Source organism: Suricata suricatta, unplaced genomic scaffold, assembly GCF_006229205.1.
Source record: "Suricata suricatta isolate VVHF042 unplaced genomic scaffold, meerkat_22Aug2017_6uvM2_HiC HiC_scaffold_26, whole genome shotgun sequence".
In the NCBI taxonomy this organism is placed as follows: domain Eukaryota; kingdom Metazoa; phylum Chordata; class Mammalia; order Carnivora; family Herpestidae; genus Suricata; species Suricata suricatta.
The window spans coordinates 27308-99396 of NW_021871547.1; the positions used below are offsets into that span (position 1 = coordinate 27308).

At 40.2% G+C, this 72089-nt stretch overlaps 1 protein-coding gene across 2 annotated transcripts; it reads left to right on the forward strand.

Annotated features, from left to right (window-relative positions):
* The first annotated feature begins 25350 nt into the window (after window positions 1-25350).
* Window positions 25351-55469, forward strand: LOC115284910 (collagen alpha-1(XIV) chain-like). 2 transcript variants are annotated; one of them, XM_029931364.1, is made up of 6 exons: window positions 25351-25487; window positions 39845-39970; window positions 45752-45868; window positions 49454-49597; window positions 54413-54502; window positions 55044-55469. In XM_029931364.1, the coding sequence occupies exons 2-6, from the start codon at window positions 39883-39885 to the stop codon at window positions 55070-55072; spliced, it is 468 nt and encodes a 155-aa protein (XP_029787224.1). In that variant the 5' UTR covers window positions 25351-25487; window positions 39845-39882; the 3' UTR covers window positions 55073-55469. The 2 variants fall into 2 exon arrangements, with proteins under 2 accessions (XP_029787224.1, XP_029787225.1); XM_029931365.1 differs by lacking the exon at window positions 25351-25487 and adding an exon at window positions 25797-25875.
* The last annotated feature ends 16620 nt before the right edge of the window (window positions 55470-72089 follow it).

A 72089-nucleotide genomic window follows, 5' to 3' on the forward strand; every position in this document is an offset into this window, starting at 1 on the left:
CACCATGATGTCATGACCTGAGCCAACGTCAACAGTTGGACGCTTAATTGACTGAGCCCCCAGGCATGCTGAACTCAGTAAGAATTATTATAAATAGATGGAATGGATAGACTTTATCTATTTTTTTATTAACAATTTTTTTAAGCTTATTTATTTTGGGGAGAGAAAGAGACAGAGAGACAGATAGAGAGAGAGAGAGAATCTGAAGCAGGCTCCAGGTTCTGAGCTGTCAGCACAGAGCCCAACGCTAGGCTCAAACTCATGAGATCATGACCCGAGCCGAAGTTGGACGCTTAATAGTCCAGGAGCCCCTGGACTTTATCTATTTAAAATAGATATATCTAGGTACAAAATAGGTAAAACCATGTTTTATGCTTGTTGCATTGTGCATAAGAGTAGAAGACACATTCACACCAACGTTGAAGGATGTCGCCCCCTGGTGCTGTACAAGATGGTATCATTGGCCAGATAAGCAGTCTCCCATGTACAATGCGCCTTCTAGGGCTTCTCCTCTTTGGCTCTACCAAGTAAGCAAAGCTCTCAGCACAAGGAGATGGACTAAAAACTATCACTTGACTCTATCTCCACATGAAAGGAAATGAGGCTTCGTGAAGCTGTGGTGGGGACACCACTGAAGTGTCACAGCTGATAAGAAACAAATCCATTATGTAATTATACTACTGCTCTTCTGTCTGCTCTTCTACGATATTTCACTCCTGAATGAAGAGCAAAAACCAAAAAACCACAAGCCAAACAAACAAAAAGACAAATGGCAATCTTTGAGACAATATAGGTATGTAAAGATAGAAGAGGTATCCAAATTCTCAGTGAACATAATGGTTTAGTTTCTGGGAACTTAACTTAGCTTATGATACACCTGAGTACCAGAAATGAAAATGGCGCCACCAAGAGCTTCTGCTTGATATGAGGAACCATGGAAGCAAGAAAAAGAATCCTGGAAAATCTGGAAGCTTCTCCTACCTAGCCTGAAGCTTAGAGTTGTCTTTGTACTTACAACTTCCCAACTGAGTCAGAAGATACCTGAAGGCGTGGGTCTGCCCGTTGCCTTGTGATTTACTAAGGACAAATCAGAGCCAAGAGTCACATCTTTTAAAAACTGAAAAGAAACAAGTAATTAGTATGGCCATTAAAAAGGGGAGAGACATTGAAAAGATTAAAAGGGCTTCCTCTCTCCTGTTGAATGTGGGTGGGAAGGACAAAAATGGTGAAGGAGGGAGACAGGGACAGACACCCCAGGGTCGAGTCTGTGGGTTGCTGCTCTGTGTGTGGATTCTGCATTTGTGAGAGAAGATCCATGACAGTACAGTCTTTCTGCAGTGAGAAGGTGAGATGTTCAAATACCTAAATGACAGGTGGATAGTGGCCACGTGTAGAGAGACTGGGACTAAGACAAGAGTGAGGGGCGGGCTGTGGTTGATGCAGCGCGCATGCGCCTCCTAAAGCATGCAACTCCTGTGGCTTTTGTTTGAAAACAAAATAGAATGCATCCACTGCCCTAACAACACAAAACTCCTCTGCAGACCCCGTGCTCTCCTCAACCCACACGTCTGTGTGTCGTCCCTGACTGAAAGGGTCGGAAGCTGGCCAGAGCTGCACCTCTCCGTGTTCCGAAGGTCACAGTTCTGCCCCTCAACGTTCCTTTCATGGGCCACTTCAGTCTTGCTGTAAGTTCAGTCTTGCTCAGGCAATTCTCCCAAGCACATGGTGATAATTCTTCCTGGAAACAAACGTCGCGTGAATCATATTAATTATATCCAGGTGTGGCTATTTAGAAGGTTAAGGTATAGAATCAGTCAGCATAAATGAAATATGATTTTGTGTTGATCAGTACAATCCGGGCATGAAAATGTGTTGATTTCTGGAGTATTTAAACTTTGTTTAAACCATTAAACCAATAATAAATATCAGGTAACATATTGTGCTCCCTGTGAGTCAGACACCACATGCTTACTAGGTTATCTCATTTGTCTCATTAAATGATGGCAATAACTAAGGTAGGTGTTGATGTTACCCTAATTTTTCAGTGAGAATGGTGAGTTACAAGGAAGGTAAGCAACTTTCCCAAAGCCACACTGTAAGTGGCAGAGATGGGATTTGAGTCTAGCGGGTGTGGTCAAGACACCACCCTTAATTCTAAGTAACCAACATTAAATCTCTTGCCCCACCCCACACTGGATTCCACCAATTCTTTTGAGCTTTTGCCCAGGCCAATGGAGGGAGACACTTCAGAGCTTTAGACCTAGAGCCATCCCTACTCCCACTGCCTGGCAGAAAGAGATTCATGAGGGGTGTTCTTTATAGCCCCTGAATTTTGTTTCTTTTTGTAAAAAAAAAAATTTAATGTTTTATTCATTAAAAAATTTTTTTAATGTTTATTTTTGAGAGAGAGAGAGGGAGGGGCAGAGAGAGAGGGAGATACAGAATACACAGCAGGCTCCAGGCTCCGAACTGCCAGCATAGAGTTTGACGTGGGGCTTGAACCCACAAACCATGAGATCATGATCTGAGCTGAAGTTGGATGCTTAATCCACTGAGCCACCCAGGTGCCCAAACATTCATTCATATTTGAGAGACAGAGAGAGACAGAGCATGAGTCAGGGAGGGGCAGAGAGAGAGAGGGAGACATAGAATCTGAGGCTTGAGCCCACAGATCACAAAACCATGACCTGAGCTGAAGTCAGACACTTAACCAACTGAGCCACTGAGGCACCCCAGTGAATTCTGTTTCTAATTGGAACACCATTATCTTTGTTGAAACTCCTCAGAACAGCAGCGAGGACCTCAGAGTTTAGCTGCATATTTATGGCCAACTGGAGTGTGTAAGAGAATGCCCAGGTTATGCATAGACTGGCAATCGAGAGACCTACTAGCATGAAAGCTTGATGAATCCTAGGTGGAGGAAGCAAAGCTGTCCAGCCGGTGACTTAACATAAAGGAGTTTGGTCCCAGCAGGAGGACATTTCGGTTCTCTTCAGACTCTAACAGACTGTAGCTATAGTAATTTGTGATCTGCTTTTTTTTTTTTTTTTTTTTTTTTGCCTGGCTGGTGCCCCCGGTCCTCCTTGCCTCTCTTAGTCTCACTTTGGCTCTTTCTGGGCCTTTAGATCACCTGAGCCTCCACCACATCTTCTGTCTAGCCCTCTGGCTCTGCCCATTCACTCTCAGGCTCTGATTCCAGGCAACCCCATCCTTTGCCACGGACAGCGTGTGGTAGGTCGGCATGCTCTTCACTCTGCCTTTCCAAGGTTTCCTGGAGCTTCAAGAACTCCTCAACCCTCGGACAGGGAACTGTCTGGAGAAGCTCAAGTCCAGGCTTCCCTCTACTAACCACAATGGACCACCAGGCTTACTTGGACGTGGCTGTTGCCAAATCAGGAATCCTGGGAAGTGGCAGTCACTTTCCAGAGTCTTGACTGAGAAGGAGGTAGACATCTCCTTCCGATTGGCTTTCTTTTCCAGGTTTTAGGCTTTATCCCAAACAGGGGAAAGCAGGACATACACTGGAAGTGACTCATCCTCCTTCTCTTTCCATTCACCTTCTCCATCCTGTAGCCCCTTCTGTTAGAAGAGGTGAGCTTCAGTCTCCTTTTCCTGACATCGCTGTCACCTTTAAACATGGAACAGTAAGCCTCCTGTCCTGGATGTCATGAGCAGAAAGGTGGCTTTTCTATACTATGAGGGAGTCTGTGAGTTAGTCCTAACCTTGATATAGTAATGGGCTCTGTAGCCAAAATCTACAGCAAACTCTCATTTTCTCTCTCCATAAAGTCTGATTTTACTGTCCTGATAAAGAAGGCGAGCACATTAGATCTACTACTCTGAGGTTTAATAATACTTCTCGTAAGAAGTCAGAGAATGCAATAAAACATGATTTGAGGGTGTAACTAAAATGCACATCTTTAACATTTGCAAGCCATCTTTTAAAAACTATCACCATCTAACCATTCCCTCGAGGTCTACTTTCTGTTCTGTTAAAGATTAGCACATAATTAAATTGGAAGCCTATTTCTGCTCTGGACACTGATTTTTGTTTTATTCGAAATGAACTACTCATTCCTCATATTCAGGAAAGGTGCCAGGTAGCTATGCCCTAATCTGTGTCCACAATCAATGGAGACCTTGTCCAGGGGTCTTCTGGCAAGAAGTCAAGCGTTTTCAGCATGCTCTAAGTGATCTTGAAGCCAGAAAGAACAGTTGAATGATGTGAGGTTTGGAAAAAGAGTCCACCGTTGGGAAACATAAGTGGTGATGCTTGTGTTGCTGCTCTTGACCTCTGATGATTTAAAGGAACTTAAGACAACCCACTTAATAACCTATTTGGACTTTAGTTTCCTCATTCAGTAGGATGCTCTCACTAGGCTCTCTTCTCACTCTGGATCATTGCTTAAAAAACACTTGGTCACCATTCTTTACAAAGTTATGAAATGCTGCCCTCTTGTGTTTTTTAGGGTTCATCCAGTTTAAATTTTTTAAACGCAAATTCTTAATTTAATTTTATTTTTTAAAAATAGTTTATTGTCAAATTGGTTTCCATACAACACCCAGTGCTCTTCCCCATAAGTGCCCTCCACCATCACCACCACCTCTTTTCCCCCCTCCCCCTCCCCCTTCAACTCTCAGTTCATTTTCAGTATTCAATAGTCTCTCGGGTTTTGCGTCTCTCTCTCTCCCCAACTCTCTTTCCCTCTTCCCCTCCCCCTGGTCCTCCATTAGGTTTCTCCTGTTTTCCTGTTAGACCTATGAGTGCAAACATATGGTTTCTGTCCTTCTCTGCCTGACTTATTTCGCTTAGCATGACACCCTCGAGGTCCATCCACTTTCCTACAAATGGCCACAAATTCTTAACTTTAAATGAAGACTGATTAAAAATCCTTAATTTGATAATTGACCCGTTAGACTCAGCTCCCATTGTTATCAAATATTACGGATTCTTGGCTTAAAAAAAAGTCACCTTCTACATGCCAACCCCACTCACTCAGGTGGTATCCTTTCATTTGGAATGAACCAGTCCAGACACAAATTCTAGTGTCTAGGAGCACTTAAGGAACTTAAAATGATTGTAGTTTTTCTCAATGAGACTCAGGGTAAATCGTATTCTTTAAATAAATATTTTAATAGAAGAATAACATACATAAAGGAAAATCCACAAGCCATAAGTGTATATAGCTTAATCAGTTATCAAAAAATGAACCCAACTGTATAACCAACACCTGAGTGAGGAAAAGGAGCCTTACTGGGGCCCCAGTCTTCCTAGTCACTACTCAATTCTTTCTCCCCAGAGCTGACCATTCTCCTGACTGCTGATACGGATTCATGAGGGGAAGGTGAGGCAGGCATTCTATAGCTTGTTGGGTGTGTTGGGGATGTCACATCTTATATATTACACACATAAAAGTATGTTGAGCTCCATACATAAGATTTGTGCATTTTGCTGCATGCAAATTATATCTCAGGAATCTATCCTAGCTTTTCTGATTGTTCCCAATGGTAGAGCTGGCCCCAAATAACCTTCCTTTTCTGTTAACACCTTACATAACCACAGTCCAATGATCAAAACCAGGGGATTAAAATCGGTATTTTGCTACTAACATGCAGATGTTATTCCCATTTCATCAGTTTTCAACTCTTGTCCTTTTTCTATTCCAGGACCCCACCCCAATTCCCATTGACTTGTTATTTCTCTTTCATCTCCTCCAGTCTATTTCAATTCCAACTGGAAGCAGAACTTTGCAGTTGGAATTGAAACAGACACACAAATCCAATCACACCTGGAACTTTGTGACGCTCCACAGCTTCTCTGGAGATTGGACTCTAGATCTGCACCATTTCACTCGGACTTCTCTTCAAGTTTTTCTTTGTCCCAATACAATAACTACCACCAAGAGAATGTGGTTCCATCCGCTTGTCTCATTGCTTCTCCCAAGGAGGAGCTGAGGCAGGTAAGACTCACTCCACTCACCTCCTGCAATGCTAGTAAGTAACACTGTCTCTATATTTTGAGCTTAGAAATCCAAGAGGCATTTTTACTGCCACTGAAAGGTTGGCTCAGTGGTGGCACTGACACACTGCTAGCTGTACCCCTGCTTGCCTGTATCAAATTCATTGACATGTCATAGGACATGGTGCACTTAGACAGCATTGTTGGAGCTAGAAACCATCCAGCTGTGTATGGCCAGGTAAATAGGATGGTGGGGAGGGTGTACGTGTGTGTGTGTGTGTGTGTGTGTGTGTGTGTGTGTGTGTGAGAGAGAGAGAGAGAGCGGGGGGGGGGGAATGGTGAATGCAGAGCAGGGCAAAGGGCTTAGACAGAAACCCAGCAACATGTGAACACTTACTATGTGCCAGGCACTTTACATGCCCTGTCTTACTTAACTTTCACGTCAACTCCATGTAGTTAGGTATTTTGCTATCCATTGAAGAAAGACTATATAATTGCTTAAGGTTAGACAGCTAATATGTGTCAGAACTTGGGACCAAAGATGTGTGTGTACAGATTCCCCATTATATGTTTGCACCTCTGGGCTGCCATGAGAAGTACCATATGATATGAGATATGATAGGATAGGATAGGATAGGATAGGATAGGATAGGATAGGATAGGATACCACTAGGAATAAGAAACAGAGACTGCTGATCTTCCCAGGAACACCTACTGACTATGTGTCACCCAGTTGATATGGGTTATCTTACTTAGTTCTCATAACAAGGCTGTAAATTTAAAACTACCATTTTGCCTGTTTCACAGACAATGGAGCTGGGGTTCAAAGGGTGACATTATTTCCCCAAGGTCACATAGTTTTTGAGTAGAGCAAGAATTCAGAGTAAGTCAATGGATGGCTGCGTGGGAACTTCCCAGGATGGCACTCCACCCTGGAGAGGCCCTAATGTAGGTGCCAGTGGGTGACAGTAACAGAGCAGTGCCCTCTGAACATGTAACAAGGAAAGGACAGACGGACTGCCAATGCCTCCGCTTAAAGGCAGAATACTTAATTGCAAAACATTGAGAAGATGATATCTGAATGAGAAACTTATGAAAAATGTAGAAAACCATAGAACAAACCCTCTTACCTTTTTGTAGTGATGGTGCATTGTTGGGGAGTCTTGTCAAAATAATTTTATATGGAAAATAAGCCCATGAAAATGAAGGGTCAGTTTCAGGAAAAAAAAATCCTTGAAGCAGCTTATGTAAACGAGGTAGGTAGGTTTTGATTCCTCATTGGGTTGTGAAACACATTGAGTGGGTTGAAACCAGCATGGAAGAAATAGAGTAGATTATAGGTGATCTATTTGCACACAGCAAAAGTCTGTGTCATTTCACAAAGCACTTTGTAAGTGTGTGTGTTAGAGTGGATGTGTGTGTAAGGGATCATGATGTAAGCTTTCACACTGGAGTGAAACATATTTTAAGATACTGAGATATTTGATGACAGTATTTCATGGTTTAGAAACCAAAACAAAACATGTTTTTGGAGTCAGAGACATCTAGATTCAAGTAGTTGCCCAACTATAATTTGTGTAAGAACCCAAGTCTAGTGTGCTCGCTTACTTGCTGCTCTCCAGTGAGAGTCTTGTGGAAAAGGTTTAGAGAGTCTCCATATTTTCTTTTCATGAAAAGCCCATCTCTCTCACTGGTTACAAAACATCACTGAGATGCATTTCTTGGGGGCTCTGCTCCAAACATGCTTCTGCACATGATGGACTGGACCCCACGGACATTTGCACGTGCTTCTCACATATCATCCATCATGGCGTCTTTCTCACTCTCTCCACACCTGGGAGAATCTAACCATGTTGAGGGGCCAAAGCTAACACTTGACTTAGAGAGTCCAACACATCGTTTTTATAGAAAGTTCTTATTTTCAGAAAAAAATTCTTTCTGGATGATTTACACCTGAGACCTAAGTGACCAAATTGTAGGGAGATTCTTGGGAAGAAGACCAGGAGGTCATCTAGCTACGGAGAAATGGAGAAATGGAAAATGATTAAACTCTGAAGGAATTTGAACTCCATTTTGGCAAGTACCCTCCATTTTTCCAGGCTTCCTGCCCAAACATGGATTCACTCCGCCCCTCGCAGGTGTCCACATGACGCAGTGGGAATCATTTCATGGCAGAAGCGTGGGCTGCAGAAGACTTGGCTTAATATCAGGACAGATAGTCTGAGGAAGGGGAGGAGACTCAACTTCTTGTTGTGTCCCCAACTCTCCCCTTTGCAACTAGATTCCTCCTCCCTGGAATTCAATTCCTGGACCAGAGACCATAACTAAGTGTTTTCCAAATCAGAAAAGACCCATATACAAAATTTTAAAAAATAAAAATAACCTCTGTAAAAATTACAAGAGCAAGGCATAATAATGATAGAGAACATTAGCGATATAGAAAAACAAAAAGAAGACATTAAAAATTTTTTTTAACATTTATTCATTTTTGAGAGAGAGAGTACGAGTAGAGGAGGGGCAGAAAGAGAGGGAGACACTGAATCTGAAGCAGGCTCCAGGTTCTGAGCTGTCAGCACACAGCTCAATTTAGGGCTCAAACCCACAAACTGTGAGTCGTAGAGGGAGACCTAAATCAAGCTCTGCACTGACAGCAAACAGCCCAACACGAGGCTCAAATTCATGAACCACAAGATCATGGCCTGAGCCGAAGTTGGATATTCAACTGACTGAGCCACCCAGGGGCCCCAAAAGAAGAAAATGTATATTATCTCATACTTCATGACCCAAGGAAAACTCTGGTTTGCACCTTGGTACATATTCTTCCAGGCCTTCTTTATGCCTATGAGACACAGTTGTTTGTTTGCTTTGTGATCATCCTTGTCACTTAAACTTCACATAGAGCCATAGGAACATTCCTTAGGATAATTCCTACAAGTGTAATTATTGCATTTCCTAAGTCAAATGGTACACAGAGTTTGAAGGTCCTCTCTTTCAAAACCAGTTTTCATACACACTCCCATCCTGCCCCTGCTCTGTAACAGTCCTATGCACCCCGGGCACGTGTTAACACTCACTCCAGTGTTGTTGACTGCTGTAGTCCATAATATCCCCTTTTGCTGGGGAATTATTTGATAAAAGACAGTGTCTGGGATGAAAAAATCCTCAACATCACTCATCATCAGGGAAATACAAATCAAAACCACAATGAGATACCGCCTCACACCTGTCAGAATGGCCAAAGTGAACAGCTCAGGCAACAACAGATGTAGGCGAGGTTGTGGAGAAAGAGGAACCCTTTTGCACCACTGGTGGGAGTGCAAACTGGAGAAGCCGCTCTGGAGAACAGGATGGAGGTTCCTAAAGAGTTAAACATAGAACTACCGTGTGACCCAGCAATTGTACTACTAGGTATTTATCCAAGGGATGCGGGTGTGCTGTTTCAAAGGGACACCAATGTTTATAGCAATGCTATCGACAATAGCCAAAGTATGGAAAGAGCCCAAATGTCCATTGACAGATAAATAGATACAGAAGATGTGGTGTATATTTACACACACACACACACACACACACACACACACACACACACACTGGAGTATTATTTGGCAATCAAAAAGAATAAAATCTTGACATTTGCAACAATGTGGATGGAACTGGAGGGTATTATGCTAAACAAAATAAGTCTGTCAGAGAAAGACAAGTATGAGATGACTTCACTCATATGTGGAAGTTAAGGTACAAAACAGATGAACATAAGGGAAGGGAAAGAAAAATAATATAAAAACAGGGAGGGGGGCAAAACATAAAAGACTCTTAAACACAGAGAACAAACTGAGGGTTGCTGGAGGGGCTGTGGTGGGGGGATGGGCTAAATAGCTGAGGGGAATTAAGGAGGACACTTGCTGGGATGAGCACTGGGTGTTATACACAGGGGATGAATCACTGGAATCTACTCTTGAAATCATTAGTGCACCATATGCTAATTAACTTGGATGTAAATTATACATACATACATACATACACACATACATAATAAGATAGTCTGGTTATTCCTGTGAAGGGTATCAGAACATGCCACCCTCCAAATATGCCACTTTGGTATGAGGATTATTTTGAACTATCAGCTATTGAGAAATAGATAAAGCCCAACCCCCAACCTCTGTCTTCTAGGATGGACAAAAGTTAATCACCAGAGACAACTCTACGTCCCTATCAGCCTAGAGATGGCACCAAGGGATCTATATAACAAACCTTGCAAAAACTAGCCCTTATTCACCATATGTTTGTCTTCCCATAATTTGCTGGTCTTAGAAGCTCAAAGCTCTTCCTTTAGCTTGACAGCCCTAAGAATGTATTGGTCTTTTGCTAAGATGCTATGCAAGCCCAAGTTCAAATCACCCCTTTGAGTTCTCATCGCTGGGTACTCCCATGTGTATACACAATGCACAGGTTAATAAACTTCTGTTTGTGTTTCTCTTCTTAATCTGTCTTTTGTTGACCTGCGAGAGCCCTAGCTGAAGAACGTAAGACAGGTAGAGGAAAAGGATTCTTTTTTCCTTCCTTAGATCTCCAAATGCAAATATTTTATCCATTTACTATATGGTTAAAATGAATTCGAGGAATAACCTTGATAAATCTTAGATCAAAATAGTGTGAACTGAAGGTCATGGGTACAAGTGTACTTGTACTTAGTAGTTGTACTTAGAAGTGGAAGTATAAGCAGGAAACACAGAGGAGCTAGCTCTTTATGGCATGCAATGTGACCAATGGTGAAAAAGAGGGGAGTTTTTCTTCTAAGAGGTAGCCCTAAAAGTCAGCATTGCAGCAAAAACAAGCAAACAAGAAGTTATGAGAGATAGGAGAGATGATTGATTTGCACATTAATACTTCTCAAATTTTACATGACAAACCCAACTCATTATACTTGGAGGGATACTCTTCCTTCCTTAGTGGAGCTTTCTGTATCAGTCTGGGTACAAAGAGGCAGCAGCCTGAGGAAGTAAACATGCCTGTAAGAGCTAGTTAAACAGCCTTTGTGACACTATTGTCTGGATAGAGAGTGCCATTTTTCACCCCTGTCAGCAATGTATGAGTGTACTAGTGACCCTACGGCTTTGCCAACAGAATACATCATCATCCCTCTTAACTGTTACTGCTCTGAGAAGCAAAAAATGATTTTTCTCCTTTAAATTTGAATTTAATTTTGGTGAGGTTGAAGTTCTTTGTTTTTTAAGTTTATTTATTTATTTTGAGAGATAGAGCATGATCGGGGAAGAGGGGCAGAAAGAGACAGAGAGAGAGAGGGAGAGAGAGAGAGACAGAGACAGAGACAGAGACAGAGACAGAGAGAGAGAGAATCCCAAGGAGGCTCCACACTCAGCATGGAGCCCAACACTCAGGGCTCCATCCCTTGACCATGACATCACAACCTGAGCCAAAGTCTGATGCTTAAACGACTAAGCCACCCAGGAATCCCTAGGAGGCTATTTTCTGCTTCACATATTTTGCCCAGTGGTTTTAGTCTTTTCTCATTTGATGTCTAAGAGTTCTTTACCCGTTAGAGATACAAGTTCATTATCTGTAAAACATACTGCAAATACTATCTTCCATTTTGTAGTTTGTCTTTTGACTTTGTTTGTAGAGCTTTGTACCATGCAAAGCTTCCTTTAATTTGTTTTTATTTGTATCTAGTTGAATTCATGATTCTTCTGTTGTATCTGAATTTTTAGACATATTTAGTAAGCATTTCCTTACAGTTTTTCAAAAAAAGAATTCTACATGCTCTGTTCTGGCATGGCTTCTTTTTTGTAATTAGGCTTCTTATCCATTTGCTCTTCTCTGTTTTTTCCCTATATAGTATGAATTAGGGGTGCAATTTTACTTCTTTCTAAGTAGATTTCCAGTTGGCCCAATCCAAGTTTGGTCTCAGTGCCTAGAGATGCCAACTTTACCACACATTATATTTCGATATGTATTTGTACTCTCTAGTCATTCCACCAATCTATGTGTCTATTTATGAACTAGTGCAACACTTTTGTACTTATAGCAGTTTTCTAATATATTTGACTATCTGATGGAGATTTCTTCTTGCCCCACTTAGTCAGTGTTTCCTTGGCTATTCTTGTGTGTTTATTTTTTCATGTGACTTTTAATATTAACTTATCTCATTTTAAGATAAAAGCTTTTTGGTATTTTTATGGAGGCTTTATGATTAACTTATGAAAAACTGACATCTTTACAATGTTGAGTCATCTTATTCAAGGACAAGGGAAGTCTGTCCATTTGTTTAAGTTCATAGATGTTTTAGAAGTATTTTGACATTTTCCCATGTAGATTTAGCAAGTTTCATGTAAATTTATTTCTAAGCACAGAGCCCAAAGTAGGGCTCGAACTCATGAGCTGTGAGATCATGACCTGAGCCAAAGTTGGACACTTAACCAATTAAGCCACCCCGGCGCCCCTAGGATTTTCTTTCCTAAAAGCGCCTTTTTCTTTTCAAATCTACTTAGCCATTTTTATAATTTCATTTTCTTATCATATTCTCAATTCCATATTTTATTTTCTTGAACATAACTTATTTTGTGCTTATTAATTTCAGCATCTAAAGTTTTTGCAGATCTTGTTCTATTGTCTGTTTTATTTTGCTGCCTGTTGCCCGTGGTCTCTTATTCCCTTATGTATTATGAGATTTTTAAAAATGTGTATTCATACTCTTTGGAAACGTATCAGTGGAATTATTTGAGGCCCGTGTTAAAGTGAGTTCTTCCAGAGAGGATCAAGTTTGTTTCTGCTGGATGTTTTGGGACAACATCAAAATGTAGCCAATTCAAAATAACTCTTAGCCTTTAGGCTTTTTAATTCCATGGAGAGTGTGAATTCAGTCCACAAACCTTCATGACTATCTTTGGGCTATAATTTCTCAGAGAATCTCTTTCCCCATCCATTCACTCATTTCCAAGATTAAAGAAAAAATCTTTATTGTCTGCTTCTCAGAGTGGGTTTGTTTCTGGACTTCCCTTTCATTGATGGTGCAGCCATTTAGATTTCCAGCTGTATGTGGGAGTCACCTAGAAGCATTCTCCCTTGAGAGACCCCGGCCTTGACCTTGAGAGACTATAAAAATAGATCAGTCTCAGGGGTTGGCAGATGCACTTGGACAAAAGCATACTTAAGTGCTTGCTGACCTCTGGATTCCTCCTTTTATTAATTTTTGGCTTCTAAGGATTTTTTTTTTACTTTCTTACTAGCTTAACAATGTATTTTAATAAATCTTATTTAGATATAGCTTTTTGGTTTCTTTCAGTGGAAAAGTTGTTAAGAGTACCCAGGCTGCCCTACCTCCATCAGACTTGGAGGTTTAAGGTGATTTTTAAAATATCAAACACATTTTTAATTAATTAAAATTATGATACATATATCTATTTAAAACATGGAAGATGGTAGTATTATGATCAGTGAAAAGAAAGAGTTACAAAAGTGTAAAAAACATGAACTCATCATAAAATACTCTCAGAAATCCTTATATACAGGGGAAATAGTTTTAAGCAGTGGCTATAACAGTTGCTGTTTTGGGGTGCCTGGGTGGCTCAGTTGGTAAAGCACCTGACTTGATTTTGGCTCAGGTCATGATCTCAAGGTTTGTGTGTTGGAGCCCTGCATCAGGCTCTGTGCTGGCAGCGTGAAGCCTGTTTGGGATTCTCTCTCTCCCTCTCTCTCTTTGCCCCCCCCATCCTATCTCCTGCTCAAAAATAAATAAACATTTAAAACTACCTGTAATAAAAAAAAACAGTAGCTATCTTAAGGAGGATGAATTTGGGGAGATTTTTTCCTTTTTAATTCTTCTTTTATAGTTTTCCATAACGAACAGGAATTATTTGACTAAAAATATATTTTAAAACTATTTTAAAAATATATAAATCAGGGCCCCTAGGTGGCTCAGTCAGTTAAGCATCCAACTTCGGGTCAGGTCATAATCTCACTGTTCGTGGGTTTGAGCCACACATCAGGCTCTGCTGACAGCTCAGAGCCTGGAGCCTGCTTTGGATTCTGTGTCTCCCTCTCTCTCTGCTCCTCCTCTGGTCGCATTCTGTCTCTTTGTCTCTCAAAAATAAGTAAACATTAAAAAATTTTAAATAAAAAATATATAAATCTGAACCAAAGCATTTCCATATGAAGCAGGAATGGTGTTAGTTTTCTCATAGCCATTTTGGAGTATCCTACAATTTATCAGCTTTGACTTTAAGTCTCTCTCTCCTCCTCTCCCTCTCTAGGTATAGATGTAGATATAGATGTAGATATATGCACGCATGTTTCTGTTTTGCCCTCTCTGGGCAAAATCCTTGAGTGTACGTTTCTCTCTTTTGGAGAGCTGTTTGGTATCTAGGAACGAAAAACTTTCCTCAAAATGAGGATTCCAGTACAAAGGGAAGAGATGAGGTTGCTTTGACTGCACTAGAGTCTCAGCAAAAGTGGAAGGGTGATTTGCGGAGTCGAAGTGACTTAGAAGATGTCTTCCCTGGAAGCAGAAAATAGAAGAGGTCATTCCACAAATGCCTTCCAGCGGATGATTCTTTTTTCTGTATGTGTGCTCTCTGGCTGGAGTGATTTCTCATTTTCCCCCCACTACCTCATTTAACTGACTCCAGATGAAGACTCTTAGAGCTTTCAACTCTTTTAGAGTCTATATTGTTAATGGGTCTTTCTAGAATTGATTAGAAAGTCTATAGACAGAAATTTATTATGGAAATCAGTAGATCATAAACTCCAAGGACACAGACCTTTTTCTGGGCAAATACACAAGAAAATGCCACTCCAACAAGATCAACTGTGCCTAAAAGCAGCTGCTGTAATACAATGAAAAAGTTTGGGAAAAACAAAACGAATACACTTGAGACTCCAGGAAAATTCCACTTGCATGCATCATAATATTAGAAAAAGAAGGAAAGAGAGTGTAAGGCCATCCAAGTCAAGTCTCATCTTTCGGTTTAGCCCCACAGACTCTGTGATGACCAACAGTCACTTTCATTGTGAAGTTCAAACATATCAACTATAGTCACAGTTTTTAAAGGGAACCGCTTTTTGGGACATGCTTCAGGTTTACCAGAGTCTCACACTTTCACCGACAGAATTTTTGCTTCCTCTAGATGTGGCTAGGTTTCAATATTAAATAAAATTATTGAAGCTCTTCCAATGTTACAAGTGAATATAAATGGTATCCTAGGAGCAAATCAATCATGCTACATCTAGTACTTTGAACAGGTTAGATGGATGCGTTCATTTTGATCATTGATTTGAAGCATTTTTGTCCTGTGTAGTTAAGAACATATTTTGAAATCTTGTTCAGTTCTATCATCACGGGCAGTCAAAAATTACTCCATTATCACAAGCGCTGACAGATCAGACTTGGCAAGTTCCCTTCACAAGAGGTTTAGAATGAGCTGAAGGTTTGTATGCATTTCTCCCCCAGTTTAAGGCCGGGTCCCTGTGCCAGACACCTCCTCTAGGCAAAAAATATGTGTAACCCTTTATGGTCTTAGATCATCCTCTGGGTTTCTAAACAGAAGTGTTTTTGCAGTGTTTGAGAATTTGAGTGAATTTGCAGAGAGTTGAACCCTGTTGTGAAGCGGTAGTTCTTCCTGGGAATCTGCCATGGCCTACAAGAAACATTTTTCTGGGGTCCCCAGGTGGCTCAGCTAGTTAAGCGCCTGACTTCATCTCAGTCATGGGTTCGAGCCCCCCATTGGGCTCTGTGATGACAGATCAGAGCCTGGCGCCTGCTTCAAATTCTGTGTGTGTGTGTGTGTGTGTGTGTGTGTGCGCGCGCGCGCGCACACGCACACGCGCGCACATGCATGCCCGCCTCTCCCTGGCTTATGCTCTCTCTCTCTCTCTAAATAAATAGATGATACTATGTGCTCTTTCTATAACAATAGCTTTGTGGTGAGGATCATGCATAATTGTTTACTTCAAAAAGTTTTGAAAACAAAATGACTATCCTGTAAAATTCTCATCATTCTCAAAAGCAAGATTTTTAGGGGCGCCCAGGTGGCTCAGTTGGTTAAGCATCGGACTCTTGGTTTTGGCTCAGGTCATGATCTCACAGTTTGTGGGTTTGAGCCCAACATCAGGCTCTGCACTGACAGAGCAGAGCCTGCTTGGTATTCTCTCTCTCTCTCCTCCTCTCTCTCTCTCTCCCTCTCTCTCTCAGAATAAATAAATAAATAAATAAATAAATAAATAAATAAATAAATACCTTATTTAAAAAAACACATAAGATTTTCAGATAATGGAAGCAAATGAGAAAGACAGATCTGGATGCTGAATAATCTTCTTGGTAGTTCAATCTGACCCTAGCACTCTTATGTTTAGGACTCCCCTTCTTGCACAGGGTAAACACCCAGTCTTTGCCTGTGGACTTTACGCTGTGTGAACCCAGCAGCCTCTCTGATCTCATCCCTTAGCCATGCCACATTTCTCCTCTTCTACCTCAGTCCCTCCATCCTCACAGGCTTGCACTTTCGGTTCGCTGGACCCTTCCTCTAGCTAGTGCCACAGCGGGCTCCCTGCCTCCATTTGGTCTCTGCCCAAATGCTCTGTGCTGGGACTCACCCCTGTGCTCTCCATCTAAAAGAGCAGCTTTTGTCCATTTCCATCCCTGTCTTTTTAATTTTTTTTAAAAAAATATTAATGTATTTGAGAGAGAGAGAGAGAAGAGGGGGAGAGAGAGAACCCCAGGCAGGCTCCACGCGATCAGCATAGAGCCAGATGCAGGACTTGAGCTCATCAACTGTGAGACAATGACCTGAGCCGAAATCAAGCATTGGGTGCTTAACCAACTGGGCCACCCAGGCGCCTCTCCACCCCTGCCTTATTCTTCTTTCTAGCAGTTACCAATAACATTATGTTATATCTCTATTAGTTCACGTGTTTTCTGTCTCTCCCCACCAGGAGTAAGTTCTAAGAAGCAGGGACTTTACTGTGTATCCCCAGTACCTTGAATATTGCCTAGAAGGTCACAGGTGATGAAAAAGTATTTACTCATTAAATGAAGATATAAATAAGTGGATTGCTTTCGAGGCGGCTGTCACCTGCCCTCCTAGTCACACAGTCACCATGTCTATGCATATGGATGACTTAAAACTGGTGATAGCCACATGGGAAGAATTGAGGAGGCATAACTGATTACTTTGATGCAATGCAATGTAGCAAACACTTACCAACCCCCTATTATGAGGAAGGCCCTACGTGGTTGTTGATATTAGCACATCAGCTTCTCCGTAGAGGCCTTGTAATTGATAGTTTTTACACAGGAAGAATCAAAGCAGAAAGACTTCCCCAACCAGTTGGATCCCTGCTTCTGATTCCTGTTGAAATAACTTACACTGACAACTTTGTTGAACCCCTACGATAAGCAAAGCGCTTGGCTGTTGATTATCCCATTGGTGCACTTCACAGTGGTGTCTGTCTTTAAGGTTTAAATATTGGCAAACCTAATGCTCAGGAAAAAGAATTTGGTCCAGCAGTACAGCATGCAATGCTAGACTTTTGCAGGGCTACATTACCCCGAATGCTGCTAGTGGTGCAAATATTAAAACCTGTTACAATTCTATTAGGGTCTTGCTCCCACACTGCTCACTGATGTGAATTTTTGACCAAAAGTACGTATTACAAATTACAAAAAGTACATATTACAAATTAGTAAAAAAATATATTTTTCTCATTATTGTCTGAACATTTAGAACTAATCTTTGTGCAAATATGTATATAGTTTATTGCTGGCATATTTTATCTTTATCATTTCTTAATAGTAAATTTTAAATGCTCACATATATATTAAGGCCACATGGTACAAACGGATGGCATAAAAACAATGCTAAACGCAAGAAATAAGGGAGGAATGTCTTCAAAATGTTGAAGGAAAATTACTTCTAAGCTAAAATTCTATGCATAGCCAAACTAGTAATGAGATTTGAAAGTAAATATATACAAAATCTCAAAAGTCTATCTTCCCTCCCCATGCACCTGTCTTATGATACCACTAGAGGATGTCCTTCTTCAAAACAACAGAGTAAAATGAGATCTAGAAAGACGTGCAAAATTGAAAACTGGATGTCCAGCATAGGAGAGAAATAAAGAGAACCCCCAGGATATAACTGTGCTTCATGTATAGAGGACAGCCATTCAGATCAAAATAGCCCGATTCAAGGGGCAAGCGATCATCACCATGCCGCTACTGCTGAGCCATCTTTTCAACCAGGAAAAACTCCTGGAGGATGTACTCAACCCAAATAAGAAAATATATGAAGAAGAAGAAGAAGAAGAAGAAGAAGAAGAAGAAGAAGAAGAAGAAGAAGACGACGACGACATGATTTCCAGGAAATTGGGAAGTCAATCTTGGAGAAAAGCAGATGGAATTCCAAGTAATTAAGTAAAGGCCAGGATGACACTGAACAGCAGGTCTAAAGACAAACCTGCCTGGAGGAAGAGGGATATTTAAGTTTTTTTCTTACCCAATGTAAGTGGCTTTATGAAACACTGTACTAAGATGTTATTGGAAGAATTTGGAAAGATCAGCAAAAAAACAAAAAGAAAACGAAGCAGATGAAAATCAAGGTTCTTATTAACTCCTGGAAAAACTAAAAGTAAAAAGAGAAAATAATCATAATGCATAACGATGCTTTTATATGAATAATATTTGCAACGCAAATGGAATGGAAACACTGAATATGGATTTAACAAAAAATTGTAACCTACTCATATCATAAAGATAGAAGAGAAAAGAGGATGAAAGCCTAAAAGACTACACCCTCTTCTACCATAATAGGAAACGTATGAATAATGTTTAAAATTGATTAATAAGCATATAGCAGTACATGCATTTTATTTAGAAATATGGAGATTTGAAATGTCAGAAAAAAACTGCTAAGAGTTCAAAGTGACTACTTCTGGCAAACGAGACAATATTTTAAAAATAAGCTATTAGTATACTTGAATTTTTTAATTACGTGTATGAATTACTTACTAATAATTAAAATTGTCCCTTTGAGTTTTCTCAAATGTTTTGTATCCAAAGACTCTCAATAAAGGCTTTTCTTATTATTATGGTGTTATTATCATTGGAAAGAGTCTTGGCTTATTGTCAGATGACACTGAATCTAGTAATGTCTGCCACTGACTCCTTCTGATTTGATTCACTGGACCTCAGTTTCTTCATTTGTAAAGGGGAGGGGTTAGCACACACATATGATCCCTTAGGCCTGCTCCAACCCTATTATGCCATGAATAGAACCTTTTATGCAACACATATACACTGACAGGGTGCTGTCACCCATGAAAAACCTGGCTGCTTTTAAGGTCCCGACTTTGATCTTGGCCATGGAGATGAGAAGAGGAGGAATGTCTTAATCACTGGCTCAGGAACACGGAAGGTGATTGTGAGGAGCTGGGGGGGACTCCAGCCCCACAAAGGACAGAAACAGACAGTATGATTTTATTTATTTTATTTTTCCATAATATTTTATTGTCAAATTGTTTTCCATACAACACCCAGTGCTCTTCCCCTTAAGTGCCCTCCACCATCACCACCACCTCTTTTCCCCCCTCCCCCTTCCCCTTAAACTCTCAGTTCATTTCCAGCATTCAATAGTCTCTCAAGTTCTGCATCCCTCTCTCTCCCCAACTCTCTCTCCCTCCTCCGCTCCCCCTGGTTCTCCATTAGGTCTGTCCTGTTTTCCTGCTAGACCTATGAGTGCAAACATATGGTTTAATCTTTGGAAGGATTCTTGCCTTGCAGGGTCGATGTATTAAAACAGAATGAGGTACTTGAATGTACATCATAAAGTGAAAAGCCTGTATATGCGCAGGAGGTATGACCAGTGTTGCTTGGAAAAGGGTCAGTGCACTCCAGGGGGAAAAGCTCTGGTCTAGCACGTAAGACATTTAGGAATTTTAGTGTTGAGTTTGCTATTAATCCTCTAGGGAAGGTTGGATATGCTCTCCCTTCTTTGTCTCAGCATCAGGGTTGATAACTCCATTGGAGTTCTTTGGTTAACAGAAAAGGAAGGCAGATTTACAAACAGTGGGGTAGCTCACAGAACTGAGACAAAAGCTTCAGGAAGTACAGAAGCCAAAGATTTTCTGGAGTTTTGTGCTGATATTCAAAAAATTGAACAACAATATGGTGCGGCACAGCCCAATCTGAAGGGGTGCCAGTGGCCACACTTGAGCAGAGACCTAGAGGCCCTCGGCTGATGTAGGGTGTCTTAGCCCATCCTTTTGGGGTGCTATAACAATATGCCATGGACTAAGCAGCTAATAAACAATAGAAATTTATTTCTCACAGTTCTGGACACTGAAAGTCTGAGTTCAGGGTGCCTGTATGGTGGGATCTGGGACCCTTCTGGGTTGTAGACTTCTCATTATATCCTCACATAGTAGAAAAGGCAAGAGATTCCCCTAGAACATTTTTAGAAGAGTGCAAATCCCATTCAGGAGGGTTTGAGCCTCATGATTCAAACAACTTTCAAAGGCCCCATCTCCTAATATCACTACATTTGGATTGTTAAATGTAATAATCCTATTAAATTAAATTAAATCCTATTTAATTATTATTAAATTAGGATTTCAACATATGAATTCTGGACAATAGCATAAGGGTTAATTCTACAGTTGTTGGATCAAAGGGTGATCTGGGATAATGGTCCCGGAAACTGGGTGGTGAAGAGGACATTCCAGGGTGTAGGAAGGTGGTAATTTACCAATTGCTATGGAAGTATTTCAGTTTTTTGACAATGGGCACAGCTGTATTGGGGAGTTTCTACTGGATGTTAGAACTGTGTCTAGGTGTATTTATTGTTGCCTCAGGCCTCACTGCTAGGATGATTTGACATAAAAATTTAGTAAATGCCTTTTTTCTGCCCTATGTCCCACCACTTTCTACTCACATTTTAGGGACAGAGCATCAGGTTGACCTAGTTTGGAGTTGATGCCCACACTTGGCCAGGGGAGACTTGAGAACTCTGAATGACAGCCCATCACAACTACATCCAGTGGAGTAGAAGCAATTTCCTGAAAAGAACTCAGAGCTCAGTTACTCTAGGGTGAGATGCAAAATTGATGGCAGGGACATCCATCAATTAGAAGGTACATCAGCCCTTGACTATGGGGGGCAGGGCCCTGAAGGTTCCCTGCTGTGCAGGTGGTTAATTCTCTCTTACTAGCAGTGCTGTTGCAAGATCATGACAAACACTAGGAGTCCCAAAAGCAGGGATGGGATGGTCAGCATGGAAAGGGGGATACAGGAGCAGAGGCATCGGCCATGGGTCTGGCTTGTAGGCAATGTGTTATTGACAGCTGGTGCCTAACAGAGTGTGACCCTCTGTTAGCAAAAGAAGGGGGAAAGGATGCCAGGCTGTGGAAAAATCATAGCTGGCTGCTCAGGGGGGTGGAGAATTGCAAGTAACTCACGAAGCTGGAAACTTTGGTTTGCTACAGAGTGCATAAGGAAATGCATGGTGGTATTTTGGGTTTTCCCAGTGACTAGGAGAAGAGGAGAGTGCTGCTAGAAATTGGTGATGGAGTCAGAAATAATTAATATCCTACAATGATGGCGGCAGTCATGCTGTCCTACCAAAATGCCAGTAGCACTTCTGTTGACAAACATCGCAAGGAGAATTTTCTAGAAGGGACTACTGAAGAGAGTGTAGTCATATGCAATGGGCAGAAGAGGGACAGTCCTGGCTTGGGTGGTCTAGCTACCATTTATCATTGTCATGGACAGGTCCATTAATATATCTGTCATTTAATCCACATGGCCAACCTGAGATACAATTAATGACTCCCTTCTTATACACAAGGAGTTAGGCTCAGAAAGGCTAAATAACTTCACCAAAGTGACACCAGCAAGAGAAAGAGGCCCTTCAGTTCAAGTCTGAATCCACAGTCTTCTTGTAAGTTTTCACGAGATTGACTGGAGAAGGGAAACTGTGTAAGGGATCCTTAGGGAGAAACAAGAACACAGTCATGTCAAGCTCAGAATGAGAGTCCAAGAAGAGTTGTTGAATCCTGAAATCAATTACTGTGGAAGGCTGATGCTTTTTGGATATCTTTGAGGAGGCCCGAGATATCTGTTCACATGTTCATTCAGATACAGTCTTTTCCTAGATTGAGGGGGGACCATTAGTGGTCTTCTAGTCTTGTTTCTATGAGTCTGTTCTCAGTACTCTACCAGACTCTGAGGGCTGACCTTAAGATAAATCTCGAATAAACACTCCTTTGAAGGGGCTGGAAATTTACACACAACTGCAACACAATGGACAGCTGATTAAAACCAGCCATTCTGATTCAACATTAACTGAAACGTGTTGACATTGACAGTGAAATTCCACAAGTCAAAAGTTAAAGAGATGAAGGTAGGATGAGTTAAACTTTTAAAAAATAGCCTTTTGTACCATTACAAAATCAATATGCATTATTGGATAGGATATTTACCAAATAGTATGCTCCTCTACTCACTGCATATAGATTTCACATTTTAAAGGGAATTTCTCATTTCTAATTTTCTATAGTTTTATCATAAATACTTTTTTTCTCCCTCTGCCTAAAACGTTGTGCTAATATGCTACTGCCTCCGCCAGTGGAATGACAGGCGAAGCTGATCTGACTCTAGTCATCTACATCTTGGTAAAAATGAAAGACATGAGTAGATTTTTTAAAATGTTTATTTATTTTTGAGAAAGAGAGAGAGAGCGTGTGTGCATGCACGAGTGGGGGAGGGTCAGGAAGGGGGGGGGTAAAATGATGTGAAGCGGGCTCTGTGCCGATAGCAGTGAGCCCAATGTGGCGCTCCAACTCAGGAGAAGTGACATCATGACCTGAGCTGAAGCTGTATTCTCAACCAACTGAGACATCCAGGTGCCCTGACAGTAGATTTTATTTAAAAATAGAAATATCATACAATTGTGATCTCACAGCTCGTGAGTTCAAGCCCTGCTTCAGGCTCTGTGCTGACAGCTCAGAGCCTGGAGCCTGCTTCGGATTCTGTGTCCCCCTCTCTCCCTGCCCCTCTCCCACTCACACTCCACTCTGTCTGTTTCTCTCTCAAAAATAAATAAACATTAAAAAAGCCATACAATCTAGTCATTCCACCGCTGGGTATTTACCCAAAGAAAATAAAAACACAAATTCAAATGTACTCCAATGTTTACTGCAGCATTATTTATGAAAGCCAAGTTACAGAAGCAAACTAAGTGGCCTCTGATTGATGAATGGATGAAGAAAGTGTGTCTCTCTCTCTCTCTCTCACACACACACATACACACACACACAGGAATATTACTCAGCCATAAACAAGAATGAGATCTTGCCGTTTTGACAATATGGATGGACCGAGAGGTATTATGCTAAGTGAAATGTCAGAGAAAGACAAATTCCATATGATTTCACTTATATGTAGAATTTAAAAAACAAAATGGAGCAGATACAGACCCATAAATACAGAGAACAAATTGGTGGTCGCCAGAAAGGAGGGGGTAGTGGAGTGGGCAAAATGGGTGAAAGGAAATGGGAAATCGTGGTTTCCAGTTATGGAATGAGCAAGTACCAGGGATGAAAGGCACAGCATACGGAATATAGTCAATGATACTGTAACAGCATCGCGTGGTGACACATGGTAGCTATACGTGGGCTGAGTTTAGCATAATATAAAGAGTTGCCAAATCACTGTGTTGCACACCTGAAATTCATGTAATATTGTGTGTCAGCTATACTTAAATTTTACAAAAGAGATTTTATTAGTGAAAAGAGGGAACGGCACTTGCATGAGGAGGTGGGGCGTAGGAACAACCAAGGTGGTAGCTATCTCCAGGAATAAATCTTGCATTTCAGGAATTCTGGTCTCTCCAAGGCAATCCAGGGGCGGAGGGCGCTCTCTGCAGTTCCTGACCGCTCCCAAATCCCCAGGCGACACCACCAGGGGGCGCTCGCACCCTTGCAGTGTTGCCACGGGAGCTCTTGGACCTAGCCTGCCTCCTTAACAGTTGCACCCGCTGCCTGACCCCGAGAAGTGCGTTCCGTGAAGCCCGGTTTGCAAACCCGGCGCCTAGCTTGGGCCCGCCCTGTGGCAGAGCTGAGGCCAATTTGAAAAGGGACCAAGGGAGGCAGAGCGTCGGTCGGGGCTGGAGCGGGCCGTTTCCACTCCGATTGCAGGACCAGCGGGGAAATTCAGAGCATTGACAAGTAGATAAACCAGCATGCAAAATCGGGGAAAGCGGAGTTGGTGGCTAACAGCGCTTGGGGCGGTTAGAATGTCCAAGGGATCCCTCCCCCCCACTAAAGGTTTCAAACGCCTCTTTCTGTCCTCTCAGCTGGGCATGTGGGAAGCAGGTTAAGACCACTTGCTCTTTCTCTTCTATTATCAGCCTTTAGCTGTTTTCCAACGTGAAAAAGCATTTTCTTGCACAAGTGAGTTCTTCCTAAATTGTTTCTGTATCTCCCTCCCCAACATTTCTGTGCACACAAGCTGGACTGTAAAGAACGGCCAAGGGGATTTGTGCAAGGTTCAAAAATGGGTAACGACGAGGGCTTTTTTAGGGGACCCAGCGGGTGACAGCGCAGCCCAAGTCCCTAGAGACTGGGCACGGGGTCTTCATACCTCAGGGCAGAGACCCTCATACGGTGGCCTGCATGGATCAGAACCACCAGGGTGCTTGATAAATGCAGAGTCCCTGGCCTCAGCCCAGACCTGTTGAAACAGGATCTTTGCGAGTGGGAATCTGCAGTTCGGGAAGCTTCAGCTCTGGACGCTGCCGACATTCGTCCTCGGAAGCCTACAAAAACGTCCATTTCAACACCCTCGAATGATTCTCCTGCACGCAACGATTTGAGCATCGCTGCGTTGGCAGCCCGCGGTTCGGCCAAGGAAGCGAGGAGAGGGGCACACAGTGGGCGCGCTCCCCGGCTCAAAGCCCTTAACGGGAAGTGGGCGCCCGGTACCTGAGTCCCGGAGGGCTCCAGATCTGCAAGGCGACCGCACGGCCGGGGTCAGCAGCCCCACACTTGCCACGCTCCCAGGGGGCTCACGACGCGCACCTGGGGCAGCAGCCAGGTGGTGGGCGGCGCGGAGGAGGCGCGAGGGCGGGCTCCCCGCAGCTCCACCAGTGGGGAGGGGGCGGGGAGAGGAGGAGGAGATAAGGTAGGGGGCGTTGGAGACTTAGGCCTGCCTCCCACCTCCCCAACCTCCGCCCCCGCGGCCACCTTCCGCTCTATAATTGGCCGCCGGTTGGCCTTCCTTTCCTCTTATCTGATCCCGGGCGCCTGGCCGGAGGGAAGCGCCGGGGTGCAGAGTGGGAGCTGGAGTGGGAGAGGGAGAGGGGGAGAGGGAGTAGGGGAGAAGGAGAGGCCAATTAAAAGGGGCACAAGGCGGGAAGAGAGCGAGAACCGTGCGCCGCCAAGAACCAACTCGCGGCGGATCTTGGATCCTACCTAGGCATCGAGAGGTCCCCAACCTGGGCTAGAACATTCCCCTGCACAGGTCAGTTCTAATCTTTCTCTGCCCTACTTCGGGTCGGCTTTGAAAAATCTGTTCGTGAGGAAGGAAAAGCGGAGAGGGCGAGCCACCTGCAGACGCAGCGCAGTTCCACGGACCTTATCAACGCGGGCTCCCCGGATGGCCGGGGACCTGCGGGGTGGGATGGGCTGGTGCCCCCAGATGCCTCCTCGCGGGGTTCGCTGGGCAGGGAGTTCGCAGGTGCTACGTGCTGCGAATGCAAAGACAGTGATGATGTCTCGTGTTGCTTCCGGGAACATTGCCCTGTTCCCGGGTGCTGTGAGCGCGCGGCGGCAAAAAGCCATTTTGGCTTGGAGACACGGGCAATTCCAGCATTTCCAAGAGGAAGGCACTTAGTAAAGGCGACAATCTGGTGAGAAGGGGGGTTAGGAATTTGTCTTGGGAGCCGTATATGAATAGCACGCTCTTTTTAGTTTGACTGTATTGGGGGCGCTTGGAAGAGCAGTCGATGGAGGTCCTGGGAGACCGAACTGACCCAGCCGCAGATCAGCGCTGGGGTCAGGAGCTAGACGCAAAGAGCAGCAAAAAGAGCGCACAGACGGAGGACGCAGGCGGTTGCAGCGCCAGGAAACCCGGATGCCTCCGGCTTTTTGCTTTGGTGTCTGGACGCAAGAGGTTGCGGCTTTGAGATGCACCACCGGGCTGCGGTGTCGGGGGGTCCTCTTGGCCCTGGCTTTTCCACCCCTCTTCTCCAGTTTTATCCGTCTGCACCCCTTCCTGCTTCAAGCCTCCGGGGACGCACGCAGCGCCTGGGCAGAGATGCACCCAGTGGGGCTGGGCTTTGGCAGGCAGTGCGCCCGGGCAAGACAGGGTCAGGGAAGGGCCAGGAGGAACCCTCGTGGGGCCACAGGAGTGGCTTCTGCCCTAGGCGAGGGTCTGGACGCCGCCTCCCAGTCCGGGACTACAGGCACTTGGGTGGTACTGGGTTCTTGGGGCCTCCGTGTGAAGCCCGCCCGGTGGCACGCGAGCTCCGGGTTGACTGGGAGCCTCGCTTAGGCCCAGGCTTTGGGCTTCCCTTTAAGGAAGGTGCCCAAACGGGGCTGGTGCGCAGCTCTCACCGGGGGCCAGGATTTCCTCCTGACGATTGCTTCTGGAGTGCCTACTGAAAGCCTCATTACCTCCGGGAGTTTTGGGTTCCCATTGGGAAGTTTTAGAGGGTTTGCTGGGCAGAGGCTAAAGGGGGAGGAACAGAGAAAGATGGGGTAAGACTTGGTGGCAAAAATGTAAACAAGTTTTCCTGAAACTCCCCTTAAAGACTTTGCCACCCCCCACCCCAAAGGGCTTCCTAGCTGCAGCCTGTGTTGAAGGGGTTGTATTCCAATCTAGCAAGCAGGCTTATGCTGGGCGACGTTAGGGAAATTGGCGTTCTGTTTCTGGTAAGGTGGTCCGGTCCTGCACCCAGAGAACTCACTGGTAAATTTAGAATGAGTGGATGAATAAGTGACTGAATGAAGGGATAGCGTTTGGATGTTTGCTTATTCCAAAAGAGCAGCTTGGATGGATTTCCTCTGAATCTGGCCCTAAGGGTTCGGTCACTGTACTAGACTTCAGGATTTGGTTTTAAACAGCTTTAGTGAGATACAATTTATATACTGTACAAGTATCCAATTCCCTGGTTATTGTACCTAAAGGGTATATTCGCAAAGTTGTGCAGCCATCCCCACAATCAATTTTAGAACATTTTTATCATTCCAAAAAGAAATTCCATACTTATTAGCAGCAACTTCCCATTTCTTCTCAATCCAACCATCCCCCACCCCTTAGCTTCCAGCAACCACTGGCCAACCTTTTGTTGACATTTCATATAAAGGGAGGCATACAATATGCACGTGGTCCTTTGTGACTGGCTTCTTTCACCTAGCGAAATGTTTTCAGGGTTTAGCCATGCTGGACCCTATACCCACTCACTAGCCACTAGGCATCTCTTCTGCCTGGGGAGCCCTGTGTAGGGAGGCACCTGGGCCTCCACTGCAACCCTGGCCTCCTGGGGGTCCCTTGAAAGGACAGGAGCCACACTGGTGAGCCCTCTCAGTACGTTGCTGAGAAGGATTTCTTGGAACCCATCAGAATTCCTGGAACAATCTTGGGCAGGTCCCAGGCTCTAGGATTGATGGGAGGAGTCCTTTGGCCCTTTTCCTGCTGCTAACGGTCCAGCTGAGGATTTCGGAGAACTCTTGGGGCCCTCCACGTGCGTGTCTTCGTTTTCTGAATCAGCCAGGGCTGCCTGAAGGATGGGCTGAGCAAAGTGGCATGACTTCAGGGGCACTGGGTCAAGCCCCAGCCCACAAAAAACAAAACCAGAAAAGATTCCCTGGGGTGTGTGCCCTTTGGCTCTTAAATACTTCCTACTGTCACCTAGTAAAACACGAAGATCTTTTGCCTGTTTTAAGCTGACAGTTTTAGCAGTTACGTGACTCCAGAGCCATAGTTGCTGTCATTTTTTATCCAAACTCAGCCAAATGGCTGCCGTTTTCCTGGCCTGTCGCTTGTAACCCAAGATTCCTTTAAAGGGCTAAGGCCTTCCTGAAGTGCCTCAGGCTGAGGTGGTATTTATTATTTGAGTGCCGCTGAGCTAACACATTATCTGGGATTAGGACAGTTAAACAGAACAAGGTTGCTGTTAAATGAGGCACTAGATGGTCCCTGAGGGTACAGAGGAGACTGCTGGAGTCAGGGGTGCCGAGGGGAAAGCTTAAAGGAAAATGACAAAAACAAACTTCCTCCTGGGCAGATTTGCCTTGATAATGCTGGGTGTGAGGAAAGCAATCTTTTGCTCCTCTAACCAGGTACAAAGTGGCAGGGATCCAGTTACCCCTCTGGAAGCAGTAAGTCTTGAGTGAAGACCAACCTCACCCTATTCCGGTGGAGGTGGTGAGAGAGAGAGAGAGAGAGAGAGAGAGAGAGAGAGAGAGAGAGAGAGAGAGTGAGAGTGTGTGTGTGTGTGTGTGTGTGTGTGTGTTGGAAGTGCTGGCTTTTTTTTTTTTTTTTTTTTTTTTTTTTTTTTTTGAGTACCTATTGAATACCAGCCTTTTTCTCTTTCGGAAGTACATTTAAGTCCCTCAAATACTTGCAGAAGTAAATATTCTTCTTCTTTTAGAGTTCAGCTCTTTGAGCTCCCAGGATAGAAACTACCTTGCCTGGGGTCACAAAACCAGCAAGTAACAGATACACAATTAAGAAAAGTCTAAAGAAGGTTTGAACACAGGGATGCCTGGGTGCTTCAGTTGGTTGAGTGTCAGCCTCTTGATTTTGGCTAGGGTCATGATCCTAAGGTCATGGGATTGAGCCCTGCCTGGGACTCCACACTGGGCATGGCTCCTGTTTGAGATTCTCTCTCTCTCCCTCTGCTTCCTGGCACGCACACTCTCTCTCTTTTTCTCTCTCAAAATTAAAAAAGAAAATAAGAGATTTGAACCCAGATCGCACTGGATATATTCTCCATCAGCTTCTTTGGTGGAGTGGGGGAGGGCTGTGTGAATGACATGGATGATGTCATCTGAGGCCATAAAATCCAGCAGCTGAAGCAGTGGATGGAAGGCAGGAAGATACGAGTGATATCTAAACTTGCGCCTCTGTGCCCCTGTCCATGGTTCGTGACCTCTCTGAGCTTTAGTTTTCTCATCCAGAAAACCGGAATAACAACAGCCACACTGGAGGGTTAAGATCTAAGATGATCCCATACAGAGCCTGAAAGACAAAAATGGCTACTCTCATCTGCTGCTGCTTCTCCCTTCGCCCCACTTTCTCCCTTCTCTCTTTCTCTTCTCCGTTTTTGAGAGGCTGGTGACTAGAGAGGCCATGGAATTTCTGGGAGCTGAGGGCTTGCAGTCTAGACTCCCCATTTCCTCAAGGTGATTTTTTATCTATGCTCTTGGCAAACTTTTCTATCAATGGGCCTTTGTTGGATCTGTCTGGGCAGGTGTCTCTAACTTTAAATTTTAGGGAGCAGTGCTTGGTCTCTTTCCTCCCAGAAATTACCTGGATTGTTTATGAACGTTGATCTAGAGGGAAGCTGGGCTTTGCTGAGTCCATTGAGGGTCCTAGGATATGCCTAGGGGCACCCAGGATATTTGGATAAATTATTGGATAAGTATCTGTTCCTGGGTGGCTTTCTGTTTTTAGAGACAGACTGATAATCTACATTGAAATGAACGATGTCAAAAATGTTATTAAAATTTTTTTTTCTGTCTTTTATTTATTTTTGAGAGACAGAGAGAGACAGTGCCAGCAGGGCAGGGTCAGAGAGAGAGAGAGAGAGAGAGAGAGAGAGAGAGAGAGAGAGAAATACAGAATCTGAAGCAGGCTCCAGGCTCTGAGCTAGCTGTCAGCACAGAGCCCGATGAGGGGCTCAAACCCACGAACCGTGAGATCATGACCTGAGCCGAAGCTGGATGCTTAACTGACTGAGCCACCCAGGCGCCCCTAAAAGTGATATTTTACTGCAAGTTTTTGGCTTCTATTCTTCCTTGACTTCCCTGACCTACCTCCTCCCATGTACCATAACTGTGCTAAGCATTCAAAATATAGTGGGGAACAGTACACTTTGGTCGGTAGAAATGCAAATAGCCAATTACAGTACAGCGTTAGGTACTACGGACTGGAATATAAAAGTTACTACCATAGGAACCATGGAGGAGCATGTGACCCAGACTTGGAAGATCAGGGAAGCTTTCCTAAAGGATGAGACACCTCCGCTGAGATGTGCAGTTACCCCTCATACTGCTTATGCTATAGAGTTTAGTTACAAACAACCCTCCATTTCTTTGACTGAGGGGCTATATCAGTCTGTAAAAAAAGAAAGAGGTAAAAAGAAAGAGCGAGGTCATGGATCATTCCTGAATCAAGGAGCTGTCACTCTAATTCGCCATGCTTTGGGAGTGGCTATGTCTTCCATCGTGTAGAACTTAACAGCACCTGGTTTAAGACTGAGCAGTCTTCTGAGGCTGATTTGCAGTCAAGTTCTTTGCATTTGGCCGATGTTAATCTATATAGGGTCTTTTTTTTTTTTTTTAACATTTATTTATTCTTGAGAGAGAGAGACAGACAGAATATGAGCGGGGGAAGGGCAGAGAGAAAGGGAGACACCGAATCTGAAGCAGGCTCCAGGCTCTGAGCTGTCAGCACAGAGCCTGACATGGGGCTCGAACCCATGGACTATGAGATCATAACCTGAGCCAAAGTCAGACACTCAACCAGCTGAGTCACCCAGGTGCCCCTATCTAGGGTCTTTCTATGAATTAGAAAAGGTGGTCTCTCAGGACATACCCATGCCATTAGATGAAGAAAATAGTAGCCTTTCCTCTGAATGACACAGCTTTGCATACAACTCAGAGGAGAGAGTGTCTGCCAATTTCAAGCATCACTCACTCACTGCCAAGTGCAAATTGTACAGTGCATCAACTGTAACCTGTAACACATGAGCCTTGATCATTCAATCATTTATTATTCAATCAATCAACATTTATACATGACCTATTATGCACTTTGAACCTTTTTTATTATGGGCTAAGCTGCCATCTAGATGTCATATAGTATCCAAAACACAGAAGGTAGACAAAAGTTACCAAGGCTCTGCAGTTAGCTGGAGAGTTACGGGGGGCCGAGGGGCAGATGCAATCCATTGGAGGTCTGCAGTGAGGGATCTAAGTCAGTGCTAGGCAAATTATAGACTGCGGATTGGTGCCCGTTCACAAACGGATACTTCTCCCTGCTGAGATAATACTGTACCAGGATGTAAATCAAATATGTCAGGGAGCACGCTGTTAGTTCAGCTGAGATGTTTTTTTCATAGCAAAGCCTTCTTGAAGATGAAAGCAAGACAATGCATTGATTTACATTTTGGAATAATTTTCTTATCTCATTATAGACCAATGACAACAGTTCATAGACTGGCTATTTTGAGGGCTACCCATCTAGGCAATACTGGCCCCTATTTGACTGGGAAAGTGATCTTGGATCCTTTCTTTTTTTTATGTTTATTTATTTTTGAGAGAGAAAGAGAGAGAGAGAGAGAGAGAGCAAGCAGGGGAGGGGCAGAGAGAGAAGGAGACACAGAATCTGAAGCAGGCTCCAAGCTCCTCTGAGCTGTCAGTACAGAGCCCAACACAGGGCTCGAATTCAAGAACTGTGAGACATGACCTGAACTGAAGTCAGCTGCTTAACCAACTGAGCCACCCAGGCACTCCTAAATTGCTTTGATAAAGCATAAAAAGAAAGCCACAGATTCATCTCACTTATTAATGTTAGTACATTTACTAATATGAAAAATTTTATTAGCAAATGGAACCCAGTAACACATCAAAGAATAATCTGCCTCTCATTGTCATTGCAGTTGTTTTGGTAATAAGGATTGTAATCAGGAATTCTGAGTCATCTAATTTGTTCTTTTTAAAAATTATTTTGGTCATTCTAAGTCCTTTGCATTTCCCTGGAATTTTTTTGAATCAATTAGTTAATTTCTATAAAAAATGACCTGAAATTTTGATTAGGATTGCTTTGAGGGGCGCCTGGGTGGCTCAGTTGGTTAAGTGTCTGACTTCAGCTCAGCTTATGATCTCACAGTTTGTCAGTTTGAGCCTGCATTGGGCTCTCTGTGGATAGCTCAAAGCCTGGAGCCTGCTTGGAATTCTGTGTCTCCCTCTCTCTCTGTCCTTCCCCACTCACGCTCGGTCTTTCTCTCACTCAAAAAATTTTTTTTTTAATTTAAAAAAAAGATTGCGTTGGATCTATAGATTAATTTGAAGACATCCTAACAATTGGGGTTTTCAATCCATGAACATAGTATGCTGCTCTCAGGAATTCTTTACACCTTCTCTCAGGTATTCAGTTTTGTATTTTTATAGATTTTACACCAAAGAGTATAGAGCATACTGTCTTACTGATTCCTAAGTATTTTGTATTTTTTGATGTTATCATATATGGAATTTTAAAAACTACTTTCTTTTCCATTTGTTTGCTGCTATAAGAATATGATTAATTTTCACCTATTGATCTGTGTCCTGCAGCCTTCCTAAATTTACTTATTCATTCAAGTAGGTCTTTTTTTTCTTTGATGTGTTCTTTAGGATTTAAAATCATGTTGATTTTAAATAAAGATAGTTTTACTTCTGCCTTCCCATTATTTCTGCCTTTTCTTTTCTTTCCTTTCTTTAAAAATTTTTAACCTTATTGCACTGGTTAGGACCTATAGTATAATGTTCAGTGAAATGGTAAAAATGTTACAATGCTGACATCCATTTCCTATTCTTGATCTTAGGAGAAAAGCATTCAGTATTTCTCCATTACATATGATTTTTTTTCATAGATGCCCTTTATCAGATTGATAAAGTACCTTTCTGTTCTTAGTTTGCTAAGTTACTTTTAAATCATGAATGGGTAGTGAATTTTTTCAAGTGCTTTCTCTGCTTCTATTGAGATGACATGTATATTTATTTACATATTGTCTAACATGCTGGATGATACTGATTTTAAAATATTAAACTAGTCATAACATTTCTAGAATATACCCCACTTGGTAATTATTTTTACATATAATGGTGAATGGATTTTTGTATCTATGTTCATGAGGGATATTCTGTAACTTTTGTAATGACATTGGTTTTTGATAAAAGGATGTTAGTTCACCTCTGTTTTCTGAAAAGGTTTGTGTGGAATTGATATTCTATCTTCCTTAAATATTTGATAGAATTTACTAGTTAAACCATCTCTAACTTTGCTTACTATATGTATACACACATATATATATTCATAAAAAGAAAAAATATATATATTTGAGTGTAATTGACACACAATGTTGCATTGGTCTCAGATGTACAACATGAGTGATTCAACAAGTTTGTACATTATACATTATGTAATGTTATGTTATGTTATATTGTGTTCACCACAAGTGTAACTACCATCTGTCCTGATACATTGCTATTAAAATGTCACTGACATGTTCTTTATGCTGTGCCTTTTATTCCCATGAATTATTCATTCCATAACCAGAAGCCTATATGTCTCACTCCCCTTCACCCATTTTGCCCAACCCCCATGCCCCTCCCCTCTGTCCACCATTAGTTTGTGAATATTTTTAATACCAAATTTAATCTCTATAATACATATAGGGCTCTTTGGATTTTCTGTTTCTTCATGTGTCTGTTTTAGCAAGTTCAGTGTTTCAAGGGTTTTTTCCAATTAAACTAAATTGTTAGACTTATTGACATAAAGTTATTAGTGTTTTTCCTTTTTTATCATTTGTTGGTATGTGAAATATGTAGTGATATAATTTATTTTATTCCTGGTATTGTTAGGTGTCTTTCCCATCTTTGCTTCTTGATCACTCTTTCTAAAAATTTTTCAATTTTATTAATATTTCTGAGAAGCAAATTTTGGCTTTGTTAATTTTCATTAATATTAGTTTACATAGTTCTTTGGTTTGTATTCTCTATTAATCCCTTTCTTCAATTTAATTTGGATTTAATTTGCTCTTCTTTTCCTGGCTTCTTTAGGTAGAACATTAGATCATTGATTTTAAATCTTTCTTCTTTCTTATGTAAATATTTTAACTTAGAAATTTCTCTCTAATCTCTCAGCTGCATTCCACAGATGTTCATGTGTTGTCTTTTTATTTTTATTCCTTTCCAAATATTTTTCTTAATTTCCATTGTGATTTCTTCTTTGACCTATGCATTAATTAGAAACATGTTTAATCTCTAGATACTTTGAATTTTTAAAGCTATTTTAATATTGTTGATTTCTTCCTAAAATTTTTTTTAAATGTTTATTTACTTTTGAGAGACAGAGAGACAGTGTGGGGACGAGAAGGGGGGGGTGGGGCAGGCAAGAGCAAGGGAGACACAGAAGCCACCTAAGCAGGCACCAGGCTCTGAGCTGTCAGCACAAAGCCTGACACGGGGCTCGAACTTGTGAACCATGAGATCATGACACTTAACTGACTGGGTCACCCAGGTACCCCTGAAATTGTTGGTATCTAATTTAATTCTGTTACCGTCAGAAACCATACTCTGTAAGCTTTCAAGCTTTTGAAAAATTTTGAGTCCCATTTTCTGGTCCAGAATATGGCCCATTTTATAAAACATTAAAAAAAGTACATTCTGCAGTTATTGGATATAATGTTTATTAAATATTAATTTGCCAATAGAGTTATTCACATCTGCTGTGTTCTTACTGATATTTTGTCTTGTTTTTCAGTCAGTTTCTGGGAGGAGTGTTAACATCTCTAACTTTGCTTATTACTCCTTTCTTTGGTTTATCAGGTTTTGCTTCATGTATTTTGAAGCTCCATTATTAAATGCACACACATTTATGATGGCTAAATTTTCTTGACTATTTGACTCTTTATCATTCTGAAATATCCAGGATTTGATGAGAGGTTTTATGCTGATTTTATTTCTCCTCATTGTAGCTCACTCTTCTGACAGGTCCCTTCTCAATTCGTATTTCTAGAGTTCTTGAACTCTTTTGCCCTTTGATACTTTATGCTAATAAGTATCCACTTTCCACTTGATTTCTAGTCACAATGCCATGCACAGTGGGGAGTTAACCAGGAGTGGGTGAGGGTAGGGGGGAAGGCTAATAACTAAGCCAATAGCACCAAAACTAGGTCTTCATTATCCCTAACTTGGAGTTGTTTTCTACCATGTCCTGATGTTAACAGATAAGAGTAATAACCAGTACCCTCCCGTGGGGCTTGTTTTTAAGTAAGCCTCATTAGCCAATCCTAGAAACTTTGATTATTCTGGATGTGAGGAGGGTGGTATTTTCACTGCAGAGAAGAAATAAAGAATCCTAAACAACATCAACACACTGGACCAAAACAATAGATCTAAAAACTACAGACCTGTTTTTAGTCTCTGCTCTTTTATCTGCAAATCTGTATGACCCAGATCATCGATTGACTTTTATAAAGTGAACATTAAAGTATAAACAGTGGAGAGTTGGAGAAAGCATCCTAGAAGTCATTTTGTCCAGTTCTCTTTTCCTTCTATACAGTCTCTTATAGGCAAAACTTAACCAGCTACTGCCTCAGAACTTCTGGTAAAAGAGCAGACCCAGTTCTACATTAGAGAACTTAGACATCTCTTTGGGTTGGTCCATTGATTCAATTTTGATTTGCAGAAGTTGTACAGAATATCTTGTTTTATTTTCTATGTGGAATCTCTTCAATTATTTGAAGACATTCATCACATGCCTCTGATTTCTTATTTTTCCTAGGCTTAAAACATGCTTGAACATAGCCATTTCTTTTAAATCTTTGCGTGAACTTGTCAACTAGAACTGCTAAGTCTTCTTTTTTTTAAGTCTATGAGTTGCTCTGAAGTCAAATCTTTCATATCCTCATATGGTTGATGATTGTTCAATCTGTATTGAGCTGTCATGTAGGAAATGATAAAACATGGATAGGAATGTATTTTGAAAAGTTTAAAGCAGTTCACCCATGCAAATAATTGTGCCTCTGTCATTATCTAGGTCTTCAGTTCTTGCCTAAGCCTTTTTGCCAAGTCAGTCCTATGACGCTAACATGATAGGAGAGATAAAGACTTCCTGTGTTTCCTTCCTCCTTTACTGTCTACTCATGTAGCACATTTCTTGATGGTATCATTCCCTTGTCCTTCACGTTCTTACAACCTGCTGCTAGCTTGGAACGAGTTAGAACTTTCTGAGAGCTACCTTTGTTCAGAATACATCATCTGCATTATCTTAATCACTGTATCCGGTAGATGCTAATTTGCACATTTCATATAAAGAAACCAAGTCAGAGTGGTCACACCAGTTAGCCAAGGGCCCCTAACAAATTGTTGGCAGAACTGTCTTCCTAACTCCCAGTTTTCTATTTATACTACCACTTTGTGCTAAGTCTTTGCTCCATTTCATACTTATTTTATTAAGTTTTGCAATGTAGTTGCTTGTGATCTTTCTTTTCAATAAAATCATGAGATCACTGAGGGCAGGGATTGTATAGCATAAAGCTTTATATTTTCCTTAGTAGTAAGTAGAGAGCTTTGTTTACGTAATGGGACTCTTGAGAAGAGACTGTTGGAATGAAAATTTCAATATTACAAATAACAACCTCTCTCAAGGCCAAATGCCAGAAAGCTAGCAATAGTTTTGTTTAAGTTCATGGTTTGTTTGGTTGGGTTGTTTTTTTTTGTTTGTTTGTTTTTTTGTAAGTCAGCACTGATTGAAGAGAACATTATGCAAGACTGGAATGTACATGTGTGTGTGAGCCTGTACAAGGGTGTGTGTGTGTGTGTATGTGTGTGTGTGTGAATCCGTGGTTTACAAAAACTTTAGAATAAATATCTTAAGGAATTTTGATAAAACTGGCTATACTCAGGGCCTTTGCTCCTTATTAATCTCAACCATACAAATGAGATTAAATAAAGCAAACACATGAAGTAGAAGAGCAAATTATCCCTAATGGGGTTAGTTTTAAGTTACAGACATAAAATTGTGACAGTGTTTTGAGAAAACTTATACTAAACATGATCAGCTTTCCCAAAATTGGGTGTATACCTTCTGAATTAGACCTATGTAGCCATTTTTTACATGATGTTTTTAAACCAAAAATAATAATAATAATAAAATTAAGGCAGAGTTATTTGTCTTGGGCAGGATTTTGGGCAAAGTTTCAACAAATTGGGCTTTGACATTTTGGTAAATGTTAAAGTGTCTCATGGCACTTTAATAGGAGTTGGGATTTTTCTTGCCCCTATTTTTCTGTCCAAAAATTTGGAGACTTGGCAGAAAACCTTGGGAAAACTAAAATTCCACTTCTCTCAATATGGTATTACTCATCCTAATTTAAAGTAAACAGCAAAAAGGAAGATTTAAAGATAAGCTATGGGTACAAGTTTTTCCATATAAATAATACCGATTTTTAAAAAATTACCAAAAGGTAGAATTAGTTAATTAGTTAATTAATTAATTAGAATTAAATTTTGTGAAATGCAAATTAGCTTCCATTATGTTGTGTTAGTTATTGCTTTAAAACACCTGGACATAGGACTTGTGTTTTACAGAGAAGAGAGAAAGTCTTTTAGATTATGGCTTGTAGAAGGATCGTTTTCTCCTATGTTAATAAAATCCTATTGTGTGTTTTCTGACGAAGGTCCCCTGTTTTTAAAATGTATGCCAGAAGCACAAATGTGGCTGATTCCTTGCCTTTCCTTCCCATTACCTGGTTCTGGGAACCTGGTTCTGGTTGAAACCAATGTTGAATGTCTCAGTCCAAGGAAATATTAAAAAAAAAACTTTAATGTTTATTTATTTTTTGAGAGAGAGACAAAGTGCAAGTGGGGTAGGGACAGAGAGAGAGAGGGAGACACAGAATCTGAGCTGTTGGCAACAGAGCTCCACGCAGGGCTTGAACTCAAAAACGACGAGATCATGACATGAGCCAAAGTCCGACATGTAACTGACTGAGCCCCCCGGGGGCCCAAGGAAATAGTCTTTTGTAATTAGCATTTTGGAACTATGGTAGGATGATAGGAGAAGATATTTTGGGGGTCTCTAGGCACAATTGGATACATTCTTTAATTTTTATTATAGGATCTTAGCTTGATTATTTATATGCATATCAAAGCTTTTCTTCCTTTTATTGGCAACACAGAAGAGTTTACACAAGATTATCATTGGGTATTATACAAAAAGTACTTGCCCCCCATTTATTTTTGGATGATTGCCTGAGGGAGATACAATTTAATCCTCTGGATATTGTGTTCATAGACTTTTAGGCCTTGCTACATTTACTGAAATAAGTCTTCAGTTAAAAAGGAAATTTAAGCTTATACGATGTGACCAAAGTACATTCAGAGGAAAATCAATGGCTTCAAATAAAGAATAATATCACATTAAGATTCAACCAAAAAAAATTCACAAAGAGCAACAAAAAACAAAACAATAACAGAAGAAAAGCGAAAAGAAGCAATTCCTGATGATAAGTGCAGAGATAAATCAGAAAACAAAACAAAACTTGTTCTCAAAAAAACTGCAAAGTGGACGAATATATAGATTCTCTCTTCCGGAGGGAGAAGAGAAATCAGAAACACATCATTGAATACTGAAAATGGATCAACAACTAAGAAACATAAGGTTTAAGCTGAGAGATCACACAACTCTGTGCTAATAAATTGTATAATTAAATATGTCCCAAAAACCCAATGGACATACTAAAAACATTACTTGCCATTTATCTGATACTTGCCTCAGATCTTTTGTGAAACAGTATTGGAGAATGAAAGAATGAATACATGAATGAAAAAATACCCTGGATAGAAGAAAACTTTTCAGATGTCTTTTTACCCTCCGAGGAAATTTCTCAGAGTCTCTCCTCTCTAGTGACTTATAATAGACTTGTGGTCAACCAACAGTTTGTGGAGCGGGCTCATAAATTAATACCAGTCACTCTCGCTGCTTCTCTCTTCTTGCTTCTTCTTTTCCTCCCGCCTTCTTTTCTTTTTCCTTTTTCTTTTAAATGGTTTTTTAAATTTATTTTTGATACAGAGAGAGACAGAGCATGAGAGGGGGAGGGGCAGAGAGAGAAGGAGACACAGAGCCAGAAGCAGGCTCCAGGCTCTGAGCTAGCTGTCAACACAGAGCCCGACGCGGGGCTTGAACCCACAAACCTAAGATCTGACCTGAGCCGAAGTTAGAGGTTTAATTGACTGAGCCACCCAGGTGCCCCTCCCATCTTCTTTTCTTCTTTACCTACCTTCTTCTCCCCTTTTTCATTTCTATTTTTCTTGTAGTTTTTCTTTCATTAATTTCCTCGTGAAAACGAAAACCTTGGAAGAGTCTTTAGATTTACACCTAGGAGAAAAAGAGTTAAAAGAAAAGGAGAAAGGATTATGGATTTTTCAGCCCAGTGAAATAAAAGCAGAATAGTGATTTAATACTAGCACAAAGTGGTTTTTCAAATTCTCTTTGATTACCAGAAGAAAGGGCTTTTGACTTTATGTGAAAAATACTGGAGGAACATTCCCGTCAAGGAAACTTGATTTTAATGCTCATTTCAGGTAAACTTTTGGAATTTAATCATTTGGAAAATTCACTGTGCAATGTGTGCCTTGCAAGGAGTCAGAAAGTATTTCCCGAACTTCTTTCCCAAATCTTTCAGATCATTCTCTCCATTTACAGCATCTTCTCAAAAGGTTTTCTTTTATCAGTTTATATTACAGAATGCAAGATGCGGTGCCCCGGGGAGTGAATTACTCCCTGGCATCACTAATCCCTGTTGGCTTGTCGACCTGTGTTAGATGACCACATATATGTAACTTTCAGGCTTCTCAAAATATTCCTGTGCTCTCTATTTCCAGGACTGCTGCTGCATCTCATGTGAAAGGCAGAGGATAAGATGAAGACTTTTCAGTGCAACATGCAATACTGGTTGTTTCCAGCTTTTCTGGCAATTGCTTATTTTTGCACCATTGTCCAGGGTCAAGGTAACACAACACTTTAAGATCATCTTTAGGGCTGGGACTCTAGCTGCACTGGTTGTGATGATTATTTTTTATTTTATTTACCCTAATAGTGATTTGCTGGTTCTCCTGGGTTTCTAGGCAGTGTCATTTGTTGGCTTTTGCTTAGTTTTTTCAACGGTTTACCTCGTAGAAATGTGCCATGATCTTTGATAACGGTTAAGACCTCACTGATGACTGAGCAGGGTCATTTTGTGCGGGTTTGTTAAATAGTCCCTTCTTCACGTGCTTCTGAAAAGGCTGTGCGGATTTAATCAGCAGAAACCAGATTTGCGTGCTGCAAAATCAGTTCCATTAGTGAGGAGCTGTCTTGTGTGTTCAGATGCACCTTAGTCATGCCTTCTCTCTTAAATAGAAAGTCTACAAAATATTTCTACCCCTTCATACCCGGTCCTTATTTTTTTCCTTTCTTTAAAAACTGAGCACACAATGCAAAGTTTCCTAAGAGTTCGACAGAAACTGTTGATATACCATTGTAAGCATTTCCGGTGATTACTAGCTTTGTTTTCACTGAACATCTTTTTGAAATCTACTATTTGTATTACTGGGATCTGTACCTTTATTTTTGATTTCCACTCATTTTTATAAAGTATGTCAGGAGTGGGTAAACTACCACTCATGGGCCAAATGATAAAAGACTGCTTGCTTTTGCCGTTAACGTTTTATTGGAATGCAGTTGTCTGTTTACATATGTCTGTGGCTTCACACTGAGAGGTTGGTTGAGTAGTTGTGACAGAAACTGTGTAGCCCCCAAGGCCTAAAATATTTATTATCTGGCCTTCTGCAGAAAAAGTGTGCTAACCTCCGAAATAAGTGCACAACACGTGTAAGTGAGCAAAACTACCTTACTAGGTAAACACGATAATCTTGCAGAAACAGATGTGTTCGTACTGAAATCATTATTCATCAGCTTAGCAAGGAAACATAAATGAGATAAAGAAAGTTGTTTTAGGAGTGTTCATGTCTAATGCTTGGAATTTACATTTGTAGAAAAGTCGAATGTTAAGAATCACCACACCCTGCTTCCTTAAAGCCAGGCACGCTTGTTTGGAAAGGCATGGAACGTGACCCTTTGCATGCTCAAATAGTGTTAAAACACAGGGCGAAAGACCCTACTTCTGAGTGCTTCATGCAACACACAGGGAACAATTAGACAGACAAGTTCTGCTTCCCCCACCTACAGTAATGCAGGAACACTTTGAGAAGTGATTCTAGAAATCTCAGATAACTCACCACTGAAACTGTGGGATAGAAGACCCAGGCCCTTAGGAACAAAGAGCAGGCAAATTACAAAGCCCTTCAGAGCTGCCATCTCCGTCTAACTTAAATCAGAAATGGTCATTCATGGAGTAACAGATCACCTGGAGATCCTGCGGGGGTACTTTCAGGGATGCTGTCTACCAGACACACACAAATTTCATTCTGAGTTAACATTTATGGGCCACCTACTATATGTCAGGGTCAGGATACAAAGTCGAGTAAAACCTCATTTTTTGCCTTCCAGCAGCTTACTGTCCACTAGGAGACAGGTACAGGCAGATAAATTGCAATGTAAGTTCTGTGGGGGGTGTAGCAAGAGACAAAATTGGAAAGATAGATTGGGGACAAATTGCAGAGGATTTTAAACAGCTCTGTTTTCAGAGAGACTCTGAGAGCAATATTGCTGATACTCATATTTGTGACCCTAGGGACTTAGGGAATAGGAATAAGTAAAGTGACAGAGGCCATTAGAAGATTATACTAACATGTCTGGGAAGTAGATGTTGAGGGCCTGAATCAGGTAGGGGAATAGAGAGAAGAGAGTAAATCCAAAAGTCATTTCAGAGGTAGAAGAGAGAGGACTGGCTTCCTGGCTAGACATGGAAGGAGATGTAAAAGGGAAATATGAAAGATGACTCTAAGGCTTTTTGCTAGAGAACTGAGTTGATGGGGACATTAATTTCAACCCACGTGCTATTATTGCTTCTGTACCTTTGTGTTGTGATTGTTTGTGTACCTGTACTTTAGTACTTCTCTTACTAGTGCCTGTATCTCTGATAGAGACCAATGCCTCAGTCATAGTAGACATTTGTTGAAGAGATTAATAAAAGAAGAGGGGCACCTGGGTGGTTCATTCAGCTAGGCATCTGACTCTGGATTTCAGCTCAGGTCATGATCTCACCATTCGTGTGTTTGAGCCCCACGTCAGGTTCTGTGCTGACTGTGCAGCCTGCTTGGGATTCTCTCTCCCTCTCTTGCTGTCCCTCTCCCCCACCTCTGAATATTAAAACAAAACTTAAAAAAGAATAAATGATGAAGCAAGATTAGTCTGAAGATGATGTCAGTCTTGGACACATATGTGGAGCTTCAAGTGTTTGAGGAATGTCCAGGATAAGACATCTGGTGGGTAGTGGGTGGTCTGGAGTTGAGGTGAAAGAGATGAGGGCAGGGATGTATCTGAACTGTTTTGTGCTTGGAGGTTATCTGATGGGGACCTTTGAGGTCTCAGAGGTGAATTGAAAAGGCACGGCCCAATAAAGAAATTTTCAGGAAGGAAGATGGTAGGCACATGCTGGAGGAAATCCCAGAAAGAAGAGACTTCAGATGCCATTGAGCTCCTTTGGCTTTTAGGAAAGTACATGAGATGTTTGAGAAACTGAATCTTATTTCTATCTACCATGGTAGCATTTATTTATGTGATCGATTTTGAGCAGAAAATCAAGAATTTGAATTGCTTTAAAAATTATTTTAGGTTTATTTATTTGAAAAGGAGAGAGAATGTAATTATTACTGGAAGTTAAGTGTATGTATTGAAGGCCCTCCTTTGGGCTTACACAAAGACAAATCATCAGTCTGGCATTAGAGATACACAACTTTTTGTTTCATGAGACGTTTGTTTTTGCCCTGAATTTACAATGTTTTCTGTCAATCTTGCTACCCTTGCTCTGGCACAAGTCCCAGTGTCTTCCATACAGAGAAAAAGGAGCTAATTTTGAAGTTTGAAACTATGACCTCATGCCTTCTTTCTTAACTAGCATTTTTTCTGTTCACTGTTTTTCCCTATAGGCAAAACCCTAAAGGAAGTGTGAACTTTGTGTCTAATCAAAATTTTCCTTTCATGATTATAAGAATATTTTTGCTTCTAGAGGCAATGATGTGGTCTGTTGATGAAAGAAAATGGTGGTATTGTTTTTTGCTAGCCATTGTAAAGGGACTCCAGTCATATGCATCGTTTGTAAATTGTTTTTAAAAAGCTGAACTTGGACGGATTTTGTTGTTGCATTCACTTCATAGCATATTTCCTTGAACATTTCATTGCGAGCCAGTGCCCTGTGGGTCTGGAGCATCCTCTGTGTTGCCTGGGCAAGTAATCCAAGCACTGCCATTATTATCCTAATCACTTTCTCCTGGAGGTTCGGAAGGCTGTGGCTATTGGCTAAAAAAATGTGTCAGGCTATAAACTCATATCACATTTGAGGAACAGTAGCCTGGCCAGAAAATGCTATACAGATACCTAATCATTAACCTAGGACGCTTGCATATTGCTGACTTATTTGGCCTCCTCGAGAAGTCAGCAAACCGGGGGGACCAACAGCATTGGTAGATCCTCTTGGAATTGCCTAGACTGAGGCCTCCAGCCTGTTTGCTGCACTTGTCCACTTGCTGGCTCCCAGGCATATCCCCTGTCCTTCACCAGGGCATTCAGGCAGAACCTTGTAATGGTCTTGGCCAATGATATCTACCAGCTCACTGGCGAGATTTGGCCGAGAAACTGGATATGTTGTTTAAAATTGTTTTATTCTTATTTTAAATTCTCTTCCATAAGTAGCAAGAGCCTACCTATGAAGAGATTATTCTCTCCAAGTTGCAGACTAAGCAAAATAGTAATAGTTTTTCTGTTTATCCAAATGTTAGGTTCAGCCACCTTCCTCTTGAATTTCAACATAGTTGTTCTTAAGATAAATCCATATTTTCCATAAACAAGAGAAATGTAAACTCTTCCATTCATGTCAAATTGAGATGGGAAATTAATGTTTTTGTTCTGCATTTTCTACTAAGTGGTAGTAAAGGGCAACGGGGAGAGAGTAACTATTCTTTCTTTAAAAATTTCTTTTAACGGTCAATTTATTTTTAAGAGAGACAGAGCGTGAGTGGGGAAGGAGGAGTGAGAGATGGAGACACAGAATCTGAAGTAGGCTCCAGGCTCTGAGCTGTCAGCACAGAGCCCAACAAGGGGCTCGAACCCACGAGCAGTGAGATCATGACCTGAGCTGAAGTCAGATGCTTAACCGACTGAGCCACTCTGGCGCCCCAGAGAATAGCTATTCTTGATTGTGTCCTTCACTGCTTATTGATTTTGAATGTGTGGGTAGTGTGTAGAGAGGCAAATTACTCATTCATCTAGCTCAGTGAAGGGTACCTTCTAAATATGGTTCTTCTGCCCAAGAAACAGAGCATTTTGCTTGGGGCCAGGGATTGTCATTCGCCAGTATGGAACCTGCACACATCCCTAGCTTCTCTTTGGTTCCCTTATATGTAAAGTTGGGATAGCTGTGTATTTTTTGTGAGAATCCAATGAGCTTTTGAGATTACCCATTTGTTGAAGTAAGTGCAAGAGAAGCAAACATTTACTGACCACCTATTATAATACATTATACTCATTATCCTATAGTCCATTGCCGTCTATGCTGTGCAGAAAGTATTGCTGTCACTTTTTCTAAAAATAAAGCCTTGGCAGAAACAATCATTTACTCAGGCTTCTTTATCTAATAAGTGACAGAATGTGAATCAAATTGATGTCCAAACCCCATGTCGTGCTACATCCCTATGAAAGAGAATGTTTATTTCCTCCCCCTCTCTCTGTTTGCTCAAGCAAGAAAGAAAAGCAGGGCATAAAAATGGGTAGTAATAGTGCTAACTTTTCTGTTACATGTTAACTTTTCTTTTTGAACAAAGTAATTTCGATATTATATCATTAAAATCTTCTCTTAAAGGATTTCTTTTGAAATTCTGGGACACTGATAGTAGGCTTCCAAACACATGTTTCGAAGTTTGAATGACATACATTAAAAGTAATATAGATCTACTCATTTTGTGAACTATCAGAAAAGTTTAAAGATACTGGGATGATTCATGACCGTGTGCTATGTATCTTTCCAAAAGATATACATCAGCCACATTTCAAGAATGGATCAAAGTTTGTAAAACATAATTATCTTTTATTTGGTCTTTTTTATTTAGGTCTTTTATAATCTCTTTCTCAAATGTTTTTAAATGAAGATCTTATTACTCTAATATGTCCATGATAGCCTTCTTAAATGACCTTATCATAAAAAATACTGGATTACTAAAGTAAAAAAACCTAAAGGCATAAAACACACCCCAGGAGAGTAGATTATAAAAGCTCACATGTTCCAAGTAGGGAAAAACCAAACCAAACACAACATCTTTGTAACATAATGAACACATTTTGCAGGATTGTCTTCAGTTTAAAGTAGACCAGATTATTAAATTTTAACCCTAAGTCATAGTTCTTTGTCTTACTAAGGTCAATACTATTTAACAAATGCTTATCTCTTAAGAAACAGATACTCTTGGGTTCATATCATTGTGTGAACTGATCAATTCATTACTGGGGTTATAGAAAGAACATACTTTGAGGCTGATGAAATCATATATTTTGATTTCATTACTTTGACTCTTCAATTTAACTAATGGAAACTCAAATGTTTCAATACTTAAACAATTTTTGTTTTTCCTTTTCAGTGGCCCCACCCACAAGGTTACGATATAATGTATTATCTCAGGACAGTATACAGATTTCATGGAAGGCTCCAAGGGGGAAATTTGGTGGATACAAACTTCTTGTGACTCCAGCTTCAGGTAAAAAAGAGCTGATTGCATTTTCTAGGGTATTAGCAACTTTTTCACATAAGTAACCAAAAATGTGAGGTACTGAGTGTTGCTTTAAAATCATTTATTTGTAAGAGTTGTTTTATGAAAGTCTTTTTTTAATTTAATATTTGAACTTGAAATCTCACTCTCTAATCAAGGAAATAATGTTCCTAAAGTCTAAAGAGTCAGTTTTGAGCTCACCATAATTCTCCTCAAGAGAAGTTTCCAGACTATTAAAATCTTCACTACTTCTGTTTTGACATAGGATGAGTATTTTTGGTCTCTTGGCACTTAAAAAAGATACGATACGTCTGGAAGGCCGACAGTTTTGACAGCTGAGTAAATTATGATGAATTACTTGATAGTATATTATTCAGCAATTATACATTAAAATCATAAAAACTAAGTGGACATTGTAAAAATTAGTGCTAAGTTAAAACAGGAAAGGCAAACGTTAAATTTATCCATCAGGAAGATAAAGTAGTTATGTAAAATTTTATAAATTAAATTTTGGTTGAACGTTTTCCTTCTTCTATTTTATGTTTTTATTGTACAAATATAGTCAGCTAAAATAATCTAGAGTAGGTAGAGGAATGTCCTCTGTTACATGGCAGTTATGGAGACAAAGAAGGGGTCAACAAAACAGACAGCTTGAGTTCAGTCCTTGGGTCTGTGGTGTATAAGAAACATCATTTGGACAAGTTATTCAATCTCTCAGTTCCTCAGTTTCTTCTTACATAAGATACACAAACAGCATTAGCACCCAGCTCATGGAGTTGTCATAGGCTGGGAACTCAGAATGTGGCCTGGGAATCAGCAGCATAGGCGACAGCTGAGAGCCACACTCCCGCACTCCCTGAATGGGCATCCAGTTTTTACACAGACACACAGGGGATTCTTATGCATATGAAATTTGGGAACCACTTGTAAGGACTAACTCAATTTATAAATGCCAAGCACTTAAAACAGTGACTGCCAAAGAGTAGGAGCTCAATCATATTACCCAGGATTGGTATAAAGGTGATCTTGACTACATCTCTCAGGCCTCAGTTCCTTTCCTAGAATACATTTTCACATAGTACATAATAAATCTTTCATATAACGTATTTGTATAATATATATTAACATAAGGATAATTTTTTCCTCTTTATTGGTGATAAAGAGGTTTACAAGGACCTGGACTCTTTGCCATTAGAGACCTTTTTCAACTTACTTAATGAGGTCAGTAGATGCTCTGTTGTTCATGATTGTGGACATTTTACCCAGTAGTGGATTTAAAACAAGGAGACGAAACACCTGGTTTCTTGCTCGGCCACTAAAAATGAACCTTCTGCTAGTAACAAATATTACCCATAGGCCCCTTAGAATGATCCTTGGTTTGGTGATACCGACGCCAACTTTTCCCATGTTGGCCCAGAGAAGTGACTCACTTGCAGAAAACAGTATTTCATTCTCAAGCCTGGGTCAGAATGTTCATTTGGAAGTATGGGCTACTTTTGAAATAACTTTGACTTCTGAAAATGCAGTTGATGTTCTGAAATAAGCGATCATGGGAAATTCAAGTTAAAGAGATTCTTAAACATCATCATGACTTTAAAGGTCAAAATACAAGTTTCCAGTTTGTGGTACCTCTGAGAATTCGCCATGTTGGATTTGGAAAGGTTATTCTTTGTTTCTTTCTTTTTCTTTTCTTTTTTTCTTTCCTTTGGTAACCAGTGTTTTAACTTTCCCTAATTAATTACTGGTAATACTAAACTATTGAGTCTTCATGTAGGTGTCATGAAGGAATCAGGCAGTCTTTTTTTTTAATTTTTTTAAAATTTATTTTTGAGAGACAGCGAGACAGTGCGAGCAGGGAGGGTCAGAGAGAGAGGGAGACACAGAATCTGAAGCAGGCTCCAGGCTCTGAGTTAGCAGTCACCACAAAGCCTGATGCGGGGCTCAAACCCACCAACAGTAAAATCATGACCTGAGCCGAAGCTGGACGCTTAACTGACTGAGCCACCCAGGCGCCCTGGAATTGGGAAGTCTTGGAAGTGACTTGTGTAGCTTCAGAACCAAACCTCAACCAGATCCTTCAATGCCCTCCACCACAGCATACCCAGAAAGCAGACCTCCAGCTCTTGCTTAAACACTTCCAGAGACAAAATAAAAATTGAGAATGAAAGCAAGTAATTTCTTCATGAATACCAGTTACATTTTTTCCAGTGACCTGATAAGACAGTGTTGACACTCTGGTATCTCCTCCATAAAACGTAAAATAAATAGAGTAAATAAAGAGAGTAATAAATGTGTCGGGGCACAAAATGTAGACATTTTACCACTGCAAGAGATGTTCCAAGTATTGTTTATACCAGCTTTCCCAAAGCATGTTTCATGGTGATCTGAAAGATGCTATTGCTCTTCTAAAACCAAATGGTTTAATGGTCAAATAAATTTACCAAGTCCTGTCTTAAAGAGTTTAAACCTTTTTTATTGCAGGATTCTCAAGGCCTTTAGTAAAATAATAGAATATTATAGATTCTATAATAGAAGTGGGATTCTAATGCAAAGTCTTCTAAGATAGTTTTTTTAAAAGTAAAGCACACATTAAGAAAGATTTATTTGTAAATATTTGTAGTAGATGAGTTTTAAAGAATAGAAGTTTATGAAACTAGTTTTAACATCTCGGACATAAATGCATTTAAAGAAATGAGTTTTGGCAAGAGAAAGGCTCAGTTCTGCATGTAGTAGGCAGCCTGGATGATAGCAGCATCCAATTTCAGACATACCATCATAAATTTTATGAGAATATGATGAAAATATATTGTAATCTGTGTTATGTTTAATTCATTCAGCAAATTTCAGATCCTCTTAGCTATTAGTGCTAGCGAGGTAGAAGTTTTAAATTTCTCCTTTCTCAGACTTAGTAATTGCTATTAGAAATCAGAAAAAAAAGGTATATTTGGAATTTTGCATAAAAGTTGAGTATTCAACAGTATTTCCAAGAAAGCCTTAGATGTTAGTCTGATTTGATGGAAAGATCATGGAGGTTTGAAATCTTTTCATGAACCAAGCTGACTTTTAAGTAGCCGGGCAATGATTGGTTCCGTCAACAGCCTGCACCAGTTATGTTCAGATTTAAGATAATTAAATTGCTAATGCTTCAGGGATGCTTTGACTCAGTGTAGAGAGATTATAGTGAAAATTCCACTGTAGACAATGACATTCAGTCCGCCCATATCTTTCCCTGCCCTTTTAAGTGGAATTCTTTCCTCAAAGAATAAAATATCTGATGTGAAGGGCTTACTGTCTTCTGATCCTGTTCTATGGCTTTCCCTAGTGTATAAAAGCAATAATGCATTATGATGGAAGATGTTTGTGAATGTGTTTTGTCCTATTTAGACAACTGTTTAAGTTATATAAAGAGCACAGCTAAGAATGAGAAGGAACAATATATTAAAATTAAGTGCTAGGTACATATACACCATTGTCTATATTTTTAAATGTTGTGATTGCTTGATGAATACATTTTCTTGGTGTATACAGTGAACCTATTTCTTAGCACTGCTTTATCTTTCTGTTTTATTATAGGTGGAAAAACCAATCAGTTGAATCTCCAGAACACTGCAACTAAAGCAATTATTCAAGGTCTTATGCCAGACCAGAATTACACAGTTCAAATTATTGCGTACAATAAAGACAAAGAAAGCAAGCCAGCCCAAGGTCAATTCAGAAGTACGTATTTACAGTTCTGAAAGCGCCAGCAGGGGACTCTGCTCCAGCTCTGAGTTTGCCTGTAGAAAATATTGTAACAGGTTAAAATTGGATTGTTTGGATTTGAAGAGATCTGGAAAAGCCTTAGTACAATCTTCCATGAGTTCCTCTGTCCGTGATGCTCCTCTGCCCCTCCCTTTACCCACTTCACTGATTCCCTACTTAAATCCTTCCATGTTTACTTTTCTTTTTTTTTAAGTTACAGCACACTTTTCTTTTTTATGATTATTTGTTTTTGACAGAGAGAGGGAGTGAGAGAGACAGTTCACGAACGGGGGAGGGCAGAGAGAGGGAGACACGGAATCCGAAGCAGACTCCAGACTCTGAGCTGTCAGCACAGATCCTGATGGGTACTCAAACCCATGAACCACGGGATCGTGACCAAGTCGGATGCTTAACTGACTGAGCCAACCAGGGGCCCTTTAGTTTTACTCTTCAAATGCCCTCCCTAACACTGTCCCCTGAACCTTCCCCAGACATCTCATCTACCCAGCACATAACAGGTGCTCAATAAATACTTGCCGAGTGACTCAGCGGATATGCCTGCACCTTCTCTGTAGTATCCCTAGCAAATGCCAGTGCAGCCTCTATGGAAGCAGTCTATACAATAAGGAAATTAACTTTTTCAAATAAATTAATCAGCTGACTTATCAGTGGCCTGTTATGTGCCGAGTCTCATGACAAACAGATTTGTGAACATGGTAAGTATTAGGGAGAGACATACATTCAGGGCTCTGTGGAGAGAGGGTCTCTCTCTGCCCCAATAATGAGCTAGGATGAGGATGGATGGGGGATGGCTTCGTATTTGAGACAGCTCTCAAGTAGTAAGTTGGGCAGACAAGGAAAGTCACGGCCTGCGGAGATATTCTAAGCAAGAGAGAAAGCTCCGAGGGAGCCCAGTGCATGTGTGCATTAGAAAGCCTTTCCTTATACTGAGTTTGAAAGTTGTTCATACAGGCTGATTCTTCTTTCAGGAAAATGCTCATTCATTCATTCATTGTTTTTTTCATTTACCAAACATATACTGCATGACTGCTAAGTAGACACCGGAAACATGACTGATCCCTTCCCATCTAGACCTTCTATTCTCACGAGTAGAGACCGCAGCAACTCCCTCCTCCTGGGAGGGGCTGTTTAATGCAGACGGTGAAGTTTAGTGTATCGTGAATGTAAACAGAAGAGGCCTGTCCTGGTTAACTTTCTGTGTGACTTCATTGTTAATATAGACTCTTTAAAAAATCCAACTTCTTAAAAGATAATTCTAAACATATTTAAATCATCAGCAGGGTCGTATAATAAATCCCTTAAGTATCCGTCAGTCACTTCAACATGGCCAGTCTCATTTCATGAATTATCCTCCCTTCACCCCTCTGCCCTAATCTTGAAACAAAATCCACACATTTCACAGAACAATAGCTTTTAAAATCCTGCTGTTAGATTAATCCACAAATCTGGGAGGCTGTGGGCTCTAGAACTGTGTGTTCTAGCAGTGTTCTATCTGGATTTTCTGTCCCTCCCTCCTTTATTTTTCTTCCTCTTCTAAGTAATGTTTAAAGACACATATTTTTGTGATTTTTTTAATTAAAAAAACCTTTTTTTTTTTTTAGCCTGCTACATCTTGAAACTTCTGAATAAAGGCATTTGGTAAATCTAGCTCTCAGGAGGACATGCACATGTTTCAAACAAGACATTCTATTGAGATTCCCATTGTCTGGAGGCTCTGGAAAACGTTTTTATGTTATTCTCAATAGAAATCAGCCTCTGTCTCCCTTTACTGGCACCAAACTTCAGTTTCTGGCCTCAGACATTCCGAGTGAGCAAAATAACTCTTCTTAAAGTTTGTGAGAAACAGTAAAAGGCCAAGGAGACATTTTACTTTAGGCTGAAAGTATTTCAGATAGTTCTCTGATTGAGCAGCATAAGAAATAAGTAATCTTTAAAAGGTTTTACAATAGCTATTTACTCAAAACACTTAAAAAAGATACAATAAGAGGTCCCTGGTTGACTCAGTCAGTTGAGTGTCCAACTCCTGATTTGGGCTCAGGTCATGATCTCAAGGTTCTGGGATCAAGCCCCACATCAGGCTCTGCACTGACAACATGGAGCCTTCTTGAGATTCTCTCTCTCCCTCTCTCTCTGTTCCTTCCCTGCTCTTGCATGTGCTCTCCCTCTCTCTCTCTCTCTCTCTCTCTCTCTCTCTCTCTCTCTCTCTCTCCCTCTCCCTCTCCCTCTCTCTCTCTCTCCTTCCCTCTCTCCCTCTCTCTTTCTCTCAAAATAAATAAACATTTTAAAAGAAGGAAATGCAGTTGTCAGCTTGCTTAACTCTGCTGAAGCAATCTTGGTAGTGGGACACCTTATCTGTAAGCACATATATTTCTTAGCTGCATTGTTTTTATTGTCAAACTGGAGGGATTAGTTCTTCCCAAATACAAATTTGCAACAATGAAATTAAAATAACTTTGGTTGGTTTTCTTTTTTGTTCTGCTCCTTGAGAGATGGAGCTGTATAGCCTGGTCTCCCCAGCTGGAGGACTCTCATGGTTGGGTTCAGGAAAATGATGATCCAGACAATACAGATTTACAAGTAATGTAGAAACTTGATGTCCTCTGTAGTCTATCTTCTGATAACCCAGGAAAGCATGAGAAACAGTCTTTGCATTTTGAAGATAGAAAGGCATGTCTGATTTGGGGCGTATATTTGGCCAAGCAAATCAAGCATGGCCTCAGTTTCCAGCAAAAGGGGGTAATGAGATATGGCTATTACTGTGTGGATTAACTCACTTTGCCACAAACAGGGGCATGTTTGCTGTTGTTATGACTAGTGCCACTTTGCTTATGACAGTCTGTTTTCCAATTTAGTCTGCTTCCTGCATGAGGAAGACAGAAGCTTGGTGTGACACATGTGTTATATCTTATATGTAACCTAAGGGCAAAATTGAAAATTGACTGCTATCGATAGATAGATAGATAGATAGATAGATAGATAGATAGATAGATAGATAGATATAGATGATACAGATATAGATCAGAATGGTTTATTGCTCTATTTTGGCAAACTTTCTCTTTGACCACCATTTTTCTATCATTTTGGAATGACATTTTATTAATCTCTGCCTACAAAATCATGCTCATCTTTCAAAGCCTGGCTCAAATGTCACCTTCCCTGTGAAGTTTCCATGAGTCTCCACCTCTGGAATTATTTTTTGCCGGATCTATTTCTGCTTTGATCACCGCTCAGCACAATTGTTCTCATATTAAAGGTGCAGATTTCTTTTACAGAATGTAAGCAATTTGAGGCCATGGGCTATGGGTGGGTGGGGCTGAAGATGTCGATTTGGGAATTTTCCACAGAAGAGAGAGCATTACAGTTGTGGGATGATAAAATTGTAGGCGGGGTGTACAGAGATGCAAAGCAACATTAATATATGATCATGTTTCAGGAATGGAAAACAGAAAAAAAAAGCCAAAAAATGAGAAGATAAAGGAGGGGTCCGAGGAGTACAAGAAAATCCAGGATAGTGCCTTTGTGAAAACTGACAAAGAGAAGAATTTATAGAAAGGGGTGTTCCAAAGTGGCCACGGTGTATAAAAAAGTCGGAGAGTGAGGTCTAAAAAATGGATTTAGAAAATAAAGGTTCAATGGGAATACCAGGATCAAGGGATCTTATACTTATTGTTATTATTATTATTATTATTATTATTATTTTAATCTTGGAATTTGACCTCTAGGTACTGAAAGCCAAGGAAGGAAGGTTTCTAAGGAAACAAATAACAGAACTAGAGCAACATGACCTTGGCAGTTGGCAAGCCTCAGATCCTTTCAGCAAAGGGATGGAAGCCAGTAGAAATAGGAGGAGGAGAGCAGCAGATGAGAGAGATAGGGTTAATGGAATAACACCCTAGAGAGGGCAGGAATGACAGTTTGGAGGAAATGATTTCTTCCCTTACAGAGCCCACCCTGCAATAAATGTGCTGATTTCTGTGAAGTGAATGTAACAATTAAGTGAAATATCTCACCATGGGATCACTTTGGCCTTTTCATGGGTGTTTTATTTGTGTAGAAACCATTGGCATTGGCGGTGGTCTTGCCTGACTCAAACAAGTCAATGTACCAAGCAATAGCAGGAAATGGCTGTGGCGTTTCAAGCAGTGGAAAGCGAAGCTATGAGGGAGTAGATTGGTACAGATGTATTAATTCCAGCCCCTGAATATTTTATACTGAAATTGACAGAGAAATACTACTATTTATTAGTAGGGACACTTTTGTGTTTTAAGTTTAAAAGGAAATTATTTTGGATTCTCCACCTTCTATTGTGGATAGCCCAACTCCAAATGAGGATAGTTCTGGTCAGGATCTTCCTAGAACGAAAACCAACTCATTGACCTTGTTCAGAGATCAGAAGATATGGCTTGAATTCTGGGCCAATACTTTATGGTTTTATGAAATGCATTTTAATTACTTAGTCTTCAGGTCCTTTGTTCCCTCATGCATGAAATGGGGATAATCATGCTGATTTCAGCACTCAATGAAAGGTTGAATTTGATACATCTGCCCATAGTGAGTCCTTGACCAAAGTAATTCCTTAGGTGTTTTCCACCCTTTCCTATCACAAGGTCAAAATAAAAAAGCAGTTCCAATCTGTGGGAGTGGAATTCTACCATGGAGCTAATTTCTACTTTATACTCTCAATACTTGCAAGGGTTTTGGTAAAACTCAGTGAATATTTTCTTTCAGACGTTAACATAACATGTTGCTGTGTTTCTACTTTTCTTCCAGTTAAAGATTTGGAAAAAAGAAAGGAACCAAAACCTAGAGTCAAGGTTGTGGATAAAGGAAATGGGAACAAACCATCTCCACCAGAAGAAGGTCAGATTTATTTTTTATTTGCTTATTTTGGCAGTTGAATTGTTTTAATAACACAGTCACTACCCACATACCTGGACTTCACCCCATCAGAAGAGTGCAGATCGGATATGGAACTCTCCCTCATTCCCACATCACTTCTTCCTCACATCTAGAAACTGCCAGCACTTTCCTCTCACGTCCTCTCCATCTTTAGTACATCACCAAGTTCTCATGAATTTATTTGCTATTGAAATACTGACAGAATCTGTTCATTTCTTTCCATGTCAGTTGCCAATACCCAGCTAAGGTGCCATTTCTTGTCTGGTGTACAGAATTATTTAGCAAAATCTCCATTTGTTTTCTACCCAGAAGTTTGAGCGATCTTTTCAACACAAATCTGACCTTATGCTCTCCCCACACGCATCTTAAAACTCATTGAGTGGCTTCCAACTGCTCTTAGGATAGAGGCCAGAATTTTTAACTAGACCTCCAAGCCCTGCTTACCCTTGGAACCTACCTTACCTCCCTCTGCTTCCTCATCTAACAGCTCACTGCTTTCTAGCCCTGCAGGCTCTCTTTCAGGTCCTTTGAAGATCTGGTCTCTCTCCGTGGCACTGTCTGCACAAGACACTCTCCCCATCACTACACTGCTTAAATACCTCCTCTTCCTGCAAAGCTCAATTTGATCATCACTTTCTTCAACTACTCTCTTCCTTTATACACCCTCCTACAACAACTAGCTTTCCTTCTTAGCATTTGCCATAGTTATAATTTTACATTTACTTATAATTTGAATGTCTTTTCCACTAGACTGTAAGACCCAAGAGAACAACAATTTGTTTCTGTTCCTCATTGACTGCTCAGTATCTAACACTGAGTATCTAGTAATTTCTGATACATAACAAGCATCAAAGTAAAGACTCACTGAATGCAAAGATGAATAAATGGTCTACTAAAAATGTAAAATACATGATGAATAAAAATATTGTCACCCAGCAACCTGCCTCAGTGTTTATTTTCATGCTTTGGCATATGATTTTTCAGTCGGTTTTCAGTGACTATACAGACATATATGCAGAGCCTGACCTATTGTATTTCTTATTCTGTGCATTGAGAACTTTCCATGTGACCGCATACGGAGACATGCCAGCCTAGTGGCAAATTGCATCAGCAAGCCGTTGACCTGCTTGAATTCAAAGCCTGCCTTTGCCTTAAGCTTGAGTGATTCATACTGCTTATCCTAGTTTCTTTCCTTTTTTTGTTTTAATGTTTATTTTTGAGAGAGAGAGAGAGCAGGGAAGGGGCAGAGAGAGAGGGAGAGGCACAGAATCTGAAGCAGGCACAGAGCTGGACATGGGGATCAAACTCGCTAAGTGTGAGATCATGACCTGAGCTGAAGTCAGACATGTAACTGATTGAACCACCCAGGCACCCCAAGGTTGTTGTAATTTCTATGTCTGTTTCTTCATCTGTCAAGTATATTTCATAGATTTCTTAGGGATTAACTGTGTTGACATATGTTAAAGACAGAATTCTTCCTACCAGTGTATAATGTTGGCTGTCATTATCAGTCTACCACATTCTTTTTAAGGGCCAGATAGTATTCTGAGGAACAGATGACCATCACATATTAACTATTTCCCATACTGATGAGCGTTTCAATACTTTATAGTTTTCAATATTACAAACATGCTATGAAAACATACTTCCTAAAAGTAGAATTTCAGTGTTAAAAGATAAGCAAATTTTAAAATTTTGATAGGGCCTATCAAATTGACACTTTTTTTCAATAACTTATTTTTGAGGGACGCCTGGGTGTCTCAGTCGGTTAAGCGTGCAGCTTCGGCTCAGGTCATGATCTCATAGTTCGTGGGTTCGAGCCCCGCTTCAGGCTCTGTGCTGACAGAGCCTGGAGCCTGCTTCAGATTCTGTGTCTCCCTCTCTCTTTGATCCTCCCTGCTCATGCTGTTTCTCTCTGCCTCTCAAAAATAAATAAAACACATTAAAAAATTTTAAAAAAGGATTGTTTTAATAACTTATTTTTGAAACATAAATTCTTTCCAACATTTGAAATTCTCAATACTTACAAAATTTTCCCAATAATGCTTCATTACTTTAATTTATATTTCTTTGGTTACTAGTGAGGTTTGAGCTTTTTTTTCATATCTTCAGTGGTCATTGATGTTTTTCCCCATTTTTGGTCCATGTTTGCTTTTCTTTTTCTTTGAATGTATAGGAATTTTCTATGCAGTTGGGATGCTAAAACTTTTTCTGTTATATTGTCCTATTGTTGCAAATATCTTCTCTTTCTGTATTATTTGCTTCACAACTTTATGCTTTTTGAAAATTTTAATTACAATTTTTAAAAATTCATGACAATTATAGTATTCTTAATTTTTATGGACTTCTTAGTTTTATGATTTTCTTAGATTATGAAACATTTTTCTAATAATTTATAATTTTATATTTATATTTAGCTATAATTATAATTATTGTTAAACATCTCAGATATACAAAAAGTATAAAAATACTGTGATAAATGACTTTGCCCAGTTAAGAAAATACGTTACAATATAGTTGGAGCTCTCTATGTATCTCTCCATATTCCCTTCCCTTTTAGGAGGTTACCATCATTCTGAATTCATTGTCCATTATTCCATTGTGTGTCTTTATCATGTTATTACATATATCTGAGCCTTAAACCATATTTTAATTATGCATTTATATCTTAAACTTTATATACATTTTATTATAGTATACGTACCTTTCTGCAACTTGCCTTTTTTAGCACAATATTAGATGTTTCTGAGTTATCCGTGTTGACTTATGTCGAGATAATTTCTCATCTTCCTTGCTGTGTAGAATAGAATGTCATTGGATAAATATACTCTAATGCATTCACCCTTTTTACTCTTAAGGCTCTTAGCATTCCCAATATTTTGCTCTTACAGATTAGCTATAAATATTCTTATTTATGTCTCCTTCTGTGCATGTGGTAGAATTTCTCTAGAGTGTATTCCCAGATATTGAATGATATAGTTATAGTTTGTGCATATCTTAGGCTTTGTTGATCCTGTCTATGGTGTCTTTAGTTTATGTTTTTGTATCTACTATTTATCTCTTTCCTTACCTCTTACCTATATATATATATATATATATATATATATATATATATATATATACACACACACACACACACACATATAGTCTACATATATATACTATTATATTTAATTCTCCTTTTTATTATATCCATTTCTAAGATCATAAATAGTGTAGTACTGCTTTAGCTATATCATGTACATTTTGAGAAGCAATATCGTTATTATGTACTATTTTCTATTGTTATTATGTACTATTACATACTATTTCTATTTCTATTGTTATTATGTACTATTACATACTATTTTCTAATTTCCATTAGGTTTTCTATTTTGATCCACAAGTTACTTAGAAATATATTATTTAATTTCTAAGCTTATAGAGGGTTTTAAAAGATACTTGTTATTGGTATTTAACAAATTTCATTGTGGTTGGAATATTTTTTAAAAATATTGCAGAGACTTACTTTATTGTTTAAATGTGGGCAATGAGAGAGATTTTGATCTCTTTCTCTAATGTATGATTTGTCCATTTCTCTTTGTAGCCCTGGTAATTTTGCTTTAAGTAATGAACTAGGTGCACATAAAATAAGAGTTGTTATATTTTCCTAGTGAATTTTTCTTTTTATTTCGTAACAATTTTCTTTACTTTTAGTAATTCAATATTTGACTCAAAGACAATTTTGCTTAATATTAACATAGTAATACCAGCTTGATTTTCTTTAGTAGTTACATAATATATTGATTTTCTATCCTTTAAATTTTATGCTATTTGTGTCCTTGGGTCCAAGATGAGTAGTCTTGTGAAGAGCATTTAGTTAATTTTGTAAAATTATCTCTTACAGTCTCTGTTTTCTGATTGGTGACTTTAGTCTACTTCGATTTGTTGAAGTTACTGATTAATTTGGATTTGCTATTTATTTTGTGCTTTCAATTACTGTACATTTCCCCCATGGTTCCTCCTCATATACCTTATTTATTTAGAATTGGTCAAGTTCTTTTCAATGTTTATTTATTTTGAGAGAGAGAGAGCAAGTAGGGGAGGGGCAGAGAGAAAGAGAGAGAGAGAATGCTAAGCAGTCTCTGCGCTATCAGCACAGAGCCCTATACCAAAACCATGAGATCATGACCTGAGCCGAAATCAAGTGTTGGATGCTCAACTGACGGAGCTGCCTAGATGCCTCGGGTTTTTTTTTAAATACATTTTTGTATGCTTATAATTAAATTTTAACAGCATATAAAATCAAAAGCTAAAGCTAATCCATATCAATACTATTTCCTAACCAATATAAAATTCTTTAATACTTTATCTTCAACGATCTATCTCCTGTATTTTACAAAATTCAAGGCAGATACATTAAGTTTAGCTTATTTTTTGCCTCATGAAGGTATTCAATTAAAAATTATTATTTTAACAGTCAGAGTTTGTCCAGATTTCCCATGTTCATCATCCCGTCTTGTATCTGAGACCTTCTCCTTTAGAGAGGATCTCTATTTGAAACTCAGTTTTATACATAAAAAATATATTCGCCTCCCACCCGATGTTAAAAGATTAGCTGGATGCCAGGTTGAGAGTTGTCATCTCCAGTGATTTAGAAGATGTGTCACTACCTTCTGGCTCCTGTTTTTGACAAGCCTGTTGCCAGTCTAAGTGTTACTCCTTTTCAGGTAATTTTTCTTTTCTCTCCAGATGCCTTTCAGACATTCTGTCCTTTTTCTTTGGTGTTTGGTTGTTTCAGTACAATACCCTCGTTACAGATGTCTTTGTGCTCCCAGAACTAAGAGTTCTATCTTTCATCAGCTCTGGAAAATTCTTAATGTTTAGCTCTTCAAATATTTTTTTCTCAATTATCTATTCCTTTTTCTCTCCTCCCTTTCTCTGTATTTAAGTTAGATTTATCATAGATAGTCACCTCCAATGATCTATGTCTCTTCATTTTCATATTTTCTACCTTTCTGATTTTATCAATGACATTTTGGGTAACTTCCTTTACCTTTTTATTAGTGCACTAATTATCTCTTTTCCTTTTGCAAGTCTGCTTTTTAATGTGTACTTTCCAGTGAGTAAATTTTTTATTTCTAGAAATTATATTTAGTTCTTTAGTAAATTTGCTAATCATTTTATGTTACTTTGTTCCATTTTAGTATTTTAAAAATTATTACAATATTTCTGGGTTTTTAGAATCCTTTTTTAAGTTTATTTATTTTGAGAGAGAGAAAGCGTGAGCAGGGAAGGGGCAGATATAGAGAGAAAGAGAGAGAATCTCAAGGAGGGTCCACACCACCAGCACAGAGCCTGATGTAGGGCTTGAACCCATGAACGGTGAGGAGATGACCTGAGCTGAAACCAAGTGTCAGACGCTTTAACTGACTGAGCCACCCAGGCATTCTGAATTATTACAATATTTCAAAAATGTTTCTTTTATGTTCTGAGCCCAATAATTATATTATCTAAAGTATTTGGAGGCTAAATTCTTCTTTCCTTTTTTATGCTGGTCTTCATTAATGCCATTTGTTTTCTTGTTTGATGTGTCACATTGGTTTGTGAGCTCATTTGTGGGAATTCTTCACAGCATGGTTTAAGAGTGTGCCTCTCCAGAGAGGTACCCTAGGTAGTAACTATTTATGTTACTTTCTTATCTTAGAACACTTTTCTTCCACATAGAGCTTGGGCAGATACAAACTCTTTGTTACCACCCTTGCTGGAAAGCAGGTATTTTTCTAGTCCATCATTTCACTAAGGGGATAGCCTTGTGAGGGTGCTTTCTTTACTTGAGAAGTATCAATTCCAACCTCCCACATTGAATGCAAGGTCTTGGCTCTTGTTCTTATATGACTATTAAAGCTGAGCTTCTTGACTTGTAAATTCCTGGTTAATATGAAGTCTATCAAATATATATTTCCCCTTGCAATAATTAATTTGTGGGAAGAGATTTTGAGGCTATGCAAATACTGTTTTTCTCATTAAAATTTTACCCACTTGTTTTAACATTCATTGATGATTCGTGCCTCAATCACTTACTACTATGTTTGTAAAAATGGTAATTTTCTGTATTCCATTGTTTACTCTACATGTATTAGTTGGGCTTTCTACTGTAAGGGTGATCTTTCCCTATTCCCACATTTATTTGTCTATTTGAATTAGAATGGACCCATGGATTCTTATTTAATGGGATGGATTATAATCCATTACTATCATTATTTATTTTGATCCTCAAATTCTTCCAGATTTGTTCAGTGAGAGTTATTTCAAGCTGTGTCCTATGCCTATCATTCTTTAAGCTTTTCTTATTTTATGGCACAAAACTTACATTACAGAGTCTTCTTGTATTTTTTCTGTCCTGCTCTGAAATCAATCAGTTCTTTAAGAAATTCTGGTTTCTTTCAATAGAAAATGGTATTTAGATACCAAGACGTGGGCACTAAATGTTCTTATTGCTTCTCGGTTGTCATTGTTTCTAGGTCCTTTTATCTGAGACTATACATGGACTGCGCACGAACACACACACACACACACACACACACACACACACACCTCTGTTTATCTATCATCTGCCTTGTAGATACAACTTCTGTCTACTTTAGACTGATATCACAGGGTTCATTCTAGTCCCTCCCCTTTTCATATTTATAATCCCTTTGCAAGGGATTTGGGAAACATGGCTTCTAATATCTTAAGTATATCTGCTTATATGCTCAGTGGCTTTAGAATTTCTAATCTATACACACTGTAAAAATATCTATTAATTAGAGTTCAATATTTTCCATTAGTGCGGGTCTACAATAAAACATCTGTGTTCAAAAGGATCTTGGATTAGTTCTTTTCTTCCCTATTCATTATGGGTTTGTTATTCATTTTTAATACATCTAGGTTAATTTATGAATATGTAAGACATTACTGTGGTTCCAAGAGCAAAAAATTATACAAAAGGGTTAATAATACACAAAAGAAATACTACTTCCCTTTTTTCATCTACTTAGGTTTGTTCACCCCTTCTAAATAACCAAACTCATCAGTTTCTGATTTATCTTTTCTGTTTCTTTTTGGGGAAAAAAAACAGATTTGTAAATATTTTTATTGAGGATTTTACATGTAAGCTTTCAGCTGAATTTTGGCTTAGCATTCTTCACCATGTAGTCCTTAATGGCACTCAAGTGAGATCTATCTTCCATCCATGCATTAGAGTCGGTCCCAGAATTTAGCTATAACTAAATGTTACTAAATATCCTAAGTTCTTCATTTCTTTTCCCTGATTCCCCTTCCTCTTGCCCTTCTAAAATTAAGGATTAAATGAAGTGAATTAAATACAGGAAATGGACAATGAAAAAGTAAGAGTAATGAAAGAGTAAGAGTAATGTGTTTTGATAACTGTGAATGAACACCCAGAGGACTGGTCCTTCAGCTTTACTCCCTAAACATGATTATGGAGGGACTTTCCCTGAGCCCACCATAAGGCAGAAGCCATTTCAAGGTCTTTATTGCAGTGATCAGGACCTGGGCTAAGGCAGACACTCAGCAGTTTTGTGGCTTCCTCTTTTAGGTAGGGGATCCCGTGAGGTATGTGCAGGGACAGTGAGGATTCTGACGATACCGGCTGTGGAGGAGAATTGTCTTAAGACATAGATTGTAAACAGTGGTGAAATCCAGGCCAGAGTTAGGGCTCCCAAGAGATTGAAGAAGAGTGTTCATGGAGCCCATTGGCAACAAGAAGGCCTTCCCCACCCGAGTTTTAATGCACCACTTGCCACAGCTCCTCTTCCAAGTGTGCTAGCCCCACGATTCGCATTGAACCATGCTGCTGTTTGTTTTATTCATGGTCTACCATTTTGGGGACAAGAGTTAACATTGATAAGATACTATCAGACATATTTCACATATTTTAGAATTTTAGTTTCAAGAGCCAAGAGCCTTAACAGAGTTGCTGTGCAGTGAAATAGTTACTTGTCTTCAGCCTACTGTAAGTTTGTTCAATAATCCAAAGCAAACTCCCAAACAAAAGTGGTATTTGCCTTTGAGCATAATATTGGCATGTTTGCCTCAATGGCTATTTCTCCATTGTCCAAACAGCTTTCTTTAGTTATTTTTGGTGTTTTGCACAAGAATGCAGAGCCCAGTTGAAAAAGATTGTGAAATAGATAAGAAAAGATGCATAGAGTTTTCCGCCCCCCCCTCCACCTTAGGGATTTTTAAAGGATCTGGCCCTTTTTGTTTTCTTTTAATAAAAAAAAATTAAGCTTTTTACAATGAGAAGATAAAATTAAGGCTTTTTTTTTTCTAGGAGACAAATGAGATGAGCACAAGTTATTCTTTCAAGGATTGGCAAACTATGGCTTTCAGTCCAAGTGCATCCTCTGTTTTTTTTTTTACATAGTTTAATGTTTTATTGGAATACAGCTGTGCTCAACCTTTTACATATGGTCTATAAGCTGCTCTCCCACAAAACCAGAGTGGAGCAGATGGAACAATTAGCATATGACCTGCAAAGACTAAAATATTTTCTACCCTGTCCTTTTCATAAAATGATTGCTGTTCCCTGCTTTTCAATGTGCTGGAACAGAATTACTTGATGAACCAAGTAATTTATTGCTTTTCTGATGATGGCTGCTCTATGTGGTATTTTCAGTATGAATTGCATAGGATGGGTGCCTGGTGGCTCAGTTGGTTAAGCGTCTGACTCTTGATCTGGGCTCAGGTCATAGAGCCCTGCATTGGGCTCTGCACTGACAGGGCAGAGCTTGCTTGGGATTCTCTTTCTCTGTTTCTCTCTGCCCCTCCCCAATGCTTTCTCTCATGCATGTCCTCTTCCTCTCTCTCAAAATAAGTAAATAAACTTTAAAATAAAGAATTTCATAGGATGTGCTCTCATATATAAACCTTCCAGTAGATCCTACTTCTCCGACAATCACATTTGACTTCTTAAAATCTGAAACATGACAACTCCCAAAAATTGGTTGAGAAGACTAAATTAGTTAGCATACGTGAAGTGCCCAGAACATAGTAAGTGCTACCTTCATAAGTATTTGCTACATAAGTATTGCAATGTATAATTTGCACGAACCAGTATAATCATAGACCAATCTTTTATGTTATTAATTTAACAATAAGTGGCTAGAAGAGGTTTGGTGATTACCTTTTAGTGGTGAGCACCGAGTTAGGCATTGAGAGTTAGCTAGCGATCACCATAGGAAGGATTCCACCCTCAGCCCACTCATACAGTCTGGCAGGGACTGAGCACTCTTGGAGAAGAGTCAGTTCTGCATTATGTATCATCATTATGGTTGAACAATAGCCAGGACTCATGATTGTTCTGAAGCTATGTCATTACTAGGATCGCCTAGTTCCCATTAATAGTTTCATAGTCTCTGGGCCCACAGTCAAGAGATAATTTCGAAATGTTACCACCTTTTCCACCAGTGATTCTGGATCTTAGATCTGCTGAATCCAGAGCTATAAGTTCAGTTCAACAAGAGTGGGACTGTTGGGGATGTGAGTTTGGGTAAGGCAGGAGTCAGGAAATCAGTCACAGTGTGGGAGAATAGCTACTCTTTATTCTTAGGGATTAGAGGGGGTGGATTGGGTCCATTCATAAACTGTACATTGGAGTTAGGTTGTGGACTAGAATTCATGCATTAAAGTATTTAAAAGGGTACCTGGCCCCCAGAGCGTCCTCTGTTGATCTTCCTCTTCTTCCTCCTTTTCTTTCATTTGCTTCACTATCCTCTGACTTCTTTTCATTTTTCTCTTCATTGTTATAATTACTATTATCTAGACAGTGGAGATAATGTACCAGCAACAGCACTAAGGTGGACTAGAACATCTGCTCATAAGCATAGGGAGAACTTGAGGAAGCAACTCTGTCTATTTATGCCTGTGCCCTTGCGTGGGAGAAATGTCTTGAGAATTCATAACCATGGGCCCGTATCACATTCAAATTAAGCATTCAAATTTACACTCCTCATGTGCTCTGGGATCCTTCCACTTGAGAAATTAATGTAAAAAATTGCTCAGCGTTGGTAAAAGTAGGGTACCTGGTAGAAGCAAACACAAAATCACATTTGAGGCACATATGTGTAACTCAGACTCTAAAGATTGTCAAGATAAAGCAATGCCAAGAAAGAGCTCAGAATCCAAACTTTTGAAACCTAGAAGTAAATCATGTGCTGTGAATAATAATCAGAAGATACAAACAGGGTGGTCTCAGAATCCCATGGATTTCAATTATGGAATGATTATATACAGACTATAAAATAAACAATATTATTAAAGTCATAGAAATATACAAAATGAGATGGGAAATGGAGAGACTATGAGAAAGGAGAATATATGTATTTGAGAAAGGATAAAATAGAACATAAAGAATTTTGAAAAGGATAAATGGATAGCCACGCCCTGAGTCATGTTGTGGAAAATGTAAAACATCAGAGTCAAAGATAAGACTTCAAAAAGAGTTAGGGAGAGGGAGGGAGGCAAATCATGAGAGACTCTTGAATACTGAAAACAAACTGAGGGCTGAAGAGGGAGAGGGAAAGGGGAAGGAGGTGATGGTCATGGAGGAGGGCACTTGTGGGGAAGAGCACTGGGTGTTCTATGGAAACCAACTTGGCAATAAACTATTAAAAAAAAAAAGACAAAATCAGAATGAGGAGGGATAAAGAACTGGTTGAAACCATTCCTAAATGACAGAGAACTAGCTATGTCCTGTCGTATGTTCTTCAGGGTTGTTGGGTTTTTTTGGTATATTAAATAAAACCACTCTTTTTAAAAAAGTGATAAGTAATTTTATTAATTTATTAAGAAAAAGCTTGAGAAGTTCAAGTTCAGGTTGCTCAATAAACTGGTGACATGTGTTTGAGGAAGAAAAAAATTAATTTATTAATCTAAAAGTAAATTGAGAAATCCTGATCTGTTACAACTGTATCATAGAAAAGCTGTGATATAATTATGGCCGTTTCTCGTTACTTGCGCTAAGCATTCCGTAGCATTTCTTGGAGGTACAGGGCGAGCGAAGATAGCCTATCACACACGAGGCATTAGACACATCAGAGGTCGCTGGAGTTTGGGTAACGGGCTCAGAGAGACGTCTGAAGGTGATATAAATTGCTTTCCAGCCGGAGGTTTAAGACAATAAATAAAAAAATATTTTCTTTTAAAAAAAATTTTTTTTAGGTTTATTTATTATTGAGACAGAGAGACAGCATGAGCAGGGGAGGGACAGAGAGAGAGAGGGAGACACAGAATCTGAAGCAGGCTCCAGGCTCTGAGCTATCAGCACAGAGCCCAAGGCAGGCCAAACCACAAGATCATGACCTGAGCAGAAATCAGACGCTTGACCAACTGAGCCACCCAGGTGACCCTATAAAAACATTTTCATCAGAATACTTTTCTCTTCCCATACTGAACTTTCATTTTTTCATCTCATTTTCCTTTTTATTTGCTGAGAGCACCGTGACTTAGAATACAACACACAGGCGTCGTGGTCAAACATCTCTTGATATAAAATCTTCAGGGCGCCTGGGTGGCTCAGTTGGTTAAGTGTCTGACTTCGGCTCAGGTCATGATCTCACAATTCGTGGGTTCAAGTCCCGCATTGGGCTCTGTGCTGACAGCTAGCTCAGAGCCTGGAGCCTGTGTCTGGAGTCTGTGTCTCCCTCTCTCTGACTCCCCTGCCCGTGCTCTGTCTCTTTCAAAAATAAATAAAATTTAAAAAAGAAAAAAAAGAAAAATCCTCTCTGGCTTGTCACCTCGCTTTCCAACCTCCGGCATACAGCAGTGCCCCCTCATCTGTGGGCGATGCGTTCCAATACCCCCAGCGGGTGCTGGAAACCATGGACCTCACTCTCTACATATGATGCTTTTTCCTATCGATGCACACCTATGATAGAGTTCAATTTGTAAATTAGAGATCAACAACAATAACCATTAATAATATAGAACAAGTATAACAACATCTTGTCATAAAAGAGCTGTGAATATGGTCTCTCTCTCTCTATCAAGATTACCTTGTTGTCCTGTTCTCATGTTCCTGTAACGATGTGAGATGACCACATGCCCACGTGGTGAGCTGAAGGGAAGGGGATGGCATGTGATGAAGTGTTAGGCTACTATTGATCTTCTGATGACACCTTAGAGGGAGGATCATCTGCTCCTAGACTGTGTTGACCTCAGGGCTAAGGGAGGACCAGGGACAAGGGAGGACCAGGGACAAGGGAGGGCCACCACATTAACTTCCCCAAGCCCTGGTTTCTTCACTGGCAAAAGCAGCATAGTGGTCAAAATAGCATGCCTGGTTGTGAGGATGAAATTCTAGCTCATATATGACATGCTTGGGGACTTAAGGAATATCAGATTCGACTCCATTTTCCATTTCCTTTTTTAGAAAGTTTTATTTATTTTGAGAGAATGAGAGAGAGAGAGAAAGGGAGAGGGAGAGGAAGAGAGAGAATCCTTAACAGGCTCCAACCTGTCAGCACAGAGCCCAACTCAGGACTCAGTCCCACAAACCATGAGATCATGACCTGAGCCGAAATCAAGAGTCAGACCTTAACTGAGTCATTCAGGTGCCACCTACATTTCCTTTTTTTTAATGTCTTGATTTCTTTTTTTTTTATGGAAACTTTATATCTTTATTTTTCTAGCCACATTACAGAGACTAACCACCAGCACAAAGTTGATAGAAGTGACAATTCTGGACATCCTTGTCTAGTTCAGTCTGAAAGTCAAGGGAAAGTGTTTGATATTTCGACTTTTAATGTCTTGATTTCAAAGACAAAATAGCATGCAGAATGCAACAGAGTCTCTTACATGATCAACACCTATTGGATATTTGGATGTGGCTTGTTTGAGACTCAAGGGGAGAGTCACAATTCTGTGGAGAAGACTAAGCAAAACAGTGTTAATGAAAAGAAAGTTTTTATCACAAACAAGGCAGAAAGTTGATTTCGGCTTATTTTTCTTGGTGTGAAGCATTATAATTCATGTTTTCAGGAATTCAGAGAGACATGAGGCAGAATCAGTCACTCAGAAAATAATCATTGGACACCTGCAAAGTATGTTATATCTGTACCTAAAATGACAAGGTTTCCTGAGGGCAAGGGGACGAGCTTCTCCAGAGATAGACCTTCAGTTTTCTTTGTTCTCTCCCCCCGCTTAATACGCCATTTTAGGACTTTGACACCTTGTTCTGGGCTGTTGGCCACCAGCAACTTTTACCATTCTTAGCCTGTGAATTCCGAAAGTGGTAAGAAATCATAGTTCTTCCTTAAACAAGTTCTCAGATGTCCTCATTTTAAAAAGAACTTGTGTGTGTGTGTGTATGTCTGTGTGTGTATGCGTGTGTGTGTGTGTATGCGTGTGTGTGTGTATGTCTGTGTGTGTATGCGTGTGTGTGTGTGTGTGGTGTGTGTGTGTGTGTATTTTAATCAGGCCCCACTATGGGCACTGCTATAGATTTTGACAGTCTGTCCCCCTTAGGAACGCTTGGACTCATCTGATTGATACCTTCCTTCTTGCCTAAGGATTTGATGTTAAGCATCTTATTTCTATACCTGCAGGCCTGTTGAGCAGGTGTTTCAGCCTTGGAAATTGCAGACTGTCAGGATCTGTTCTTTATGGATGAATCAGAATTATAGAGATGATTGAGTTATTGCAGTTTTTCAGAAAAGTAACAACCAAAGTAAACACATACCCAAATCATGTCGTACTATCTACAGAGGCGAGAATAAATGAGAATGTAATACCCTGGCTTCTGAGGTTGAGCAAGTTTTATTTTTAAACCAAGATGGTGAGGCAAAATAGCCTCTCTTGAGTCAGTGTTACCCTGAAAGAAATCAGGAAATAACCAGGTAATTGTACAAATACATTTTAGAGCAAACACTACATAAAAGTATTTTAAAAGGACCATGTATTTTCACTGGAAGTAAAACTTATTTTAAGTATTTTGCATTGGAGTAAGTAAAGTTGGGAGAAGCTAGTGGGAAGAAATGGTAGGGGGCAAGTCGGGAGATAAAAATTGAGGCAAAAGTCTCAGAGATGGGACTGCTTTGCAGGGAGAGAAGGATAGTTTTATTGGGATGAAGAGTAAAATAAAATATGAACAGGTCAAGTAGATTTGAATTATGGAACGCTTTGAAGAGTACAATGAATAGTTTAGGTTTAATTTGGTAGATGAGGGAGGGAGGAAATAATCTTAAAATTTAGAATTGGAAGATACTTTGAGAGCCATTTAGTTCTATCAGTTGAGAGGTTGGTTGAGACTCCTTACTTATGCCATTGAGGGTTGACCTGCATCTGCTTCTGTTGACAGAGATCTCTGGAAGATCTCTTTCCTAAGGCAGTATCTATGGAAATCTTGACTGTTAGAAAGTTTTTTCTTTTCTTTTTTTCAAGAAGTTTATTTTTTTTTGAAGGGGAGGGGAGAGAGAGAGAGAGAGAGAGAGAGAGAGAGAGAGAGAGAGAGGGAGATGCAGTATCTGAAGTCGGTTCCAGGCTCTGAGCTGTCAGCACAGAGCCCTACACAGGGATCAAATCCACGAACCGTGAGATCATGACCTGAGCTGAAGCCAGACCCTTAACCGACTGAGCTACCTAGGAGCCCCGAAAGTTCTTTCTTGAAGTGAGTTGAAATCTGTCTCCTGTGGGCATACAGAGTGCTCCTAATCTCCCTTTTTTGTGACAGTCACTTAAGTACTTGAAGACAGCCATAGTGTTTTCTCCTGGTCCCTTAGAGCTTTTGAGCAGAGAAGAAATGTAATGAATGTAATGTTTACGGGATTGTCAGTTACTGTTAAGATTCAGGGCTCCGAATGACAGCTGAGAGGCTGCTTTGGCCGTGGTTCAGGGGTTGGGCTTTACATGCCTGCAGATTGTCGTGATATCATTCATCCCAGGTTGGATAGAGGACAAGTCAGTGTGACTTTGATTTCATGTTCTTTTTAATGGTAAGGCTTGGCAATCTTACTTTGCTCCCTTCCTCCTTCCTTCTTCCTTCCTTCCTCATTCCTCCCTTCCTTTCTTCCTTTCTTCCTTGCAAATACTTCTCTTCTGTGAAAGAAATTGCATAGCACAATAGATAAATGGTTCAGCCTTTGAGTTGGTCCTGGATTTGAATTTCAACTTTTCCAGCTGCTCAGTGTGTGGTGATGGGCAAGTTATTTGACCTTTCTAAGTTTCTAACCTTTCTTTTTCAGTGGAGTGAGAACACTTACCTTGTCATATGAATATCAGGCTTAAGTGGAAGACACATGCAAAGCATCTGATGAAAATGGTCCCTAACTGGCAGGTCTTTTTGTTATTGTAAAAAAGGAAGCAATGACAACTGTTTGCCTCAGTCACTAAATAAATAACTATAACTATATATATTTAACTGTAATAATGAAATAACTATATATCTATATCAATACCTATCTAGATCTAGATCTATCTCTCTTTATCTCTCTAGATAGATAGATAGATAGATAGATAGATAGATAGATAGATAGATTTATTCTAAAGAGTATGTTCACATGATTTGGGAGGCTACGAAGTCCCAAGCTCTGCAGTCAGCAAGCTGGAGACACAGGAGAGCTAATAGTGTAGGTTTTAGTCTGAAATCTGTCAGGTTCCAGGTCCTAGAAGAGCCAGTGTTTGAGTTTGAATCCACCGTGTTCCAGTTCACTTAGTCTTCTGTTCCACTCAGGTCTTCAGTGGATTGGGTGAGGACCACCCACACCGGGAAAGGCAAGGTACTTTACTCAGGCCACAGATTCAAACACTAATCTCCTCCTGAAACACCCTTCCAGACACACTCAGAATGACCTTCCACCAAATGTCTGGGCACCCTGTGGACCCGTAGGCTGACCCATAAAATGAACCCTTCCACTAAATAACGTATTTCTAGGAGTTCTGCAAACAAAGAATAAAGACAGAGTAAAGAAAGAGAGTGGTGGAGGGGTGCTGCTGTAGACCGGGCAGACAGCTGTCAGGGATGCTCTGGAAGGTAAGTCTCTGCTGAGACTAGATAAGGGAGTGCCAAGCTCACTCGGGTTAACGTGAGCACACACAGTGACAGGAGCCTCCTGGGGCTCACCTGCTCAAGGGACAACTTGTAACATCAATATGGCAGGTAACCAGCAACCGTCCATGTTGCCTTGAGTGAGCACACCTTCTATGGCGGTGGTGGCACGGACCACACCTTTGGAAGACCTGGCATCCAGCCCGGGCTGTGCACAAACCACCGAGTCATTCACTTATCTCTCTGAACCTCAATTTCTGTTCTGCAAAATGAGGACAACAACACCCCCAAGGATAGTGCCCGAATCAGAACGTGCCCATGTATTGAAAAGCCCTTTGGGGAACCATTGGTAAAATACTGTTAACTCTTAAAAAAAAATCTTCAGTGATGCAGCTGAGGCCAGTCTTGGAAATGAGCTCTCGGCTTGGAAATCTGAACTTAACCTCATGAGAGACTTGAGTGAAAACTTGTTCTGCGACCACAGTTTTCCTTCAGATATCTTGGGTAATGAATGGCCTAGCCACATATTTGCTAGTAGAAAAAATAATTTGAAGCCACTCAATGAATCTGACCAGTTGTGGCAAAAATCATCACGAGAATTTTTGAGTGCATAGTCAAAGAATGTGAGTAAAAGTAGTACATGCACTGCTTTTATTCAGCCTTGTCTCCAGCATTGGAAAAATCGCAAGGAAGACAGGCCCTTGGATCCCTAAGTAACCTTCCCAGAGCACCTGGGCGGAGAGACCACATTCAGGGCGGCATGGTTCAGTTTTCTAGGGCCTTAAGTGATGGGAGAAGAGGAATGCCTCTTTAACAACGTAGTTCCCATTCACGGAGGTGCTCCATGCCGAAAGCTGAGCCAGACAAGGAAGATAAAAAGATAAGATGCAAATTTCTCATCCCTTCGTGAGTTCAGTCCAATCAGGGAGGTCGAAATGGAAATGAATCCTCACAGTCTAGTACTATGAATACAGCAAACTTTGCACAGATGCAAAGGCAGTAAAGAGGGGCAGATAATGAGTCCCACCTGAGGACTGCTGGAAACGCTGCATGGAGTTGTGAGGTGTGGCCAGGGTTTGGGGGGACAAATAGGAGTTTACCTGGCAGAAAAAGGCTATTTCTGTCAAGTCTCTCTTTTCTATTTTCATTAACTATGTTGGTGAATACTTTTATCTGTAAAGGCATTGTAAATATTTCTATATAAACCATAATTAGGTCACTAATTTGAATATTATTAGGACAAAAATAATAATATGGTATGAAAGGAAGAGTTTCAATTTGTAATTTCATGTCATTTTAACCAAAGTAGTACTTCTCCCCCCCCCCCACACACACATACACGTCTCTCTTTATATCATTCTGCCTGTTTTGTTGTTGTTGTTTTATTTGGTTTTATAAGTAGGCACCACGCCCAGTGCAGAGCCTGGTGTGGGACTTGAACTCACAACCCTGAGATCAAGATCTGATCTGAGATCAAGAGTCAGACGCTTAACTGACTGAGCCACTCAGGCGCTCCCT

Excerpts from the sequence above, each read along its gene's own strand:
- LOC115284910 (XM_029931364.1), top strand. The coding sequence starts at position 39,883 with ATGAAGACTTTTCAGTGCAACATGCAATACTGGTTGTTTCCAGCTTTT. Across the intron at positions 39,971-45,751 it reads CACCATTGTCCAGGGTCAAG|TGGCCCCACCCACAAGGTTA; the intron begins GTAACACAACAC and ends TTTCCTTTTCAG. Across the intron at positions 49,598-54,412 it reads AGCCCAAGGTCAATTCAGAA|TTAAAGATTTGGAAAAAAGA; the intron begins GTACGTATTTAC and ends CTTTTCTTCCAG.